General features: G+C 44.7%; 1 protein-coding gene across 3 annotated transcripts; it reads left to right on the top strand.

Annotated features, from left to right (window-relative positions):
* Positions 1 to 19139: 19139 nt before the first annotated feature.
* LOC123102459 (uncharacterized) lies at positions 19140 to 29896 on the top strand. 3 transcript variants are annotated; one of them, XM_044523820.1, is made up of 18 exons: positions 19140 to 19256; positions 19453 to 19492; positions 19635 to 19708; positions 20386 to 20451; positions 20577 to 20648; positions 21237 to 21309; positions 22417 to 22454; positions 22537 to 22650; positions 26508 to 26627; positions 26713 to 26793; positions 26883 to 26951; positions 27041 to 27118; positions 27224 to 27388; positions 27842 to 27949; positions 28033 to 28101; positions 28217 to 28279; positions 28374 to 28492; positions 28649 to 29896. In XM_044523820.1, exons 1-18 carry the CDS (start codon positions 19254 to 19256, stop codon positions 29400 to 29402), a joined length of 2106 nt encoding a protein of 701 aa, XP_044379755.1. In that variant the 5' UTR covers positions 19140 to 19253; the 3' UTR covers positions 29403 to 29896. The 3 variants fall into 3 exon arrangements, with proteins under 3 accessions (XP_044379755.1, XP_044379754.1, XP_044379753.1); XM_044523819.1 differs by lacking the exon at positions 19140 to 19256 and having other exon boundaries at positions 19275 to 19492; positions 28655 to 29896; XM_044523818.1 differs by lacking the exon at positions 19140 to 19256 and having other exon boundaries at positions 19278 to 19492.
* Positions 29897 to 72089: the final 42193 nt, after the last annotated feature.

The raw sequence follows: 72089 nt of genomic DNA, 5'->3' as shown, positions 1-72089 counted from the left end.
TCCGCCCAGTATGTCTTCACACAGGCAAGGGCCATCCGCGCACCCTCTACGCACGCCTCTTCACCGCGTTGATGTGCGGCACCGCACCAAGGAACTGCTGCACCAAACTAAAATAATTGTTCGGCTTTGGCCTTTCCGACCACAGATGATCCACAACAGACCTCATGGCGAGTCCGGACAATCTATTCAGCTCGGCCATTCGGCCAACCGATCAGTCAATGGAAGCGGACGCTCTAGAACGTTAAATTGTGACCAGAATAGCTTTTCCACTTCGCGATCTTTTTGATCTCGAAAGTATTCGGCCACATCGGTAGCACTCGCCGCTAAGTCCAGATATGCGTCTGCAGAACTCCACAGCCGGTCCAAAGGGGCGTAACGAGGATCTCCAAACTTCATTCGCGGCATAAAGGGCTTCCCAGCCGCGATATCCCCGGCTTGACGCAGCTCCTCCTTCATCTCTCTCATTGCAGAGCGGGTGTCTTTGGTCTCCATCATGGCCTTCTCCAGGTCTGTCCTCTTCGCTCGATCTTCCTTTTCAAGAAGCTTGTAACGGTCAGCGGCGTTCTTCAATTCCACAGCCATCCTGGCTATTTCCTCCTTGCTTTGGCAGTGAGCAGCCTGTTCGGCTTTCAGCTCCTCGATTGCCTTTAGGGCAGTCGCATCACTTTTCCTGGCTTGTTCTTTGGCTCGGGCAAGTTCCGCCCGAAGGTTCTCCATGGCCGCAGCTTCATCTGCATTCACACACATGTTATAGATATTGGCATCATGCTCCTCTTCCCATGCGTCACCGGAGGAATCACATACCCTATGCCTCATCAAGCTGCTTGTTGACAAGTACGATTTCGGCGTCTGCCACGTCAAACTGCCGCTTTAGCTCGGCAAACTCATCAGTCCGGCTGGCCACCGGACCCTCCGCCACCTGCATATTAAGGCGGCATGATTATTCCTAGGACTATGATCCTCTATGCACTGTCGTCTTCGACAGCACCCAGAGTCTCAGGGGCTACTATCTACACAGGGCACATCTAAAAATGTGCGGTACTGTCAAAAATGTACATCATTTCGCATACCTCAAAACCCGTCAGTAGACTCATAAAGGCTTCATGCAACCCGCTTTCGGCGGATGAAATCCTTTCAATCACCGTACCCATTAACGTGCGGTGCTCTTCTAAGATAGCCGCTTGCTCTAGCAAATCCCTCAGTATGTCCGACCGTACACCAGACAGTGTCGGACTCTTTCGATTGCCCTCTTCAAGAGCTGGATACTAAGGACTTCGGGTGGCCATAAGATTACCTTCTGGCCTTGCCGGATCAGGAGAAACCCTCCGCGGCTACACCTTCGGGTCGCCCGCCTCATGAGGCGGTATGGCAGGGGGAGGCGTTTCGCTCTCCATCATCTCTGGAAGAAGATCCCCTGAAGACGAGATCTGCTGAGAAGGGCTAAGATCCAAACTGCAAGATAAATGCTTCGGTTATTTTCCTCACAAGTAAGGCGAGATATTTTCGTTATTAAGTACCCTTTTACTTACAGCTCGGTGGAGGGTTGATCCCCTTGAGGGCATAGTGCGGCCGAGGTATCCCCCAGGGAAGGACCCTCCGGCGAAGATTTCTTCCCCTGTTTGGAGATCGTGGTCTCCGGGTCCTCAAAGGCGTTCCTCTTCCTTCCCTGGGGAGAGGAAGTTTTAGTTCCTCCTCCCCGGTTAACCTCCTTCGCAAAGGTGCTAGCCTCCTTGTCCCCCCCTTATCTTCTCCTGAGGGTGCTTGATAAGGCGCAATCTCCAGCATCCTGGTTAGCATGGGATTTGGTGATGTCTCAGGGAGGGGGGCCGGACACCTGATCAACTTTGCCTTCGCTATCCAATCCTGGTCAAAGAGCGGCTTTTTAGGGCGACGTTGGATAAACAAACGGACAGTGTGTTCGGATGCGGGGCTACTTACTTGGGTATCCGGGCGATTGCAGCTTAGACCTGCATCCTCAGTGATGTCCAGACACATTATTTGTGGTCTGAAGAACAACTTGTACATCTCCTCGGGCGTCATGCCAAGGAAGTGTTGAATAGCTCGCGGTCCTTCCGGGTTGAATTCCCACATGCGAAGGGGCCGGCATTTGCAAGGATGGACTCGACGAACTAGCATAACTTGCACTACCATAACCAGACTGAAATCTCTCTCAAAGAGACCTTGGATACGGCTTTGCAGTATTGGCACGTCCTTGGCTGGACCCCAGCTCAGCCCCTTGCTAATCCATGACGGCAGTTGTGGTGGGGGTCCTGAGCGAAAGGTGGGGGCAGCTACCCACTTGGCACTTCGGGGAGCTGTGATGTAGAACCACTCCCGCTGCCACAATTCGGACACCTCTGGGAAGCTACACTCAGGCCATGGAGCGTCAGCAATTTTTCTTATTAAAGCGCCTCTGCACGCTGCGTGCTACCCCTCGATCATCTTCGGCTTCACATCGAAGGTCTTGAGCCACAGGCCGAAGTGAGGGGTAATGCGGAGGAAGGCCTCACATACGACAATAAATGACGAAATGTGAAGAAGGGAATCCGGGGCCAGATCGTGAAAATCTAGCCCATAATAGAACATAAGACCCCTAACAAAGGGATCCAGAGCGAGGTCAAGTCCTCAGAGGAAGTGGGAGACGAACACGACGCTCTCGTTGGGTTCGGGAGTAGGGACGACCTGCCCTCGGGCGGGCAGCCGATGCGAAATTTCGGCGGTCAGATATCTGGCCTCTCTCAACCTCTTGATGTCCTCCTCCGTGACGGAGGAAGGCATCCACCGACCTTGAAGGTTGGATCCGGACATAGTTGAAGGTCTGAAGCACCTGACCTGAGTTTTGGGTGTTAGAACTCGAGGCAGGGGAAGGATTTGATTGAGCACGAGAGGGAAAAAAGAAAAAGCCTTGTCCCCTTTATAAAGAGGGTGAATATCAAGCGTCCTCCTCGTGGCCGTTTGGGACTTGCCTAAGATCTAGGAGTCCTACCAATAGGCACGGTTGGGTTACCCACGTCCGTATTGATGAGAATCCTGTAATAAAGGGGACACGATCTCTGCTTCGACAAGACATGCCAAGGAAACCGCCTCACGAAACACGCTGAGATTGGTTATGAAAAATGATTCGAATAAAGACCTGGCTGTGGTGTGATGTCACACTACGGGGTACGTCAGCAGATTAGATTTATGGAAATATTATTCTCTCTATGGTGGTATGTGGAACTTGTTTTGCAGAGCCGGACACGATCCTCGTGTTCAAAATCTTCTATGAAGTATTCGGAGGAGGAACCCGCCTTGCAATGCCGAAGACAATCTGCGCGCCTGACTCATCGTCATTGAAGCCTGGTTCAGGGGCTACTAAGGGAGTCCTGGATTAGGGGGTATTCGGACAGCCGGACTATATCCTTTGGCCGGACTGTTGGACTATGAAGATACAAGATTGAAGACTTCGTCCCGTGTCCGGATGGGACTTTCCTTGGCGTGGAAGGCAAGCTTGGCAGTACGGATATGTAGGTCTCCTTCCTTGTAACCAACTCTGTGTAACCCTAGCCCCCTCCGGTGTCTATATAAACCGGAGGGTTTAGTCCATAGGACTAACAGCAACAATCATACCATAGGCTAGCTTCTAGGGTTTAGCCTCTTTGATCTCGTGGTAGATCAACTCTTGTACTACTCATATTATCAAGAATAATCAAGCAGGACGTAGGGTATTACCTTCATCAAGAGGGCCCGAACCTGGGTAAACATCGTGTCACCCGCCTCCTGTTACCATCCGCCTAGACGCACAGTTCAGGACCCCCTACCCGAGATCCGCCGGTTTTGACACCGACAACTGCCATTTAGGTCATATTGGTGTAAAGTGCATAAATAAACTCCATGCTGATGGGCTTTTGGAATCACTTGATTATGAATCACTTGATGCTTGTGAACCAAGCCTCATGGGCAAGATGACTAAAACTCCATTCTCCGGAACAATGGAGCGAGCCACTAACTTATTGGAAATAATACATACTGATGTATGCGGTCCGATGAGTGTTGAGGCTCGCGGCGGGTATCGTTATTTTCTGACCTTCACGGATGATTTAAGCAGATATAGGTATATCTACTTAATGAAACACAAGTCTAAAACATTTGAAAAGTTCAAAGAAATTCAGAGTGAAGTTAAGAATCATCATAACAAGAAAATAAAGTTTCTACAATCTGATCGCGGAGGCAAATATTTGAGTTACGAGTTTGGCCTTAATTTAAAAACAATGTGGAATAGTTTCACAACTCATGCCACCTAGAACACCATGGAGTAATGGTGTGTCCGAACGTCGTAACCGTACTTTATTAGATATGGTGCAATCTATGATGGCTCTTACCAATTTACCACTATCATTTTGGGGTTATGCATTAGAGATAGCTACATTCACGTTAAATAGGGCACCGTCTAAATCCGTTGAGACGACACCATATGAACTGTGGTTTAGAAAGAAACCTAAGCTGTCATTTCTTCAAGTTTGGGGCTATGATGCTTATGTGAAAAAGCTTCAACCTGATAAGCTCGAACCCAAATCGGAGAAATGTGTCTTCATACCCAAAGGAAAATGTTAGGTACACCTTCTATCACAGATCCGAAGGCAAGATATTTGTTGCTAAGAATGGATCCTTTATAGAGAAGAAGTTTCTCTCGAAAGAAGTGAGTGGGAGGAATGTAGAACTTGATGAGGTAATTGTACCTTCTCCCGAATTGGAAAGTAGTTCATCCCAGAAATCAGTTCCAGTGATTCCTACACCAATTAGTGAGGAAGCTAATGATGATGATCATGAAACTTCAGATCAAGTTACTACTGAACCTCGTAGGTCAACCAGAGTACGGTCCGCACCAGAGTGGTACGGTAATCCTATTCTGGAAGTCATGTTACTGGACCATGACGAACCTATGAACTATGAGGAAGCGATGATGAGCCCAAATTCCGCGAAATGGCTTGAGGCAATGAAATCTGAGATGGGATCCATGTATGAGAACAAAGTATGGACTTTTTTGACTTGCCCGATGATCGGCGAGCCATTGATAATAAATGGATCTTCAAGAAGAAGACGGTCGGAAAAGGTTTTTGACAAGTTCAAGGTGTTGACTACGATAAGATTTTCTCACTCGTAGTGATGCTTAAGTCTGTCCGAATCATGTTAGCAATTGGCACATTTTATGAAATCTGGCAAATGGATGTCAAAACTACATTCCTTAATGGATATCTTAAAGAAGAGTTGTATATGATGCAACAAGAAGGTTTTGACAATCCTAAAGGTGCTAACAAAGTGTGCAAGCTCCAGCGAACCATCTATGGACTGGTGCAAGCATCTCGGAGTTGGAATATACACTTTGATAAGGTGATCAAAGCATATGGTTTTATACAGACTTTTGGTGAAGCCTGTATTTATAAGAAAGTGAGTGGGAGCACTACAGCCTTTCTGATAAGTATATGTGAATGACATATTATTAATAAAAAATGATGTAGAATTTTCTAGAAAGAATAAAGAAGTGTTTGAAAGGAGTTTTTCAAAGAAAGACCTCGGTAAAGCTACTTACATACTGAGCATCAAGATCTATAGATATAGATCAAGGCACTTGATAAGTTTTTTCAATGTGTACATACCTTGACAAGTTTTTGAAGTAGCTCAAAATGGAACAGTCAAAGAAGGAGTTCTTGCCTGCGTTGCAAGGTGTGAAGTTGAGTAAAGACCCAAAAGCCGACCACGGCAAAAATAGAAAGAGAATGAAAAGTCATTCCCTATGTCTCGGTCATAGGTTCTATAAAGTATGCTATGCTATGTACCAGATCTATTGTGTACCTCACCATGAGTTTGGCAAGAGGGTACAATAGTGATCTAGGAGTGGATCACTGGACAACGGTCAAAATTATCCTTAGTGGAATAAGGACATGTTTCTCAGTTATGGAGGTGACAAAAAGTTCGCCGTAAAGGGTTACGTTGATGCAAGCTTTGACACTGATATGGATGAATCTAAGTCTCAATCTGGATACATATTGAAAGTGGGAGCAATTAGCTGGAGTAGCTCCGTGCAGAGCATTGTAGACATAGAATATTTGCAAAATACACACGGCTCTGAATGTGGCAGACTCGTTGACTAAACTTCTCTCACAAGCAAAACATGATCACACCTTAGTACTCTTTGGGTGTTAATCACATTGCGATGTGAACTAGATTATTGACTCTAGTAAACCCTTTGGATGTTAGTCACATGGCGATGTGAACTAGTCACATAAAGATGTGAGCTATTGGTGTTAAATCATATGACAATGTGAACTATATTATTGACTCTAGTGCAAGTGGGAGACTGAAGGAAATATGCCCTGGAGGCAATAATAAAGTTGTTATTTATATTTCCTTATATCATGATAAATGTTTATTATTCATGCTAGAATTGTATTAACCGAAAACTTGATACATGTGTGGATACATAGACAAAACACAGTGTCCCTAGTAAGCGTCTACTAGACTAGCTCGTTAATCAAAGATGGTTAAGTTTCCTAACCATAGACATGTGTTGTCATTTGATGAAATGGATCACATCAGTAGGAGAATGATGTGATGGACAAGACCCATCTGTTAGCTTAGCATAATGATCGTTAAGTTTTATTTCAATTGCTTTCCTCATGACTTATACATATTCTTTTGAGTATGAGATTATGCAACTCCCGAATATCGGAGGAATACCTTGTGTGCTATCAAATGTCACAACATAACTAGGTGATTATAAAGATGCTCCATAGGTATCTCCGAAGGTGTTTGTTGGGTTAGCATATATCGAGATTAGGATTTGTCACTCCGAGTTTCGGAGAGGTATCTCTGGGCCCTCTCGGTAATGCACATCACGATAAGCCTTGCAAGCAATGTGACTAATGAGTTAGTTGCGGGATGATGCATTACGGAACGAGTAAAGAGACTTGCCGGTAACGAGATTGAACTAGGTATGATGATACCGATGATCGAATCTCGCGTAAGTAACATACCGATGACAAAGGGAACAATGTATGTTGTTATGGAACTGTTCTTCAATTGCAATTTTAGTGTCAGGGTTTGGAACTATTTGCAAATTGATTGGTCATCAGGTGACTCGATGAAGGAGCTGGTCATCAATGCAAACAGGAGTTTCAGGAAACCTTTCTTCTCTGAAGTGGTCTTTATAGCTTGCTGGAATATATGGATTGTCAGAAATGCTAAGGTCTTTAGGCATGAGAGAGATGGATTTAATAAATGGAGAACAGCTTTTCTTCATGATATTGCTCTAATGCAATATAGGGTTAAGCATGCTTATAAGGAGGATCTCCTTAAATGGATCTCTTTTCTTCCACCTTGAGCCTGTTTGTTGTTTTTCCTCCTTTATTTAGACTAGCTTGATTACCCCTTGTAATCCCCCTTGTACTTGTACTTGTATTGCCTTTTAATAAAGTTTTGATATGCTGTGGGGTTTTTCCCCTACAGTCCCCAGTCAAAAAAACGTATGTTGTTATGTGGTTTGACCGATAAAGATCTTCATAGAATATGTAGGAGCCAATATGAGCATCCAGGTTCCGCTATTGGTTATTGACCGGAGATGTGTCTCGGTCATGTCTACATAGTTCTTGAACCCATAGGGTCCGCATGTTAACGTTCGATGACAATTTATATTATGAGTTATGTGATTTGATGACCAAAGTTTGTTCGGAGTCCCAGATGAGATCACCGACATGATGAGGAGTCTCGAAATGGTCGAGAGGTAAAGTTTGATATATTGGAAGGCTATATTCGGACATCGGAATGGTTCCGAGTGATTCGGGTATTTTTCGGAATACCGGAGAGTTACGGGAATTCGTCGGGGGAAGTTAATGGGCCTTTGCTACCTCTTGAGCACTGCGTTGTTTTTCCCTTGAAGAGGAAAAGGTGATGCAACGAAGTAGCATAAGTATTTCCCTCAGTTTTTGAGAACCAAGGTATCAATCCAGTAGGAGACTACACGCAGTCCCTCGTACCTACACAAACAAATAAGAACCTCGCAACCAACACGATAAAGGGGTTGTCAATCCCTTCACGGTCACTTACGAGAGTGAGATCTGATAGAGATAATAAGATAAATATTTTTGGTATTTTTATGATATAGATAGGAAAATAAAGATTGCAAAGTAAAATAGATTGGAAACTTATATGATAAAAGATAGACCTGGGGGCCATAGGTTTCACTAGTGGCTTCTCTCAAGATAACAAAAGTATTACGGTGGGTGAACAAATTACTATCGAGCAATTGATAGAAAAGTGCATAATTATGAGAATATCTAGGCATGATCATGTATATAGGCATCACGTCTGCGACAAGTAGACCAAAACAATTCTGCATCTACTACTATTACTCCACACATCGACTGCTATCCAGCATTCATCTAGAGTATTAAGTTCATAAGAACAGAGTAACGCATTAGGCAAGATGACATGATGTAGAGGGATAAACTCAAGCAATATGATATAAACCCCATCTGTTTATCCTCGATGGAAATAATACAATACGTGCCTTGCTGCCCATGTTGTCACTGGGAAAGGACACCGCAAGATTGAACCCAAAGCTAAGCACTTCTCCCATTGCAAGAAATGTCAATCTAGTAGGCCAAACCAAACTGATAATTCGAAGAGACTTGCAAAGAGAACAAATCATACATAAAAGATTTCATAGAAGAATCAAATATTGTTCATAGATAAACTTGATCATAAACCCACAATTCATCGGATCTCGACAAACACACCGCAAAAAGAATTACATCGAATAGATCTCCAAGAAGTTCGAGGAGAACATTGTATTGAGATCCAAAGAGAGAGAAGAAGCCATCTAGCTAATAACTATGGACCCGAAGGTCTGTGGTAAACTACTCACACATCATCGGAGAGGCTATGGTGTTGATGTAGAAGCTCTCCGTGATCAATTCCCCCTCCGGCGAAGCTCCGGAAAAGGCCCCAAGATGGGATCTCTTGGGTACAGAAGGTTGCGGCGGTGGAAATAGGGTTTCATGGTGCTCCTGGATGTTTTCGGGGTATATGAATATATATAGGAGGAAGAAGTGGGTCGGTGGAGCTGTGAGGGGCCCACGCGGGTGGGGGCGCGCCTAGGGGGGCAGGCGCGCCTCCCTGACTCGTGGTCGCCTCGCTTCTTTCTTGACGTCTACTCCAAGTGCCCTGGATCATGTTTGTTCCAAAAATAACTCTCCCGAAGGTTTCATTCCATTTGGATTTCGTTTGATATTCCTTTTCTGCGAAACACTGAAATAGGCAAAAAAAACATCAATTTGCACTGGGCCTTGGATTAGTAGGTTAGTCTCAAAAATAATATAAAAGTGTATAATAAAGCTCTTTAAACATCCAAAACAAATAATATAATAGCATGGAACAATAAAAAAATTATAGATACGTTGGAGACATATCAAGCATCCCCAAGCTTAATTCCTGCTCGTCCTCGAGTAGGTAAATGATAAAAATAGAATTTTTGATTTGGAATGCTACCTAGCATAATTCGCAATGTAATTTTATTTATTGTGGCATGAATATTCAGATCCGAGAGATTCAAGATAAAATTTTAATATTGACATAAAAATAATAATACTTCAAGCATACTAACTAAGCAATCATGTCTTCTCAAAATAACGTGGGCCGAAGAAAGTTCATCCCTACAAAATCATATAGTTTGGTCATGCTCCATTTTCATCACACAAGAATGCTCTCATCATGCACAACCCCGATGACAAGCCAAGCAATTGTTTCATACTTTAGTAATCTCAAACTTTTTTCAATTTTCACGCAATACATGAGCGTGAGCCATGGATATAGCACTATGGGTGGAATACAATATAATGATGGGGGTTATGTGGAGAAGACAAAAAAGGAGAAAGTCTCACATCGACGCGGCTAATCAACGGGCTAGGGAGATGCCCATCAATAGATGTCAATGCAAGGAGTAGGGATTGCCATGCAACGGATGCACTAGAGCTATAAATGTATGAAAGCTCAACAAAATAAACTAAATGGGTGTGCATCCAAATTGCTTGCTCACGAAGACCTAGGGCATTTGAGGAAGCCCATTGTTGGAATATACAAGCCAAGTTCTATAATGAAAAATTCTCACTAATATATGAAAGTGACAAAACAAGAGACTCTCTATCATAAAGATCATGGTGCTACTTCGAAGCACAAGTGTGGAAAAAAAGGTAATAGCATTGTCCCTTTTTATTTCTCTTTTTTTTTCTTTTTTTGGGCCTTTCCTTTATTTATTTGGCCTTTCCACTTTTTTTATTTGGGACAATGATCTATTAATGATGATCATCACACTTCTATTTATTTACAACTCAATGATTACAACTCGATACTAGAACAAAATATGACTCTATATGAATGCCTCCGGCGGTGTACCGGGGAGGGCAATGAATCAAGAGTGACATGTATGATAAATTATGCATGGTGGCTTTGCCACAAATACGATGTCAACTACATGATCATGCAAGGCAATATGACAATGATGAAGCGTGTCATAAATGAAATGGTGGAAAGTTGTATGGTAATATATCTCGGAATGACTATGGAAATGCAATAATAGGTAGGTATGGTGGCTGTTTTGAGGAAGATATAAGGAGGTTTATGTGTGATAGAGCGTATCATATCATGGGGTTTGTGTTGGGGAACGTGGTAATTTCAAAAAAAAATCCTACGCACACGCAAGATCATGATGATGCATAGCAACGAGAGGGGAGAGTATCATCTACGTACCCTCGTAGACCGTAAGCGGAAGCGTTATGAGAACGCGGTTGATGTAGTCGTACGTCTTCATGATCCGACCGATCCAAGTACCAAACGTACGACACCTCCGAGTTCAGCACTCGTTCAGCTCGGTGACGTCCCACGAACTCCGATCCAGCAGAGCTTCGAGGGAGATTTCCGTCAGCACGACGGCGTGCTGATGATGATGCTACCGGCGCAGGGCTTCGCCTAAGTACCGCTACGATATGACCGAGGTGGATTATGGTGGAGGGGGGCACCACACACGGCTAAAAGATCAACTGATCAACTTGTGTGTCTATGGGGTGCCCCTAGCCACGTATATAAAGGAGTGGAGGAGGGGGAGAGGCCGGCCCTCCTAGGCGCGCCCCAAGGGGAGTCCTACTCCCACCGGGAGTAGGATCCCCCCTTCCATGTAGTAGGAGTAGGAGAGAAGGAAAGGGAAAAGAGAAGAGAAGGAAGGAAGGGGCGTCGCCCCTTCCCTTAGTACAATTCGGACTAAGCCTTGGGGGGCACAACCTCCCCTCTCTCTTTCCCCTAAAGCCCAATAAGGCCAATATACTCCCCGATGAATTCCTGTAACTCTCCGGTACTCCAAAAAATACCTGAATCACTCGGAACCTTTACGATGTCCGAATATAGTCGTCCAATATATCGATCTTTATGTCTCAACCATTTCGAGACTCCTCGTAACGTCCCCGATCTCATCCAGGACTCCGAGCTACCTTCGGTACATCAAAACACATAAACTCATATTACCGATCGTCACCGAATGTTGTTAAGCGTGCGGACCCTACGGGTTCGAGAACTATGTAGATATGACCGAGACTCGTCTCCGGTCAATAACCAATGGCGGAACCTGGATGCTCATATTGGCTCCCACATATTCTATGAAGATCTTTATCGGTCAAATCACATAACGACATACGTTGTTCCCTTTGTCATCGGTATGTTACTTGCCTGAGATTCGTTCATTGGTATCTCTATACCTAGTTCAATCTCGTAGCCGGCAAGTCTCTTTAATCGTTCCGTAATGCATCATCCCGCAACTAACTCATTAGTCACATTGCTTGCAAGGCTTATAGTGATGTGCATTACCGAGAGGGCCCAAAGATACCTCGCCGACAATCGGAGTGACAAATCCTAATCTCGATCTATGCCAACTCAACAAGTACCCTCAGAGACACCTGTAGAGCACCTTTATAATCACCCAGTTATGTTGTGACGTTTGGTAGCACACAAAGTGTTCCTCCGGTATTCGGGAGTAGCATAATCTCATAGTCAGAGGAACATGTATAAGTCATGAAGAAAGCAGTAGCAACACACTAAACGATCATCGTGCTAAGCTAACGGAATGGGCCAAGTCAATCACATCATTCTCTAATGATGTGACCCCATTAATCAAATGAAAACTCATGTCTATGGTTAGGAAACATAACCACCATTGATTCAATGAGCTAGTCAAGTAGAGGCAAACTAGTGACACTCTGTTTGTCTATGTATTCACACATGTACTAAGTTTCCGGTCAATACAATTCTAGCATGAATAATAAACATTTATCATGATATAAGGAAATATAAATAACAACTTTATTATTGCCTCTAGGGCATATTTCCTTCAGTCTCCCACTTGCACTAGAGTCAATAATCTAGTTCACATCGTCATGTGATTTAACACAAATAGTTCACATCTTTATGTGATTAGTTCACATCTCCATGTGACTAACACTCAAAATGGTTTACTAGAGCTGATAATCTAGTTCACATCGCTATGTGATTAACACCCAAAGAGTGATCATGTTTTGCTTGTGAGAGAAATTTAGTCAACGGGTCTGCCATATTCAGAGCCGTATGTATTTTGAAAATTTTCTATGTAGACAATGCTTTGCACGGAGCTACTCTAGCTAATTGCTCCCACTTTTAATATGTATCTAGATCGAGACTTAGAGTCATCCAGATCGGTGTTAAAGCTTGCATCGACATAACTCTTTACGACGAACTCTTTGTCACCTTCATAACCGAGAAACATTTCCTTATTCCACTAAGGACATTTTTACTGCTGTCCAGTGATCCACTCCTGGATCACTATTGTACCCTCTTTCCAAACTTATGGTGAGGTACACAATAGGTCTGGTACACAGCATGTCATACTTTATAGAACCTATGACTGAGGCATAGGGAATGACTTTTCATTCTCTTTCTATTTTCTGCCGTAGTCGGGTTTTGAGTCTTTACTCAACTTCACACCTTGTAACACAGGCAAGAACTCCTTCTTTGACTGTTCCATTTTGAACTACTTCAAAATCTTGTCAATGTATGTACTCATTGAAAATATATCAAGCGTCTTGATCTATCTCTATAGATCTTGATGCTCAATATGTAAGTAGCTTCACCGAGGTCTTTCTTTGAAAAACTCTTTTCAAATACTCCTTTATACTTTCCAGAAAATTCTACATTATTTCCGATCAACAATATGTCATTCACATATACTTATCAGAAATGTTGTAGTGTCCCCACTCACTTTCTTGTAAATACAGGCTTCACCGCAAGTCTATATAAAACCATATGCTTTGATCACTTTATCAAAGTATATATTCCAACTCCGAGATGCTTGCACCAGTCCATAGATGGATCGCTGGAGCTTACACACTTTGTTAGTACCTTTAGGATTGACAAAACCTTATTGTCGCATCGTATACAACTCTTCTTTAAGAAATCCATTAAGGAATGTAGTTTTGACATCCATTTGCCAGATTTCATAAAATGCGGCAACTGCTAACATGATTCAGACAGACTTTTAAGCATCGATACGAGTGAGAAAATCTCATTGTAGTCAACACCTTGAACTTGTCAAAAACTTTTCGCGATAATTCGAGCTTTGTAGATAATAACACTACTATCAGCGTCCGTCTTCCTCTTGAAGATCCACTTATTCTCAATGACTCACCGATCATCGGGCAAGTCAATCAAAGTCCATACTTTGTTCTCATACATGGATCCCATCTCAGATTTCATGGCCTCGAGCCATTTTGCGGAATCTGAGCTCATCATCGCTTCCTCATAGTTTGTAGGTTTGTCATGGTCTAGTAACATGACTTCCAGAACAGGATTACCGTACCACTCTGGCGCGAACCGTACTCTGGTTGACCTACGAGGTTCGGTAGTAACTTGATCTGAAGTTTCATGATCATCATCATTAGCTTCCTCACTAATTGGTGTAGGAATCACTGGAAACTGATTTCTGTGATGAACTACTTTCCAATTCGGGAGAAGGTACAATTACCTCATCAAGTTCAACTTTCCTTCCGCTCACTTCTTTTGAGAGAAACTCCTTCTCTAGAAAGGATCCATTCTTAGCAACAAAATAGCTTGCCTTTGGATATGTGATAGAAGGTGTACCCAACCGTTTTTTGGGTATCCTATGAAGACACACTACTCCGATTTGGGTTCGAGCTTATCAGTTTGAATTTTTTTTCACATAAGCATCGCAACCCCAAACTTTAAGAAATGACAGCTTTGGTTTCTCGCCAAACCATAGTTCATACGGTGTCATCTCAACGGATTTAGATGGTTCCCTATTTAACGTGAATGCAGCTGTCTTTAATGCATAACCCCAAAACGATAGTGGTAAATCGGTAAGAGACATCATAGATCGCACCATATCCAATAAAGTACGATTACAACGTTCAGACACACCATTATACTGTGGTGTTCCAGGTGGTGTGAGTTGCTAAACTATTCCACATTGTTTCAAATGAAGACCAAACTCGTAACTCAAATATTCGCCTCCGCGATCAGATCGTAGAAACTTCATTTTCTTGTTACGATGATTTTTCACTTCACTCTAAAATTCTTTGAACTTTTCAAATGTTTCAGACTTATGTTTCATCAGTTTAATGTGCACTATTAAGATTACAATCACATGTCAGATGCTTATTAGCAATTGATGGCAGTTGTCATGTGCCAACCTCCATGCGATGAGCAACCCATACTTTATAACGGCTCCGCCGTGTGGCAAAGCATAATCCACCATTGAGTGTTTCTTTAATATTCAGGTATACTGCTAGCATTATTTAAATACACTATTAATCACTTCTTGATATCCTTGGCTAATAACATAGTGTAAAAAAGAATATTTTGTTGGAATCTGAACACCAAGGGTTTGTCGTATCGAAAGCATCCTCCTCCAGTGTGAGAACCAAGGTATCAATATGATTTCTCCTACTAGCCAGTGATAGCCCAGCACTCAACTAAAATATCTTTCTTGGTCCCCAACTTAGTTTTGTGCAGGTGTCAATCTCACCAGCAAAGCTAGTTACAAGGATTGATATATTGTTTGTATGGAGTTGATTTTCGCATGCAATATAATTAAAATTCATATTTTTATTGAACAATAGAATGAAAAAACATAGTTGTATTTATGGAGAATAATGGACCAAGATCCATAATTTAACTAGTGGCACCTCGACAAACAACATAAGCATGGTACATAAACTACAATTGTGTATCAATTAAATTACAATTTTTATGCTTAATCATACATGTCATGATTGCATATAGGCATTACGTCTTTATGTTTATAGACCGCTATCCAACATGCACCCATAACTAATACTCCCTCTGTTCCTTTATATAAGGCATGCATTTGTTTTCTAAAAAGTTAAACGAGTGCATGTTTGACCGAGTTTTTAGAAAAATATATCAATATCCACAATACAAAATTTATATCATTTAATCCATCATGAAAAGTAATTTAATACTTTATCTATTAAGTATTGCATATGCTGTTATTTTATCCTATAATCTTGGTTAAACATTCAAATGGTAGACTTGCATGGAGATCAATACACCTTATATTCGGAAACGGATGGAGTATTCTACTTCAAGACCGAAATTCATGATGCATCTCAAAGTACTCAATAATAAAATAGAATATTGCATTAAGAAAGGTGAAATAATTTTTTTTATTGAATGTGACATATTGTTGATAGCATATTCTCTTTACCTACAGTTCATCACCAAGACAACTTGACATCTATATTTTTTTAATCTTTTTTATCCTTAGTGGCAGTAACACGCTACAATTTTTTTCCTCTTCTTGTCATTGAGATGGATTACTTGAAAGGTTAAATCCCAACCAACATACACAACTCCCTCTTGGAGATCGCTCGTCTAGGCACGCCTAATAGATCAGAGAACATGTGTATATATAAATCATGTAGCAAAGAAACAAAGCAAACGATAAATAATCCGTATATAATCTGATCATAATGTGGCAATTCATCACACTGCAACAACACACACCAAGAATTACATAAGATTTGATCACAGTCATGTTGGACAACTTATGTGATCTTTGTATTGAAGAACGAGAGGGAGTAGATGCCACATAGTTACTGTTATGGAGCCCTAGTTCAAGGAGGACTACTGGTACATAGTCATTGGAGCAATAGAGTTGATGATGATGACTCCAGCGGCAATTTCCCTCACCGGCAAGGTAAGACCTCTAGATTGGATGGCCTCGGTTCTAGATGAAACAACGACACACAAATATTTGTATATTCAAAATTAAGTTTTTCGGGGGGTATAAAGCCGTTGGGGCGAAGATGCAACAAGGGGAGCCATGTGGGCCCCACACGCCCATGTGGCGCGTCCCAAACCTAGGGCGCATGGGTGTGTGGCCCTCCTGGCTCCATCGCTGCCACATTTGGGACCCCAACCCCCTCCCCAGATCTCCTGGACATCCCTTTTGGCAAAATGCTTTTTTGGTGATTTCTCGTCCTCCAAAAACATTTATTTCGGTTGCACACAAATAGCAAAACAAACAACCTGACACTTGGCATTGGATTAATATGTGAAAATGATAATGAGTAAACGTCCTGGAATATTTTTTGGCGTAACCCAATGAGAGCCATGCATTCACATGCAAAAGTCTAGGGGTAGCTGCATGCATGCATGTGATGATGTATGCAGAGTACAATTTCTTTTACAACAAAAAAATTATATAGACTAAATTATATAACCGATTCCCAATATGCTTTCACCGCTCGCTTGTATCGTCAAGGACTTTGCAACTATGTTCCGTCAAAACCTTTTCCATTCCTAAAGTTCCCATGCCACAATAAATGAAGTTGCCATTGTATTATTGTCAAAGTTGCCACCGTGCTGGTATCAAAGTTACAACGTGACGACTTTGATATTAATACAATGGCATCTTCATTCCTTTAATAGGTTAAAACTTTTAAGATGGTCCCACCCTACACTAAAGAAAGCTGTCATTGTGTTAGTGTCAAAGTTCCAACGTGTTTATATCAAATTCTCACCATGTTTGTATCAAAGTTACCAGGTGGCAACTTTGATATCAATACCAACTACATGGCAACTTTTATTTTGTTTACTTTTATCAAAACCTACACATATGGCATCTAGTATCAAAGCTTTCGTCAACACAAAGGTGACAGTGAAGAAAAAATCATAAATCGAATGCACAGTTTAAGAGTAAAAACACTTTATAGTTTTGTGAAGTACCATTGAAAGAACTAATGTCATCATGTACCTCCTGTGCATGCATGCATGCGTTTTTTATGAGAGTTGTGTTAACACCTCCAGTGTGTGAATGTTCTCTCAGCATGTGCACCATGCCAAAACAATGTGAAAATGAACATAACAAAACATATGGATACGTTTGATACGTATGAACTACATATATCATTTTTTAGGAATATTCGCAAAATACTCAAAATAATACATTATACCAATGAATGTAAAAAGGATTTTCCAAAAAAGATTTTTTTTCTAAAGACTTCAAGAAGTTTAAAATAATTTTCAAGAACACATTTTTTAAAATATGACCAAAATATGGAAATTTATTGAAAAATTGAACTTCTTGTTAAACCGAGGGAGAAATATTATTTAAATAAGTTGATATAATGAAAAAACGTTTGAAGATTTGAAATTGTCATTAAATCATGTGTGAAATAGTTTTGAAGTTCATCATACAGTTGAAGCATGTTTGAAAAAATTGAAACAATTGTGAAAATGTATGTGGGATGCTTTTTGAAATTAATTGATAAATTGAAATTGGTTGGCATATGTCTGGAATAACTAAAACATGTGTGAATGTAAACTATTTTCAAACAATTGAAAATTGTGTGAAATGTCCATGAAATGTTTTTGATAACTAAAACAATGAAAATATCTGTGAAAATGGCTTTGGAAAGGTTCTGAAATGATTGAAATATGACCATTTTTATTTTTATGTGTGAATATCTATGAATTGCATCGCAATCCTGTGTGGAACACTAAAGAGTCACTACAGTAAATATTTAATAAATATGAAAATATTGAACCCAAAAAGAAACATTTATCATTTTTAAGTTGCTATTGGAATTTTTTGATTTTTTGAAATCTTGGAATTGATTTGGATTTTGTTTAAAATTAATGACTTCATATAACCATATACCCAAAAAATAGAAATAAAAAAGAAAATACAATTAACAACTACCTGGGTGACTTACTCGTGGTGTGCGTGCATTATTCCATAGTTGGATGAAGCCCGCCATATGGCGGCTCCATTCGAAACTATTTCGCCCATATGCCTCTCTGAATAGGCACATATTCACATATTCATTGTGTCCTTTGTTGTTGTATAAATAGAAGGAATGGAGTTTAGACAATGTATATTTCTCTTGTTCGTTACACTTCAACCTTTTCTTTGACAGTGAAAAAAGTTTTCATTTAAACACTGGACCCAGCAATATCACTGGCTACCAGAACAGAAACAAACTCCAGCACAAACTCACCCCAAACAACAGGGCCTCGGCCAAACCATAACCATACCTCACAACAACATGCGCTACACTATTACACATACGACGGCAGTGCTGAAAATGAAAGCACTCAAAAGACATAAAAACAGCAACTCCTTGCTTTAATACAGTACGAACATCTCTCATTCTTTTTTTAATCTACAAACATCTCTCATTCTGAACTAAAAAAAAGAACATATCTCATTCTTTGCTATAAAAGAAAAAACAAAAGAACGGAGGCCTACAGCAGGGACGGGCCGGACAGGTACGCTTTCCGATAGGCCGGGCCGCGCGGGCCCTGTTGGTTATAAGGCTGGTCACAATGGACAAGAACATAAGCTAGTAACATACACATTTTTCTAGACTATGTTACTATCTCCATAGTGGGTAAGAACATCTATGTAGTGTCATGCAACAATGTATTTATTAGGTTATAGACTCATTGTTTCTTGGAGTGTGTGATATTTCGGTAACTTAGCTAGTTACCACAAGCACCTCTCTCTTTATTAAATATATGCCACATAAATAAATTTGTATTGGAATATGTGATGTTACTCATAGATTCCTCCCAATTGCGACCAGCCTAAAACCACAGTCGTCTCTCTGTTTTGCGTCTCGTCTCGGGCTCTCGGCTGAAGAAGAGAAGAACCAAAAATGGTACTACTCGGAACTCACACCCCGAGCCCGTGAATTTCCGTCGCGTTCCTCGATTCCTTTCGCGCAGGCGCGGCCGGGTTCGACGCCGCGCGGCGCCGGCGGTCCGCCCGGTCGTCGCGGCGCCCGGTTCGGTGCAGGTTTTGCCGAGATGACCTCGTCTCTGATTTTGTTTTTGTTTTTTTCCTGGGGATTTCAGGACAGGAGGGCGGCGTCGCAAGGGGATTACGACGAGCAAGGTGAGGCTGCTGGGCTTATTTGTGTTTCGCGCAGTCTGCTGCGGAGAAGCCGAGCGAATTTGTTCTGGGATTTTGGGATCTGATTCTGGGCGTGCCTGTGCACTTGCGCTGCGCATTGAATGACGTGCTGGTATGTGTGCAGACCGGCGGGTGAAAGGCGCCGAGGTGTTCGTCGGCGGGCTGCCGCGGTCGGCGACGGAGGGGACACTCCGAGAGGTTGGTTTTGTCTACAGCCGCCAACACCCACTTGTGTATGAGGTGTTGCTTGTTGGTGTCATTCAGGAATGGTGTACTGCGCAAGGACAGACTATTACCTCAAGTGCTTGCATCTCCGATGTGATTTGTAGAAGCCATGTTTAGGAACAGTATATTGTCAGCTGAATAACTGTCTGGTAGCATTATATATTCCACCGTTTCGCATTGTTTATCTCCAGCTATAGTTTTCTGCAATCCAACAGGGGGTGACCAGCTGGTTTGTAGGTTAATCTGAAAACCTGCTAATGGCACGGTTTACTCGCCCATTTTAGATGTGGATGTTGTGTAAGACATGCCAATCAAATCAAATGTATTGGCACACCTAAACCATGTTTTGTATCTACCAGAAGCTTAACTGGTTCTGTAATTTTTGGACGTGGCTTGGTAAATCTGTCTGCAGGCAATATTGTCGTGCTCTAGCTAGTAATAACAGAAATATGTAGTACTACAATGGCTAGAAATTTCGCTTAATTATTGGTCATTGGACTGCTGAGCTTTAAGTATATTTTATCCATTGTAAATTAATAATAGTTACATAATTGATTCGTTAACTTTCATCTATTCATGTAAAAAAGGGTGTTTTTTTTTCATTTCTTCTGGTTGCCACATACTCGTTGGACTGACCATTTCATGAGCAGATATTTTCTACTTGTGGTGAGATTGTTGACTTACACATAATGAAGGATCAGAATGGTGTTTCCAAGGTCTGGTTTTATTGCAACTCTTATGACATTGCAATAGATGTTTCGATTCTTCAGACATAGTAATATACTATCGAGTAACTTTTATCACGAATTTTATCAACATTAATTTTCCCAAACTTCCTCAGGGATTTGGATTTGTGAGATTTGCAGAAAGGGAGTGTGCTTATATTGCTAAAAGGCAAAAGAATGGGATTGAGGCAAGAGCACCAAACTTCTTTTTAGTTGCTGTAGAAATTTCCATATCACACATTATATGTACATATGTTTTAAAACTTTCTAATCCCCCATTTCCTCAAATCTCAAGTAGAATCTAGGAAATAATCAACTGTTATCTTTACTATAAGAGTACTTTTTCAATGATATACTATAAGGAACTAGACATGATTGCAAATAAATTGGTGACACCCACCAACCTGCTTTTTATTGTGGCTGAAATGGCTAAATTTAGAGGTTAGTGAGGTAAATTCCTTCAATTACATGACCAGAAAAGAAATTTCAAGTTAGTTATTATACACTCCACCTATCAGTATCATAAATTTGCATGCATTACTAGTTCTTAATAGCTCTGTTAGTCATTATACTTATTTAATGAGCTGTTTATATCCTTATCAATATCATAAAAATGTTGTCACAAGTTCACCTTTTCTTCCCTTTGTAGTTTTGTGTTGAGTTGAGAGAGAAAGACGCTAGCTTTCTTATTCAGTATCATGGAATTAAACATCTTTATTACATCACATATATTAATCTTGACATGAATAATATATTTGTTGTTTGTTCTCTACTAGCTTCAAGGAAAGCGACTAGCTGTTGATCTTTCTTTGGATCAAGATACACTCTTCTTTGGAAATCTTTGCAAAGGTAAGCTTCACTCAGAAAGAACCTTCATAATCAGAATGCAGAAAATTTCCGAAAGCATTTGATCCATCAGATTAGTGCTTGATCTTCTACTTAATAGTTCGAGACCTAAATGAAGGAATGGAAACAGCTGCAAGATCCGCTTACTTCTTTCTCCTAGTCAGCTCTTATCTCATATTGCCCACAAGCTGTTCACAATTGCCCAACCAGAGATATCTATTAGAAGTATGAAAGAACAAATACTAAAAATTATCATGGCGAAGTTCTACTATTCTTTTTTAATATAAGACCTGTTTTTTTGTGCAACAGCTGATCACTCCACCCCCCCCCCCCCCCATCTTTTTAAAGATTGGCATTCTGTGTCCAATATCTTGATCGAAGTATGGAGGTCAAAATAAATAGAATAACAATCAATACGGAAACAAAAATCACATGACTATACAGTTGATGAAATTGATACCGAGGTCAGATTCTCTACTATAAAAAGAGATACAGTTGATGAAAAGACCAAGCTATCAAGTCCAACCTCTGTTTTCATTAAAAGAAGGGAAATATTGTTTTTCGTCCTCAACTATTACATGAATGTAGCTTTCACCCCTGAACTCTAAAACCACTCAAAGCTGGTCGCTCTACTATCATTACAGGGCAATTTTCATCCCTTGGAGCAGTTGGCCTTTTGAAAGCGGTTTTGAGTAATGTGGCACTGACGTGTAGGTGTAGGCCACATCATCACCACGTGTCTACCATGTCACAAATACATGGTGTTGTGGCTGATATGTAGGCGCACGTCATCCAAAACCGCCTTGGAAGGGACAAAACCGCTTTGAGAGATGAAAATTGGACGGTGTGGATAGTTGAGAGACCGACTTTGGGCGGTTTTAGAATACAAGGATGAAAGCTACACTCAGACAATAGTTGAGGGGTGGAAAACACCCATTCTAAATTTTAGATATATATTGGGTCTGACAAACTTTTGACTTGTACTGTGAACAGTTGTTCTTGACAAAATTTCTTGTTAAAATGTTGGTTTATGAGAACTTTCTTATGAAAAAACCGCATGTATATTATCACCTAAATTCTTATCATTGCGCTATCTATTTCTTTTGTCAGAATGGAGTGCTGAAGAATTTGAAGAATTGATTCATAAGGTAGAACATGTTTCCTTTTATTTTATGTTTCAAGAAAGATCACTGGGATATACAATTAGTGATACAATTCTTTGACCTTCAGACATTCAAAGATGTCATATCAGTTGACCTTGCAACGGCTTCAAATCTTGATTCTTCAACGAGCAAAAGGCGTCTAAATCGAGGCTTTGCGTTTGTGCGATTTTCTTCTCATGGAGTAAGTATCTATTCTTTATTCTGTGCTAGGAAATCCGTTTTTGGTTAACTTCATCATCCAGTGCATTCTATTGTGGAAGTCATGACCTGATAGTTTCTTTATCGAACATGACCTGATAAGGTGGGTTTGAATTTTTTCTGTTGTTTAGTATTTTCCAATTATAAATTATAACTATTTAAAGGTGCATATAAATCAGCTACTTTTCATACCTTCTTGACTTTGAGATTATGTGTATATTTTTTTAACATCTTTCCTAGCTCCTAGTTTACTATAGTTGACCATAGCCTTGTCGGTTGATTTATCTTGCAGGACTTGACCAATATTATTGCCTCTCAATTTTATAAACAATCCTATTGGATGAAACCATCTTATGTCTATATCAGAAATTCAGAATATGTGACTAGATTCTATTGATTCTTCTGCTTATCTGTTGGTGCTGCACAGTGATTCTGCACTTTATTGCTTGCCATAAATCTGTCTATCTAGCAAAATAAGTTCATCAGACAGTCCATCATTACATGCTCAAGTAATCGCATATCCTTAGTGCTGCTACCTCAGTTTAGGAAGGTAGACAATGAATTGACACCAAGTTACCAACATACCTTTGTTCTGCTGACAAGCAGCCCATCTCTTGGAGTCATATACTCAGTGTTGGTTATGAACTTTTATGACGTAACATATTTTCTCATCCTTTTCTCTTATATGACTGATTAACATTGCAAAGGACAATCTTCTGTGCTCAACTTTTTGCGTATGAAAATGTTCCCCATACATTCCGGATCTGCAGAAGATATGAAAACCAAAGCAAACAACTTTATACTTCTGAAGGTGTTGCCCGTATTTAATGTCTCCTACAAATCTTTGTTCGGCATACTTGTAAAGAAATATCAGAATTGCAGATATGCCGCTTTCGATTCACACATACCTCCAATCTTTGATCAATCTCCAATCTTCACAAGGATTTCTATCCACTACACTAGTTCCTTTACAGAGTGCAGGAGACAGATATGGCGGCATATCTTTCCTATATACGTATTATATTATATTTATAAAGTTTAGAGCTGGTAGTGAGTCCACTCCTCTTTCTCCACTTCTACTCGCATGGAGGACCAACATCCTTGCAAAGAGCACAAATACACAAATACACTCATACTCGCATGTGGGACCAGCACTCTTGCAAAAAGTACAAACAACATGTACGGTCTTACTTGCAAAATTTGAAACAACTTCTCGCTCAAATCTTGTGATGGCCCTCGCATAGCCATTTCAGTTGCTCTGGTTCATGACCGCCCACAACCCCTCGACTTCCCATTCTCATTTTTTTCGTCGGAACCACAAAATGGTTGTAAGAAACCGACACTCTTCCGATGATCTCCAATGCTGGTGACCTAACTCGATATTTTTGGTGGTTTCGTACCAACGCACGGGCACTGTGCTAATTTTTATGTTAATCCCTAATCCTCTCTGATTAAGTAGATGACCTATTGTGACAATTGCTACATCTGACGAGACATTGCATGCAAGGAGGGTATATTAGTGAGTTATACACCAAAAGAATAATTTACACCTTTGCTTAAAATTTCTGGGTGCAGCATCTCTGTAATGGGTCTCACGGATCCCACCTGTATATATGTTACCCAAAGTGACCAATGGTTAAGTAGTTACAACTTACAAGGTCAGCTGCAAGCTGCAAGGAGAGGTAGTCAAGCCAAGACTTGGCTGACACCTTATCCACCGGGTTTTTAAACCGATGCAACCAGAGGTCTAGATCATTTACAGATGTTTGTGACGGTTACAGCGGCAGTATGGTTCTCATTCTTGAAGATGGTGAGCAGTGCTTCAGGCCAGACGCAAGGGTCTAGGCCAGCAGGAGTAGCAGTGAGCCAAAGGTCTTGAAATCTTCCTGTAGTTTGTAAACCGAGCAGATTCCAGACTCTGGTGGCAGCCGGGCAAGAGACAAACAGGTGTAGAGTGTCTTTGGACCGGAGCAATGCGGGCAGTGAGCATCAGGTGCGATATGTTTGTGGAACAGGTTTGCTCGTGTATTTTAGTCTCCCTCTGATAACAGCCAGGCCAATATCTTGATCTTGCTCGGGTTTCTAAAATGCCAAATTAAGTCAGCATGATCATCTTCCACTACTTCCTGCATTAATATGTCGTAGACAGCCTCGGAGGAGAAGCTGGGGCTATGCACAAGGAAGCGCTCATCTGGACTGTCCGACAGCTGGAAATCCTGTAACAACAAAGACAGAGCAACAAGCTCGCTCGAGGCAGCGTTGGTTAGCCGGTTCATGAGGTCGTAAGTAGCCCGTAAAGCATGATGTGCACAACTAGGACGTGTGTGTTTGTGGAGTGGGAGTAGAGGTTTGGGGAAGCTTTTGCTAGAGGTTTGTTGGTGGGTCAAGTGTCATGCCAAAAGAACGTTTTCTGGCCATTGTTTGAGATCACGAAAGTTATGTCTAGAAGCTTTGGTAGCTAGGTTTGGATAGCTTTGTTAGGAAGGAGGGTTTTGGGCAGGAAGCTATTTGTGGTAGGCTAGAGAGGTGTTGTTGCTTGATCCAGTAGATCCAGGGTAGCTGAGGTTCAGTGGTGTCTGTAGGCAAATTTCATTAGGAGACAGTTGTTTTGTGTAGCTAGATCTTTGATACCAAGACCACAAAACTTTTTGCCTTTTCGGCTGCTGAAGAGACTTGCTCGGGGGCGCAATGTTTGATTGCGTGGAATTTATGGAGTTTCAGTCACCTTGACAACAGGAATGACAATAAGTCCTTCAGTTCCCTCTTCCTCTTCTATCAGTAACTGATATCTGAAGTATCTACTTCGTATTACGTATATTCTGTTCCAACTTCTGTCATATACTACCCCTAGCCTTGTCTTTCCGTTCAAATTTTTCGGACGCATATACTTGGTTCCATCAAAAGACATTAAAGCTAGCGAGCCACTCAGCTCCATGCTATGTTTTTAAAGCGTCCCTAAGGCGACGCCTAGGCGTCGAAGCGCTCCCCCTCCGCTTTGGAAAATCGACCGCTTTGGGCGCCTAGGCGCCCAAAGCGCCCGCCTAGGCGCCAAAGCGCCCCCCCCTCCCTAAGGCGGTAAGGTGTCGCCTTAAAAACATAGGCTCCATCTTTGTTTTTGGTCTTCATTTTTCTTCAGGGATCAAGGGTTTGGTCCTCTGATAGCATATGCAATCTATGGCGCTTCCATTACGTGCTGAATGTGTACTATGCCGTTGTCGCTATTTATTTTGGTTCACTCTTTCTTTAGAAACTGGGAGAACATGTGGTGGAATCAGAAGTCATGTATAGGTAGTACAGCTCCAATGTTTAATTCGAGTTTTAGCATCAGAAAGATGAGAACAAGTATGTAGGAATAAGGAATTGGAATATGGAAATCAGCATTTGATCTCATCTCTGCAAGTGATTGAATCATGCACTTCCTTGTTACTCATTTTATTCTGTAAACTGTTGTCCCCTCTCTCTCCATCTCCTTCGTAATTTAACCCATCAGATACTTGCCAGTGACCGAGCCTTTCTGTTTTGGAAAGTCTGACAAGCTGATCCTTCATTCATTTCGCCATTTTCCTTAGCTTCATTTCTGCACAAATGTACTGCTCACAATCTTAAGCTGACATTGCATGCGGCGGAGTCTCACTTCTGACATTAATCATAGCTGCCAATTATGTGTATGTTTGTCAACATATTATGTTGGTTCGTCACTGATCTGAGATTATGCTACTGATATGTATGCAAAAGGGAAATATCTATATCATCACGGAGATGTTCTTTAGTCCATGTTATCTGAACAGATCATCTTCCTTTGATTCCTTTCCTCCTAAAACTATCGATCACACATCACAGGCTGCAGCACGTGTACTCCGTATTGGTTCCAGAACAGATTTTATGCTTGGTGGTATTTTGCATCCAGCAATAAATTGGGCTGAGAGGGAGTCTAATGTGGATGCTGATGAAATGGCCAAGGTAATTTCAATGGAGAACATTTCTTCTTAATTTCAGTATAGCTATTTTATGTTTTGATTGTGTTCTCTATTCTGGTGATACACAGATTAAGACTGCTTTTGTTGGTAATCTACCAGCAAATGCCAACGAGGAATATTTGAAAAAGCTTTTTGGACATTTTGGAGAGGTTTGTCTATCAACATGGCTATCACATATTTGCATTTACCAATCTTATCTGTGATGTTAATCCTAAAGTGACGTGTAATTGCTGATTAGGTAATTCGGGTTGCGGTCTCAAGAAAAGGACAATACCCAGTTGGATTCATTCACTTTGGCAGTCGTTCAGTAAGTAGTTGTGTAAATTCTGATATCATTTTAAGTTGTATAGCTCAAGTTATAACCAAGTAATTTACATTAATTTTAATTGATTGCAGGAGCTTGACAATGCAATAAAAGAAATGGATGGTAAAACTGTCAGCGGACCTAACCGAGGACCATCTTTCAAGATCCAGGCATGAATAGGAATACCATTTTTTTGGGCTATTTCTTGCTTCTTAATTTGTTTTTTTCTGCTTTTGATTAGTCAAATTTAGCCATGGTACTGTTCATCACAACAGGTTTCAGTTGCTCGACCTGCAGTAGAGAACGATAATAAGAGAAGTCGTGAAGAGGTGAAAACTAGAAGATCAAATGTATCAGGAGGCAAGCCAGATTATTCTCATGGCAGATACGGACATGATTCGATTGAACGGCAAACGAAAGCTCCAAGACTATCAAACAGGGTATGGGTGATACACCATATAATCATTTTGTACTAAAGCCAAGAAGTCAGATTTATTTGTACAACTGAGCTAGCTTTTGACTTGCTAAAGCTTTAGCTCACTTATATATCTGTCTAGTTGTCACAAGATCCATCGTATTAAGACTTGATATTGTGCTAATAGGTCTAATCTTTGGCTGATGCACGTTGTAGTACAATTGCTCTAAAATTGAAATGGTCATTAACCTGGCAGCTCTTGATGCTCTGATATAGTCTTGTCTGTTATTGAATCAGACGGTTGTTGTCTCTAAACGCCTATTATATTTCCATACAAAACAACATAAAGTATAAGATTTGACATCAATACTCGCAGCACGGTTCTTGTGTAGGAATAGAGGGAGTTGAATAAAATGCGTACTTCAGAAAGGAAAAAAGGTGGTATCTTTGTTGACATATTTGCGTTTTTATCCCCTAGGTGTCTGATGTCACTGATCCCTATGAAGCAGCTGTTAATTCACTACCTTCAGCCGTCAACGAACTCTTACTTCGTATTTTACGTCTTGGAATTGGCAGTCCATACGACGTAAGTAATTTGTTAGAAATGTTCCTATTTATCTTCGTTTTTTGAGGGTACGGAGCATCATCGTCCTGTATTTTTCTTCCCAGATTGACATCCATTGCATAAAGAGCCTCAGTGAGCTCCCTGAGTCAGGTGCTGTTGCCGTCCTTAATCAGGTGTGTAATTGTTTCACGTAGATGATCTCTGAGCTCTTACCTGAACTTTTCTTTTCCAAAAGCCTCTTACCTGGGCTTGAAATGGCACTATTAGTCTGATTAATTCTCGATGCAGTTTTTGATAACAGGTTCTGACAAACGCAATAAAGGAGAATATTTCCTTTCATTAATTGCTAAGGTTGTTACTTATCTTATTCAGCATCTCCCTTTTTCTTTCGTGGCTGTATTTTTAAGCAACTATGCATTCTAATGTATGGAGTTTTGACTTGCAGCGCAAGGTTGAGGCTTTTGGCGCAGCACAAATATTACAGGATACTACTTATTTGTCCAGAAATTCTGAAATACAAACCAAGCGATACCGGCATCAAGATTACGATTACACAGCATCCGGGTAGGCATCCTCGAGGGCAATGAACAAAAGGACATTGGCATGATCCTGTTTCTCTTTTACGAGCTTAGTAGCTTCTCTGCTTGCATCCTTTTACTGGGTTGCTATTGCAAATATTTCATGTGAATATGTGATCATCGAGATCCATTTTATTTGCAGGAGCAGTAGATACAGCTCCCTAGGCGGTTATCCTTCCTCCTCTTATGTTGACGATCCAATTGTGTCTCAGTCAAGAAGATATGCCGAAGAAAGACCCGCTGTTGTAAGATACCCAGAGCCAAGACTGCGGCGAGAAGAAGTACTACTTGAACCACGACCAAATATTGGAAGGCAACTAGATCGAATATACACACAAGAACAGAGTTATAACGAAAGATCCGCACATGAAGCCAGGCAGGACACGGGAAGGCATCTAGATCGAAGAGACATACATGAGCATAGTTATAAGGAAAGGTCGGCACATGAACCCAGACAGGACACTGGAAGGCATCTAGATCGAAGATACACACAAGAACAGAGTTATAATGATAGATCAGCACATGAAACCAGGCAGGACACTGGAAGGCATCTAGATCGTAGAAACATACATGAGCAGAGTTATATTGAGAGATCAGCACATGAACCTAGACAGAACACCGGAAGGCATCTAGAGCGAAGATACACACAAGAACAGAGTTACATTGAAAGACCAGCCGAAGCTGTTCTCTCTAGGGAAAGAAGATTGGTATCTGCCACAGGGTACGCCACAAACATAGAACCAGAATTCAAGTCCAGGTCCTCTGCTGAATATTCTGCTGAACATCAGCAGATGAGGTTTGATCCCTACACAGGGGAGCCTTACAAGTTTGATCCCTTCACTGGGGAGCCCATCAGGCCAGAAGCAAGCCTGCGTCGCTCAGGAAGCTTATACTGACCGGATTGACTGAAGAAGCATGTTTTGGAATAAATCCCCGGCACCTCTCCGTGAAAAAAGCCAGTGTGCGCTTTACCTGGCTATGATTTGTGATACTACCTGACATTATGAAACACTCCTTCCGTTTCAAACATAAGGCGTATTAGGTTTTGTTAAGACAAGGCTCTGACCAAGAATTACTTTGTTAACATGTGGTTTATATGGCATAAAATTGGTAGCACTAGATTCTTATTCGAAAGTGTTTACTGATAATTTGTGATATTCTTTTTATCATGTATATAAACCACATATTAATGGAGCAACTCTTGGTCAAATCCTTGTTGTCTTGACGAAACCTAGTACGCCTCGTATTATGAAACGGAGGTGCGAGAGCACTGGAGTGTGTTTTATGATTTCGTGACCCCTTCTGACATTTTTAGTATGCACCAGCACAAATGCTACAATCTAAATTGTTAGTACTCTATCAGCAATTGTCACAAACTTTCTTTTTTCTACTCTGGCTTTGGATGCTGGCTACTCTGGCTTTCTCATGTTTACTCATCAAAAGCATGGCAAGCAAGATAACCGATTGACCAGATGGCAAGAAAAGTGGAGATCTGAGGCTTGCTAATGCCACTTTCTTTTCTTCTACCACTTGATGGCTACTTAACTTGATTGCTTAATGATGATACCCTTTGCTACTTTGCTTGACTTGAGTTAATGTACTGAATACTCATGCTAGCCAGGTGTATGAATGCGCGTGCAATTCGCTAAAAAGGAGCTCTACTATAACTTGTGAACGAAATTGCTTACAAGCTGCTTTTCTTCCCTTGTGTTAGTCAAGCTTTTGAAGTTTGAATCTGTTAGTGCTTGCGTGGAAAATGTGGTACTCCCTCTGATCCATATCACTTGCCGCAACGTTGTACTAAAGCTGCGACAAGTAATATGAGTAGGAGGGAGTACCTGATTATTCACCATCGAAGATGCTTTTATGTCATTATTATGAAGAATATAATTTTATCTCGTTATATTTTTTGTGTATGGTCGTGGTGATTTTTGCAATGACACCAGGGTAATGAGATAAAAATTAAAGGATTATTAGTCAAATCAGATGCTCCATCAGTCGGTTGGATTAATGGATACAAGCTGGATACCCATGGTAGGGCAAGAGGGAGACCCCCTCCTTCCTTATCATTGACACATATAGTGCCTAACTTGACACACAAGGACCAGTCTTCTTGATCATTTGCCAATTATTTGCAAACTCATCTCTGTCCGTGTGCCACAGTTCACATTGTTCTTTCTACACATAGCACATTATCTAGCAACAGTACTATTACTATTCTTGCCACTTCTCTTGTGGAAGCAATATTCCATGAAGAAGAAGAATTTGCCGAAACTAGCGAAACGGACCATTTTGTAGATATAACATCGCCGCGACCCAAACACTCGGCAACTAACTGCCACATTCATCTCAGAAAAGAAAAAAGGGGAAAAGGAAAAGAGGAAGAAAGGGGATAAATCAGGTGGATCATGGCATCACATTGGGAGCACATGTGGCAAAAGCTGATTGTGAGCAGCCATACAAACATGCCCAACAAACCAATAAGCTGGAGGAACAGTGAGATGCAGGGTCAGTGCTGGAAGGGAGCACGCCACACATGACCAGGGGAATATACATTGCAAGCAGCTGTGCCGCGTGCAGGTTGAGGGCCAGCAGCAGCAACAGCTTAGCCGCTATGGGAGATAGGCATGCATGCCTATCCATTATTCAGGGTCCAAGCCCCTAGTTTAATGGTGGTTATGGTGTCATTAGGGGCAGTGGATGGGCAGGACCACCCAACATACACCAGTGCACACACACTGGCACCGGATGTTGCATCTAAACCCCCCATTATCTTTTGGCATTTCTTCGTCCACTTGAGAGTTTGTACATGTGCCACCACGCCTCGACTTGTGTCTACCGGGCGGTGTTTATGCGTCGTGTTCGTCGCATTTCGGTAAAATGCCGCGCATTGAAACCGGTATCCCAAAATTCAAAGAAATGCAATTTGCGATCTACTATTATATTACACGGCTAAGATATTTTGAAAAATAAAAACTCTTGGCTAACCGACTACAATTTGGACGTCGGAGTCGACCAAGTCTCCATCCCAAACAGTTTGTGCAGCCAAACAAAATACTGGTACACGCACCCTGGTATTATGACGATGATTTGAACAAATCAACAAACAGTTCGGGGGTAGCCATCTTGGAAACAAACTAATCATTTGATTACTGCCCACATTACTGTTCAACTGTTTGAAATTAGTACGTATTCATGCAGGGAGATACGGAGAGGCCACCAAACCTAACCTACTACAGGATTCGATCGGTGACGTACGAGTTCCATCAGGAGACACCCCCGGTAGATGACCGACAAACTGATGATAATCAGGAGGAGATAATCGTGATTTTTCACCATGATTTATCTAATCTCGTCGTATTGAATCTCTCTGAATTATTTGGGGTGTATGTATAACATACTCGCGTCACGTGAGCGGTGGTCCTTTGTTGATCTGGACGTTGTGGTTGCGTGTATTCCGGGCTCAAAAATTCCTCGGTGCGGAAACGGCCGATTAATGTAGGAATGGGGGGGGGGGGGGGGGGGGCGCTTTGCTGGCGCCTTATCTCCTATGATTCTTCATCCAAGGAGCTGTGGAATTACTTGATTGTCCTTCTGTGTGGGTGGTGCCAAAGTGGATAGCGACTGGGGTGGAGTTTCTTTGGCAAGATTATGGCGGCACCGTCCGATCGAGAACCAGTGGTTCGGATCATCGGCAACATGCGAAGAAACCAGCTGAGATTCAAGCATATTTTATCAGTTCTCATAATTATTGCAAATGCATATATACCTTTGAAAAATTGATAGCATTTTCTTTCTGCAATACCATACAAATTACTCCTTTTTGGTGAGGGAATATGAACTACTGATAGGCACTAGCAAGCAACCAACTCAAGCTGGCACTGGCCTTTTCAAAACATTACTCTAAAATGTATTATCCACCACAAAAACTCTAGAATGTACAATACTAAGGATTTTCAGACACAGGCCATTGCTCGCCACACAATTTCAATTTTCTATTTCTGAAAACAAAAAATAAAATAAAAAATAGAACAAGAGGGGATGGGAACAGTGAGAGGTCGTATGGGGTGTTGTTTGTAATATGCTTTGCCACCAAACGAATTGACTTGCCACCAGTGGTCCATAACTCCACCCTCTCTTTTCTACCCTTTTGGATTCTTTCCTACCAAACTCAGCGCCCGTCCTTTGTTAGTACACAAACCAACCAGACAGGCAAACAATCCTCTCGCCGAACTACTTACATAAAGCAACCCTTAATTGCATTTTGTCACATAATAGCAAGAACCTCCACAAGATATAGATGGTTCATCCATAAGCAGTTAGTTAAGGTCGACATAGCAAAGCAAAAGTGCATGCCTCAACAACATATCTCAGCTAGAATGATGGGAGTACGAGCGAAGCCACACAAAGTCAACTGCATTATCCATGCGTGCATGTGCACGAAAAGATTCATTGCTCTTCAAAGGTAGTAGTACAATATGCACTTTGAGTGCAGAAACTCAGCCCAAAAGCTAAGCTGTTTGCATGTTCGCAGAATTTCGTCAATGCTGGCTGGCTGGCTGGCCAATTAAGCTATCTTTTTGGCTGAATAATTACTTGAGAAAACAACAAGGCAACAACAAACAATGAATGTTGGCAAGATCTGGGATCCATCGCCACTTTTCCAGCTCTCCGCCGTTAACAACCACCATCGAGCCCGTGAGTGATAGTACTGCCTCCTAGGTGTATGACTACGACTAGTACGCAGTGTCAATGTCAGTTCAGAGGAAGACTGAAGTTTTTGTTTTCATTGACCAAACAAAGTGCACAGTCCTAATTCCCGTTCCTAAGAAAATTTAACATATGCACTTTCGCCAGGTAATTTCCTACTTCGGAGTGTTTTCGTTGACCAATTGAATTTAGGTGCAGCGGCGGCAGCTTGGGAGGAAGCGGCGGCGGCAGAAGAGGAGTAGGCGGCGGCGTGGGGCGCGGCGGCGGCCTAGAGCGGAAGCGATGGAGATCGGAAGAAAACTTATAGTACCATGTAGAAGACTATAGGATGCAACTCAATTGTATTCATCGGAGTCTGTTACAATATATACAGGTGATGTCTTGCATGACAAGCCAACTAACCCTATAATATCTCTAGGAGTTAACCTATACAAGGCTAGAGATGATAGGAGAATCAGTCGGTAATAAATACAGATATGTCACGGTTCAACCCCCCCTCCCCCCCGCGCGCAGTCGATGCGAAGCGTCGGCATCGACGATGCAAAGACTGAACGAAACTCCTGCAATGCAACAGTTGGCAACCCATTGGTCATGATGTCGGCGAACTGTTAGGTAGTCGGTACGTGAAGAGCACGAAGCTCACCCAACTGAACCTTCTCACGCACAAAGTAAACATCCAGCTCAACGTGTTTGGTGCGCTTGTGCTGCACCGGATTAGCCACGAGGTACGTGGCTGACACGTTATCACAGAAGACCACAATAGCCTTCAGAAAGTGAAATCCGAAGCTCACCCAGGAGGTGACGAAGCCAACAGGTCTCAGCGACCACGTTGGCAACAGCCCGGTACTCAGCCTCAACACTTGAACGGGAGACAATAGGCTGCCGTTTAAAGGACCATGAGACAAGAGAGTCACCGAAGAAGACATAGTAGCCAGACATGGAATGCTGGGTGTCAGGACAGCCAACCCAGTCTGCGTCAGTGTAAGCAATGAGCACAGTCGAGGCGGAGCCGAAGACCATAGGTCGGCGTGCGGCGAATGTACCGAAGAATGCGCTTAACCATAGACCAGCGAACATCACGGGGCGAGTGCATGTGCAAGCAAACTTGCTGCACCGCAAGCTGAATGTCTGGTCGGATGAGCGTAAGGTACAGAAGAGCACCAACAATGCTGCAGTAGAGGGCGGCGTCAATGGCAGGCTGGCTAGCTGTGGCAGAGAGCTTCAGCTTGGCCTGAGCAGGCGTGGCAGCCGGCTTGCAGTCGGTCATGCCAGCACGATCCAGGCGGTCGAGAGCATACTACCCCTGATGAAGGAAGAACCCAGAGGCATCGCGTCGCACATTGATGCCGAGGAAGAAGTGCGACGGCCTAGGTCCTTCAACCGAAACTCAAAGCCAAGACGACCGATGATGTTGCGAAGAAGATCCTCTCGGGAGGCAGTGATGACAATATCATCGACATACAACAGGAGCATAGCCACATGATTAGACCGATTGAGCACAAACAACGACGTGTCAGACCTGATGCTGCAAAAACCGAGAACGCCGAGAAACACCATGATGCGCTGGTACCACGCGCGCGGAGCCTGTTTGAGGCCGTATAACGACCGTGACAACAGGTGGACTGTTGGGGAACATAGTAATTTCAAAAAATTTCCTATGCACGCGCAAGATCCATCTACGTGATGCATAGCAACGAGAGGGGAGAGTGTTGTCTACGTACCCTCGTAGACAGTAAGCGGAAGTGTTATGACAACGCGGTTGATGTAGTCGTACGTCTTCACGATCCGACCGATCCTAGCACCGAAGGTACGACACCTCCGTGATCTGCACACGTTCAGCTCGGTGACATCCCACGAACTCTAGATCTAGCTAAGTGTCGGGGGAGGGCTTCGTCAGCACGACGGCGTGCTGACGTGATGATGAAGTTACCGACGCAGTGCTTCGCCTAAGCACTACAACGATATGACTGAGGTGGAAATCTGTGGAGGGGGGCACCGCACACGGCTAAGAGATCAACTTGTGTGTCTATGGGGTGCCCCCTCCCCCGTATATAAAGGAGTGGAGGAGGGAAGGGCCGGCCCTCTCTATGGCGCGCCCTAGGGGGAGTCCTACTCCCACCGGGAGTAGGATCCCCCCTTTCCCTAGTAGGAGTAGGAGAGAAGGAAGGGGGAGAGATAAGGAAGGAAGGGGGGCCGCCCCCCACCCAATTCGGATTGGGCTAGGGGGGGGGGGGGCGCCCTTCTCCTTGGCTTCCCTCTCTTCTATTCGATTAAGGCCCAGTAAGACCCATATACTCCCCGGGGGGTTTCGGTAACCCCCCGGTACTCCGGTAAATGCCCGAACTCACCCGGAACCATTCCGATGTCCAAACATAGGCTTCCAATATATCGATCTTTATGTCTCAACCATTCCGAGACTCCTCGTCATGTCCATGGTCATATCCGGGACTCCGAACTACCTTCGGTACATCAAAACACATAAACTCATAATACCGATCGTCATCAAACGTTAAGCGTGCGGACCCTACGGGTTCGAGAACTATGTAGACATGACCGAGACTCATCTCCAGTCAATAACCAATAGCGGAACCTGGATGCTCATATTGGTTCCTACATATTCTACGAAGATCTTTATCGGTCAAACCGCATAACAACATACGTTGTTCCCTTTGTCATCGGTATGTTACTTGCCCGAGATTCGATCGTCGGTATCTCAATACCTAGTTCAATCTCGTTACCGGCAAGTCTCTTTACTCGTTCTGTAAGGCAACATCCCGTAACTAACTCATTAGTCATATTGCTTGCAAGGCTTATAGTGATGTGCATTACCGAGAGGGCCCAGAGATACCTCTGATACACGGAGTGACAAATCCTAATCTCGATCTATGCCAACTCAACAAACACCATCGGAGACACCTGTATAGCATCTTTATAGTCACCCAATTACGTTGTGACGTTTGATAGCACACTAAGTGTTCCTCCGGTATTCGGGAGTTGCATAATCTCATAGTCATAGGAACATGTATAAGTTATGGAGAAAGCAATATCGGTAAACTAAACGATCAAAGTGCTAAGCTAACGGATGGGTCAAGTCAATCACATCATTCTCTAATGATGTGATCCCGTTTATCAAATGACAACTCTTTGTCCATGGCTAGGAAACTTAACCATCTTTGATCAACGAGCTAGTCAGGTAGAGGCATACTAGTGACACTCTGTTTGTCTATGTATTCACACATGTACTAAGTTTGTAGTTAATACAATTCTAGCATGAATAATAAACATTTATCATGATATAATGAAATATAAATAACAACTTTATTATTGCCTCTAGGGCATATTTCCTTCAGTCTCCCACTTGCACTAGAGTCAATAATCTAGATTACACAGTAATGATTCTAACACCCATGGAGTCTTGGTGTTGATCATGTTTTGCTCGTGAGAGAGGCTTAGTCAATGGATCTGCAACATTCAGATCCATATGTATCTTGCAAATCTCTATGTCTCCCTCCTTGACTTGATCGCGGATGGAATTGAAGCGTCTCTTGATGTGCTTGGTTCTCTTGTGAAATCTGGATTCCTTTGCCAAGGCAATTACACCAGTATTGTCACAAAAGATTTTCATTGGACCCGATGCACTAGGTATGACACCTAGATCGGATATGAACTCCTTCATCTAGACTCCTTCATTTGCTGCTTCCGAAGCAGCTATGTACTCCGCTTCACACGTAGATCCCGCCACGATGCTCTGCTTGGAACTGCACCAACTGATAGCTCCACCATTCAATAAAAACACGTATCTGGTTTCTGACTTAGAGTCACCCGGATCAGTGTCAAAGCTAGCATCAACGTAACCGTTTACGACGAGCTCTTTGTCACCTCCATAAACGAGAAACATATCCTTAGTCCTTTTCAGGTATTTCAGGATGTTCTTGACCGCTTTCCAGTGATCCACTCCTGGATTACTTTGGTACCTCCCTGCTAAACTGATAGCAAGGCACACATCAAGTCTGGTACACAACATTTCATACATGATAGAACCTATGGCTGAAGCATAGGGAATGAATTTCATTTTCTCTCTATCTTCTGAAGTGGTCGGGCATTGAGTCTGACTCAACTTCACACCTTGTAACACAGGCAAGAACCCTTTCTTTGCTTGATCCATTTTGAACTTCTTCAAAACCTTATCAAGGTATGTGCTTTGTGAAATTCCAATTAAGCATCTTGATCTATCTCTATAGATCTTGATGCCTAATATATAAGTAGCTTCACCGAGGTCTTTCATTGAAAAATTCTTATTCAAGTATCCTTTTATGTTATTCAGAAATTCAGTATCATTTCCGATCAACAATATGTCATCTACATATAATATCAGAAATGCTACAAAGCTCCCACTCACTTTCTTGTAAATACAGGCTTCTCCAAAAGTCTGTATAAAACCATATGCTTTGATCACACTATCAAAGCGTATATTCCAACTCCGAGAGGCTTGCAACAGTCCATAAATGGATCGCTGGAGCTTGCACACTTTGTTAGCACCTTTTGGATCGACAAAACCTTCTGGTTTCATCATATACAACTCTTCTTTAAGATATCCATTAAGGAATGCAGTTTTGACATCCATTTGCCAAATTTCATAATCATAAAATGCGGCGATTGCTAACATGATTCGGACGGACTTAAGCATCGCTATGGGTGAGAAGGTCTCATCATAGTCAACTCCTTGAACTTGTCGAAAACCTTTTGCAACAAGTCGAGCTTTGTAGACAGCAGCATTACCGTCAGAGTCAGTCTTCTTCTTGAAGATCCATTTATTCTCTATGGCTTGCCGATCATCGGGCAAGTCAACCAAAGTCCACACTTTGTTCTCATACATGGACCCCATCTCAGATTTCATGGCCTCAAGCCATTTTGCGGAATCTGGGCTCATCATCGTTTCCTCATAGTTCGTAGGTTCGTCATGGTCAAGTAACATGACCTCCAGAACAGGATTACCGTACCACTCTGGTGCGAATCTTACTCTAGTTGACCTACGAGGTTCGGCAGTAACTTGATCAGAAGTTTCATGATCATCATCATTAGCTTCCTCACTTACTGGTGTAGGAATCACTGGAACTGATTTCTGTGGTGAACTACTTTCCTATAAGGGAGTAGGTACAATTACCTCGTCAAGTTCTACTTTCCTCCCACTCACTTCTTTCGAGAGAAACTCCTTTTCTAGAAAGGATCCATTCTTAGCAACGAATATCTTGCCTTCGGATCTGTGATAGAAGGTGTACCCAACAGTCTCTTTTGGGTATCCTATGAAGACACATTTCACCAATTTGTGTTCGAGCTTATCAGGTTGAAGCTTTTTCACATAAGCATCGCAACCCCAAACTTTAAGAAACGGCAACTTGGGTTTCTTGCCAAACCACAGTTCATAAGGTGTCGTCTCAATGGATTTTGATGGTGCCCTATTTAACGTGAATGCAGTTGTCTCTAAAGCATAACCCCAAAACGATAGCAGTAAATCAGTAAGAGACATCATAGATCGCACCATATCTAATAAAGTGCGGTTACGACGTTCAGACACACCATTACGCTGTGGTGTTCTAGGTGGCGTGAGTTGCGAAACTATTCCACATTGTTTCAAATGAAGACCAAACTCGTAACTCAAATATTCTCCGCCACGATCAGATCGTAGAAACTTAATTTTCTTGTTACGATGATTTTCCACTTCATTCTGAAATTCTTTGAAGTTTTCAAATGTTTCAAACTTATGTTTCATCAATTAGATATACCCATATCTGCTCAAATCATCTGTGAAGGTAAGAAAATAACGATACCCGCCACGAGCATCAACACTCATCGGACCGCATACATCAGTATGTATTATTTCCAACAAGTCTGTTGCTCGCTCCATTGTTCCGGAGAACGGAGTCTTAGTCATCTTTCCCATGAGGCATGGTTCGCAAGCATCAAGTGATTCATAATCATGTGATTCCAAAAGTCCATCAACATGGAGTTTCTTCATGCGCTTTACACCAATATGACCTAAACGACAGTGCCACAAATAAGTTGCACTATCATTATTAAACTTATATCTTTTGGCTTCAATACTATGAACATGTGTATCACTACTATCAAGATTTAGTAAAAATAGACCACTCATCAAGGGTGCATGACCATAAAAGATATTACTCATATAAATAGAACAACCATTATTCTTTGATTTAAATGAATAACCGTCTCGCATCAAACAAGATCCAGATATAATGTGCATGCTCAATGCTGGCACCAAATAACAATTATTTATGTCTAAAACTAATCCCGAAGGTAGATGTAGAGGTAGCGTGCCGACGGCGATCACATCGACTTTGGAACCATTTCCCACATGCATCGTCACCTCATCCTTAGGCAATCTTCACTTAATCTGTAGCCCCTGTTTCGAGTTGCAAATATTAGCAACAGAACCAGTATCAAATACCCAGGCGCTACTGCAAGCATTAGTAAGGTACACATCAATAACATGTATATCAAATATACCTTTCACTTTGCCATCCTTCTTCTCCGCCAAATACTTGGGGCAGTTCCGCTTCCAGTGACCAGTCCCTTTGCAGTAGAAGCACTCAGTCTCAGGCTTAGGTCCAGACTTGGGCTCTTCACTTGAGCAGCAACTTGCTTGCCGTTCTGCTTGAAGTTCCCCTTCTTCCCTTGACCCTTTTTCTTGAAACTGGTGGTCTTGTTGACCATCAACACTTGATGCTCCTTCTTTGTTTCTACCTCCACAACCTTTAGCATTGCGAAGAGCTCGGGAATTGTCTTATCCATCCCTTGCATATTATAGTTCATCACGAAGCTCTTATAGCTTGGTGCCAGTGATTGAAGAACTCTGTCAATGACAGAATCATCACGAAGATTAACTCCCAGTTGAGTCAAGTGGTTGTGATACCCAGACATTTTGAGTATATGTTCATTGACAGAACTATTCTCCTCCATCTTGCAGCTGTAGAATTTATTGGGGACTTCATATCTCTCAATCCGGGCATTTGCTTGAAATATTAACTTTAACTCCTGAAACATCTCATATGCTCCATGATGTTCAAAACGTCGTTGAAGTTCCGGTTCTAAGCCGTAAAGCATGGCACACTGAACTATCGAGTAGTCATCAGCTTTGCTCTGCCAGGTGTTCACAACATTTGGCGTTGCTCCTGCAGCGGGTTTGTCACCTAGCGGTGCTTCTAGGATGTAATTCTTCTATGCAGCAATGACGATAATCCTCAAGTTACGGACCCAGTCCGTGTAGTTGCTACCATCATCTTTCAACTTAGCTTTCTCTAGGAACGCATTAAAATTCAACGGAACAACAACACGGGCCCTCTATCTACAACAACATAGACATGCAAAATACTATCAGGTACTAAGTTCATGATAAATTAAAGTTCAATTAATCAAATTACTTAAGAACTCCCACTTAGATAGACATCCCTCTAATCATCTAAGTGATCACGTGATCCACATCAACTAAACCATGTCCAATCATCACGTGAGATGGAGTAGTTTTCAATGGTGAACATCACTATGTTGATCATATCTACTATATGATTCACGCTCGACCTTTTGGTCTCAGTGTTCCGTGGCCATATCTGTATATGCTAGGCTCGTCAAGTTTAACCCGAGTATTCTTCGTGTGCAAAACTAGCTTGCGCCCATTGTATGTGAATGTAGAGCTTATCATACCCGATCATTGATAACCCACAAGTATAGGGGATCGCAACAGCTTTCGAGGGTAGAGTGTTCAACCCAAATTTATTGATTCGACACAAGGGGAGCCAAAGAATATTCTCAAGTATTAGCAGCTGAGTTGCCAATTCAACCACACCTGGAAACTTGGTATCTGTAGCAAAGTGTTTAGTAGCAAAGTAATATGATAGTGGTGGTAGCAGCAACAAAAGTAAAGACAACAAAAGTAATGTTTTTGGTATTTTGTAGTGATTGTAACAGTAGCAGCGGGAAAGTAAATAAGCGTAAACCAGTATATGGAAAACTTGTAGGCACCGGATCAGTGATGGATAATTATGCCGGATGCGGTTCATCATGTAACAGTCATAACATAGGGTGACATAGAACTAGCTCCAATTCATCAATGTAATGTAGGCATGTATTTCGTATATAGTCATACGTGCTTATGGAAAAGAACTTGCATGACATCTTTTGTCCTACCCTCCCGTGGCAGCGGGGTCCTATTGGAAACTAAGGGATATTAAGGCCTCCTTTTAATAGAGAACCGGAACAAAGCATTAGCACATAGTGAATACATGAACTCCTCAAACTATGGTCATCACCGGGAGTGGTCCCGATTATTGTCACTTCGGGGTTGCCGGATCATAACACATAGTAGGTGACTATAGACTTGCAAGATAGGATCAAGAACTCACATATATTCATGAAAACATAATAGGTTCAGATCTGAAATCATGGCACTCGGGCCCTAGTGACAAGCATTAAGCATAGCAAAGTCATAGCAACATCAATCTCAGAACATAGTGGATACTAGGGATCAAACCCTAACAAAACTAACTCGATTACATGATAAATCTCATCCAACCCATCATCGTCCAGCAAGCCTACGATGGAATTACTCACGTACGGCGGTGAGCATCATGAAATTAGTGATGGAGGATGGTTGATGATGATGACGGCGATGAATCCCCCTCTCCGGAGCCCCGAACGGACTCCAGATCAGCCCTCCCGAGAGGTTTTAGGGCTTGGCGGCGGCTCCGTATCATAAAACACGATGATTTCTTCTCTCTGATTTTTTCTCTCCGAAAGCAAATATATAGAGTTGGAGTTGGCGTCGGAGGGCATCCAAGGGGACCACGAGGTAGGGGGCACGCCCTAGGGGGGGGCACCCTCGTGAACAGGGTGTGGCCCCCCTGGTCTTCATCTTTGGCGAGGATTTTTTTTTTATTTTTTCTAAGATGTTCCATGGAGTTTCAGGTCATTCGAGAATATTTGTTTTCTGCACATAAAACAACATCATGGCAATTCTGCTGAAAACAACGTCAGTCCGGGTTAGTTCCATTCAAATCATACAAGTTAGAGTCCAAAACAAGGGCAAAACTGTTTGGAAAAGTAGATACGACAGAGACGTATCAACTCCCCCAAGCTTAAACCCTTGCTTGTCCTCAAGCAATTCAGTTGACAAACTGAAAGAAAGAAAAACTTTTACAAACTCTGTTTGCTCTTGTTGTTGTAACTATGTCAAGCCAACATTCAAGTTTTCAGCATAGATCATAACTAACCACATTTGCAATAATTCTCAGGCCTCATAATTACTCATATCAATAGCATAATCAACTAGCGAGCCATAATAATAAATCTCGGATGACAACACTTTCTCAAAACAATCATAATATGATATAACAAGATGGTATCTCGCTAGCCCTTTCTGAGACCGCAAAACATAAATGCAGAGCACCTTTAAAGATCAAGGACTGACTAGACATTGTAATTCATGGTAAAAGAGATCCAATCATAGTCACACCCAATATAAATTAATAGTGATGAATGCAAATGACAGCTGTGCTCTCCAGCTAGTGCTTTTTAATAAGAGGGTGATGACTCAACATAAAAGTAAATGGATAGGCCCTTCACAGAGGGAAGCAGGGATTTGTAGAGGTGCCAGAGCTCGGTTTTGAAATAGAGATAAGTTGCATTTTGAGCGGTATACTTTCATTGTCAACGTAACAACTAAGAGATGGCGATATCTTCCATGCTAAACACATTATAGGCGGTTCCCAAACAGAATGGTAAAGTTTATACTCCCCCTCCACCAACAAGCATCAATCCATGGCTTGCTCGAAACAACGAGTGCCTCCAACATACATCAGGTCCCAGGGGGAGTTTTGTTTGCAATTAATTTTGATTTAGTTTGCATAAAGCATGGGACTGGGCATCTCGGTGACCAGCCATTTTCTCGTGAGTGAGGAGCAGAGTCCACTCCTCTTGAGAATAACCCGCCTAACACGGAAGATAAGGACAGCCTTGGTTGATACATGAGCTATTCGAGCATACAAAACAGAATGTTTATTTGAAGGTTTAGAGTTTGGCACATACAAATTTACTTGGAACGACAGGTAGATACCGCATATAGGAAGGTATAGTGGACTCATCTGGAATAACTTTGGGGTTTAAGGGATTGGATGCACAAGCAGTATTCCCTCTTAGTACAGGTGAAAGCTAGCAAAAGACTGGGAAGCGACCAACTAGAGAGCGACAACAGCCATGTACATGCATTAAAATTAATAAATATTGGATGCAAGCATGAGTAGGATATAATCCACCATGAACATAAATATCGTGAAGGCTATGTTGATTTTGTTTCAACTACATGCATGAACATGTACCAAGTCAAGTCACTTAAATCATTCAAAGGAGGATACCACCCCATCATACCACACCATAATCATCGCAATAGCATGTTGGCACACAAGATAAGTCATTATAACTCATAGCTAATCAAGCATGGCACAAGCAACTATGATCTCTAATTGTCATTGCAAACATGTTTATTCATAATAAGCTGAATCAAGAACAAGGGACTCATCATATTTACAAAAACAAAAGAGGTCGAGTTCATACCAGCTTTTCTCATCTCAGTCAGTCCATCATATATCATCATAATTGCCTTTCACTTGCACGACCGTACGGTGTGAATAATAATAAGAGTGTACGTGCATTGGACTAAGCTAAAATCTGCGAGCATTCAATAAACAGGAGAAGACAAAGCAATATGGGCTCTTGGTTAAATCAACAATAATGCTTATAAGATCCACTTCAACAATTTAATTATGGTCTTCTCCTACTGACCCCCAAAGAAAAAAAAGAAAAAAAAACTGTTTACATGGGAAAGCTCCCAACAAGCAAAAGAAGAACGGGAAATATTTTTGGGTTTCCTTTTTAATTATTACTACTACAGTAGAAAAAATAAACTACTACTAATTTTTTTGGTTTTTCTTAAGGTTTAACAAACACACAAGAAGAAAGCAGGAAAAAGAAACTAAACTAGCATGGATATTACAGAGAAAAAGTATGAGCACCGACATCTAGCAACAAGTGTGTGTGAACATAAATGTAATGTCGGTGAGAAATACGTACTCCCCCAAGCTTAGGCTTTTGGCCTAAGTTGGTCTATGGCCACGGCTGGCCTGGCGGATATCCATAATAATAGTTGTTGGGGTCATACTGCGACGAAGAATAGTTGGGATCATACTGATGTGCAGCGGTTATCGCCTGCTAAGCTGCAGCGTGGAGTCGAGCTGCCTCCGCTCTCCCCTCGTAATCTTCTGCCTCCTCTCTGGTAATAACATATCTTCTTTTTGTCTGTGAATCAAAGAAGGCAGGAGCAGGGAGAGTAATACGGAAAACACGTCGTTTACCAAAAATTAAACGATATAAGAGAGATGATTCAGGCCTCTCGACAAACTGGTGCGAAGCCATAGAGTTATAATCTAAATATGCAGGAGGCAACTCCGTATCACCCTCACGAATGTCTATCTCAAGAAAATGAGCTAAGCGGGTTGCATAAATTCCTCCAAAGAAATCTCCATTATGTCTATTATTATGCAACCTACGAGCTACAATGGCTCCCATATGATAAGATTGGTCTCATAACACAGCACTCCTAAGAATGCTAATATCAGGGACACACATGTGACATGCTTCATCCTTAGCATTTATGCATCTACCGATGAAGAGAGCAAAATAATGTATAGCAGGAAAGTGAATGCTCCCTATGGTAGCCTGCGTTATATCTCTAGATCCCCCCACAGTTATACTAGCAAGAAAGTTTCTAAATTCAGATTTAGGGGGATCCCTAACACTACCCCATGATGGAAGTTTGCAAGCAGAAGTGAAATCCTCTAAGTCCATGGTATAAGATTTGTCATAGAGATCAAACATGACTGAAGGAGAATTACGCGAAGATGAATACTCAAACCTCCTCACAAAGGAACTTGTGAGATCATGATACTGGGGGCATTTGTTAGCCTCAAAATCCTCAAGACCGGCATTGCGCAAATATGCTTTGAATTCTTCTTTAATTCCCGCACGGTCCATAAAATTTTCCAACGGCCATTCGCAAGGCCGTACTGGAGCGTCTCTTGGTGGATCCTCGTCAGCATCACATATAGCAATCCTGGGTCCTCGCTTCTTAGAGGAACCACCTTGGAACATCTTCCTAAGCATATTGTTTTTCTCTGAAAAATTCTGAAATTTTTAGTAACTTCAAACAAAAGTAAACCAACTTCAATAATATTGATAGCAACTACTCCTACAAGTGCCTAGAGCCTATATCAAGCATTAGAACTACTTGGAACCATATAAATTTGACATGCAAGCTCAAGAACATGGTCACCTATGCAGCACAAATTTGCAAAGAATAAAGCACTAGAACAAAAACTAATTGGACCAATGGAGGAGTCACATACCAAGGAACAATCTCCCCAAGCAGTTTTGCGAGAGGTGCTTTGAGCAAGGAGATCGAAAATCACATCAAAAGTGGCTGGAACTCATGCTTGAGTTGGTTTTTCGGGTTTGTGTGAGGCGGAGGAAGAAGATGGGTGCTGGGATAAGTGGAGGAGGGCCACCGTGGGCCCACGAGGCAGGGGGTGCGCCCTAGAGGGGGGGGGGCGCCCACCACCCTCGTGGCCAGGTGGCAGCTCCTCCCGTGGTAATTTTTGCACAGCAAATCCTCAAATATTCCCTAAAAAATCATATTGAATTGGCATGTCATTGTGAGGACTTTTATTTTCGGGATATTTTTATATTGCACGGATAAGTCAGGAAACAGACAGAAAAATACTAATTTTACTCTATTTAATATAAATAACAGAAAGTAAAAGTGGGGTACAGAAGGTTGTGCTTCTAGTTTCATCCATCTCATGCTCATCAAAAAGAATCCACTAACAAGGTTGATCAAGTCTTGTTAACAAACTCATTCCGATAATCACGAAGCCGGAGAAATTTCGAATAACACTAAGTTACCTCAATAGGGATATGCACATCCCCAATAATAAGTAGATCATATTTCTTCTTGATAGTAGGAAGAGGAAATTCAAAACCTCCAATTATAATCGATGGAATTTTTCCAATGGAATTGATACTATGAACTTGAAGTTGTTTCCTCGGAAAGTGTACCATATGCTCATTACCATTAACATGAAAAGTGACATTGCCTTTTTTGCAATCAATAACAGCCCCTGCAGTATTAAGAAAAGGTCTTCCAAGAATAATAGACATACTATCATCCTCGGGAATATCAAGTATAACAAAGTCCGTTAAAATAGTAACGTTTGCAACCACAACGGGCACATCCTCACAAATACCGACAGGTATAGAAGTTGATTTATCAGCCATTTGCAAATATATTTCAGTAGGTGTCAACTTATTCAAGTCAAGTCTACGATATAAAGAAAGAGGCATAACACTAACACCGGCTCCAAGATCACATAAAGCAGTTTTAATATAATTTCTTTTAATGGAGCAAGGTATAGTAGGTACTCCGGGGTCTCCAAGTTTCTTTGGTATTCCACCCTTAAAAGTATAATTAGCAAGCATGGTGGAAATCTCAGCTTCCAGTATCTTTCTTTTATTAGTAATGATATCCTTCATATATTTAGCATAAGGATTTGTTTTGAGCACATCAGTTAATCGCATACGTAAAAAGATAGGCCTAATCATTTCAGCAAAGCGCTCAAAATCCTCATCATCCTTTTTCTTGGATGGTTTTGGAGGAAAAGGCATGGGTTTCTGAACCCAAGGTTCCCTTTCTTTACCATGTTTCCTAGCAACAAAGTCTCTTTTATCATAACATTGATTCTTTGATTGTGGGTTATCAAGATCAACAGCAGGTTCAATTTCTACATCATTGTCATTACTAGGTTGAGCATCATCATGAACATCATCATTAATATTTTCACTAGGTTCATGTTCATTACCAGATTGTGTTTCAGCATCAGACATATAGATATCATTTGGATTATCAGGTGGTTTAGCAATAGGTTCACTAGAAGTTTGCACAGTTCTATCATTTTTCTTCTTCTTCTTTTTAGAAGAACCAGGAACATCAATATTATTTCTTTGAGAATCTTGCTCGATTCTCTTAGGGTGGCCTTCAGGATACAAAGGTTCCTGAGTCATTCTACCAGTTCTAGTAGCCACTCTAACAACATAATCATTTTTCTTACTATTCATTTCATCAAGCACTTCTTTTTGAGCCTTAAGTACTTGTTCTACTTGAGTGGTAACCATAGAAGCATGTTTTCTAACAAGTTTAAGTTCACCTTTAATATTAGCCATATAATCACCCAAGCGTCTAATCATATAAGCATTTTCTTTTAATTGTCTACCAAAATAAGCATTGAAGTATTCTTGCTTAAACATAAAGTTATCAAACTCATCCAAGCACTGACTAGCAATTTTAGTAGGAGGGACTTCAGCTTTATCATATCTATAGAGAGAATTTACCTTTACTACCTGTGTCGGGATATCGGGATCAGGAGGTTCTTCAGTAAATAAAGAATCGAGATCATATGTTTCTTCAACAGGCGGTATATTAAGACCATGTATTTCTTCAATAGGAGGTAAATTCTTAACATCTTCAGCTTTAATACCTTTTTCTTTCATAGATTTCTTTGCCTCTTGCATATCTTCGGGACTGAGGAATAGAACACCTCTCTTCTTCGGAGTTGGTTTAGGAATAGACTCAGTAATTGGAGCAGGAGCTGGCTCAGGAGGTGCCCAATTATTTTCATTTGTCAACATATTATTCAATATAATTTTAGCTTCATCCGGTGAGAACCAACACAACTATCCAGGTAATCTCTGGAAGCATCGGTTAGTCCATTATAAAAGATATCGAGTATTTCAGGTTTCTTAAGAGGATGATCAGGCAAAGCATTAAGTAACTTGAGAAGCCTCCCCCAAGCTTGTGGGAGACTCTCTTCTTTAATTTGCACGAAGTTGTATATTTCCCTCAAAGCAGCTTGTTTCTTATGAGCAGGGAAATATTTAGCGGAGAAGTAATAAATCATATCCTGGGGATTACGCACACAACCAGGATCAAGATAAGTAAACCATATCTTAGCATCACCCTTTAATGAGAATGGAAATATTTTAAGTATATAGAAGTAACGCGATCTCTCATCATAAGTGAACAGGGCAACTATATCATTTAACTTAGTAAGATGTGCCACAACAGTTTCAGATTCATAGCCATAAAACGGATCAGATTCAACCAAAGTAATTATATCAGGATCAACAGAGAATTCATAATCCTTATCAGGAACATAGATAGGTGAAGTAGCAAAAGCAGGGCCAGGTTTCATTTTATCTCTAAGTGATTCTTTGTTCCATTTAACTAATAACCTCTTAAGCTCATATCTATCTTTGCAAGCTAAAATAGCGGCAGAAGATTCCATATCAAAAAGATAGCCCTCAGGGATAACAGGCATATTTTCATCATCACTATCATCATCGTATTCAGATTCAATAGTTTCTTTTTCTCTAGCCCTAGCAATTTGTTCATCAAGAAATTCACCAAGGGGCACAGTAGTATCAGGCATAGAAGCAGTTTCATCATAAGTATCATGCATAGCAGAAGTGGCATCATCAATAACATGCGACATATCAGAACGAATAGCAGAAGCAGGTTTAGGTGTCGCTAGCCTACTCATAACAGAAGGTGAATCAAGTGCAGAGCTAGATGGCAGTTCCTTACCTCCCCTCGTAGTTGAGGGATAAATTATTGTCTTAGCGTCTTTCAAGTTCTTCATAGTGTCCAGCAGATATAAATCCCAAGTGACTCAAAGAACAGAGCTATGCTCCCCGGCAACGGCGCCAGAAATTAGTCTTGATAATCCACAAGTATAGGGGATCGCAACAGCTTTCGAGGGTAGAGTATTCAACCCAAATTTATTGATTCGACACAAGGGGAGCCAAAGAATATTCTCAAGTATTAGCAGCTGAGTTGTCAATTCAACCACACCTGGAAACTTAGTATCTGCAGCAAAGTGTTTAGTAGCGAAGTAATATGATAGTGGTGGTAGCAGCAACAAAAGTAAAGACAACAAAAGTAATGTTTTTGATATTTTGTAGTGATTGTAACAGTAGCAGCGGGAAAGTAAATAAGCGTAAACCAGTATATGGAAAACTCGTAGGCACCGGATCAGTGATGGATAATTATGCCGGATGCGGTTCATCATGTAACAGTCATAACATAGGGTGACATAGAACTAGCTCCAATTCATCAATGTAATGTAGGCATGTATTCCGTATATAGTCATACGTGCTTATGGAAAAGAACTTGCATGACATCTTTTGTCCTACCCTCCCGTGGCAGCGGGGTCCTATTGGAAACTAAGGGATATTAAGGCCTCCTTTTAATAGAGAACTGGAACAAAGCATTAGCACATAGTGAATACATGAACTCCTCAAACTATGATCATCACCGGGAGTGGTCCCGATTATTGTCACTTCGGGGTTGCCGGATCATAACACATAGTAGGTGACTATAGACTTGCAAGATAGGATCAAGAACTCACATATATTCATGAAAACATAATAGGTTCAGATCTGAAATCATGGAACTTGGGCCCTAGTGACAAGCATTAAGCATAGCAAAGTCATAGCAACATCAATCTCAGAACATAGTGGATACTAGGGATCAAACCCTAACAAAACTAACTCGATTACATGATAAATCTCATCCAACCCATCACCGTCCAGCAAGCCTACGATGGAATTACTCACGCACAGCGGTGAGCATCATGAAATTGGTGATGGAGGATGGTTGATGATGACGACGGCGACGAATCCCCCTCTCCGGAGCCCCGAACGGACTCCAGATCAGCCCTCCGGAGAGGTTTTAGGGCTTGGCGGCGGCTCCTTATCGTAAAATGCGATGATTTCTTTTCTCTGATTTTTTTCTCTTCGAAAGCAAATATATAGAGTTGGAGTTGGCGTCGGAGGGCATCCAGGGGGCCTACGAGGTAGGGGGGCGCACCCTAGGGGGGGAGGGCGCCCCCCACCCTCGTGAACAGGGTGTGGGCCCCCTGGTCTTCATCTTTGGCAATGATTTTTTTATTTTTTCTAAGATGTTCCGTGGAGTTTCAGGTCATTCCGAGAATATTTGTTTTCTGCACATAAAACAACATCATGGCAATTCTGCTGAAAACAGTGTCAGTCCGGGTTAGTTCCATTCAAATCATACAAGTTAGAGTCCAAAACAAGGGCAAAAGTGTTTGGAAAAGTAGATACGACTGAGACGTATCAATCATCACGTGGTGTCTCGGCACGATGAACTATAGCAACGGTGCATACTCAGGGAGAACACTTATACCTTGAAATTTAGTGAGAAATCATCTTATAATGCTACTGTCGAACTAAGCAAAATAAGATGCATATGAAGGAAATATGCCCTAGCGGCAATAATAAAGTTGTTATTTATATTTCCTTATATCATGATAAATGTTTATTATTCATGCTAGAATTGTATTAACTGGAAACTTAGTACATGTGTGAATACATAGACAAACAAAGTGTCACTAGTTTTCCTCTACTTGACTAGCTCGTTGAATCAATGATGGTTATGTTTCCTAACCATAGACATGAGTTGTCATTTGATTAACGGGATCACATCATTAGAGAATGATGTGATTGACTTGACCCATCTGTTAGCTTAGCACGATGATCGTTTAGTTTGTTGCTATTGCTTTCTCCATAACTTATACATGTTCCTATGACTATGAGATCATGCAACTCACGAATACTGAAGGAACACTTTGTGTGCTACCAAACGTCACAACGTAACTGGGTGATTATAAAGGTGCTCTACAGGTGTCTCCGATGGTGTTTGTTGAGTTGGCATAGATCAAGAATAGGATTTGTCACTCCGATTGTCGGAGAGGTATCTCTGGGCCCTCTCGGTAATGTACATCACTATAAGCCTTGCAAGCAATGTAGCTAATGAGTTAGTTACGAGATGTAGCATTACAGAATGAGCAAAGAGACTTGCCGGTAACGAGATTGAACTAGGTATTGAGGTACCGACGATCAAATCTCGGGCAAGTAACATACCGATGACAAAGGGAACAACGTATATCGTTATGCGGTTTGACCGATAAAGATCTTCATAGAATATGTAGGAACCAATATGAGCATCCAGGTTCCGCTACTAGTTATTGACGAGAGATGTGTCTCGGTCATGTCTACATAGTTCTCAAACCCGTAGGGTCCGCACGCTTAACGTTCGGTGATGATCGTATTATGAGTTTATGTGTTTTGATGTACCGGAGGTAGTTTAGAGTCCCGGATATGATCACAGACACAACGAGGAGTCTCGAAATGGTCGAGACATAAATATCAATATATAGGACAACTATATTTGGATATCGGAATGGTTCCGGGTGAGATCGGGTATTTACCGATGTACTGGGAGGTTACTGGAACCCCCCGAGAGGTATATGGGCCTTATTGGGCCATAGTGGGTGTCGGTGTCAAAACCGGCGGATCTCGGTTAGGGGGTCCTGAATGGTGCGTCTAAGGCGGATGGTAACATGAGGCAGGGGACACGATGTTTACCCAGGTTCGGGCCCTCTTGATGGAGGTAATACCCTACTTCCTGCTTGATTGTTCTTGATGATATGAGTATTACAAGAGTTGATATACCGCGAGATCAGAGAGGCTAAACTCTAGAAGCTAGCCTATGGTATGATTGTATGTTGTCCTACAGACTAAAACCCTCTGGTTTATATAGACACCGGAGGGGGCTAGGGTTACACAAGGTCGGTTACAAAGGAGGAGATATACATATCTGTATTGCCTAGCTTGCCTTCCATGCCAAGTAGAGTCCTATTCGAACACGAGACGAAGTCTTCAATCTTGTATCTTCATAGTCCAACAGTCCGGTCAAAGGATATAGTCCGGCTTTCCGGAGACCCCCTAATCCAGGACTCACTCAGTAGCCCCCGAACCAGGCTTCAATGACGTTGAGTCCGGTGCGCAGTATTGTCTTCGGCATTACAAGACGGGTTCTTCTCCAAATCTTGAACGTCAGTTAAGTAGTGTCCGGCCCCAAAAATGTTGGACTTCTTGGCTTCTGTGCTCAATAAGGGTTATCTTCCACGCGTCGAACGAATACGAGGAGCCAGGGCGTTTTTACATTCGCCCCCCTAGCCAGGTAAATAAATTGTCTATTAAAGGGACGAGGAGTCTTAGATCCAATCCATACCATCCTCCCACGGCGAGAATCCATCGGAGCGCGCTTCAGAAAAATCCACTCCAACATGGCCGACCACCGCAGCTCCTCCTCCCGCCCCCGTAGCCCTAAGCCCGGTGATTGGGAGAGGTGTTCCGTCCCACACAGTCGATTAGTAGAGCTGCAAACTCAGGGATTTCTCCCTTTAGCGTATATGGTCCCTGTCCGAGCCGGGCTCGCCACCTATAATGGCGGGGAGCAAGCGGAGAGCTTCCCCAGCCCCTCTAAGGGGGAGAGGGTGTGCCTTGTTCCTTATTTACTAAGGGGACTCGGATTTCCAATTCATCCATTCCTCCGCGGGCTCATGGAGTTTTACAGTCTCCAACTGCATAATTTCAACCCTGCTTCCATATTACACATCGCCGGCTACGTTGCCCTTTGCGAGCTATTTCTGGGTTGCGAGGCTCATTTCGAGCTATGGAAAAGGTTATTTTGCCTTGTGCCCCTCACACAGAAGGGGTCACTTTATCAAGTGGGCGGAGCCGAAATATGGCGCATCGCCGAAACCGGATACCTGTCCGATACTCCGAAGAAGACGTCCGAAGACTGGCCTTCGGACTGGTTTTATATGGAGGACGTCCCCCTTCCAGACCCTGTTCGGTGGGGTCTTCCTGAGTTCAACAATGCTCCTCTGAGGAAACGCCGAAGCTGGCGCCCACGGATCCCCCAGGAGGAAGACAACAGAGAAGTCCTTTACCTGATGAACCAGATTAAAGCGTTGGCTCAATCTGGATTGACAATAATCGAGGTTATGTCAATATGCATAATGCGGGGAGTGCAGCCACTTCAATATCGAGGGCACCCCCTGTGGTGTTTTAACGGGGAAGATGATGCCACCCGTTGCGGGCGTAAGGGACTGGACTCCGCTGCTGCTTTAGCAAAAATTCTGTCTGAGTTGTTCAAGGGAGAGGAAGAGGAGTTCATCCGTATCAAGCCACGGGATGTATTCTCCATGTACAACCCTCCAAGCTGGGTGAGTTATTCCTCTTTACTCCCATTCTACCCGCATTCTTTATCATAGGTACTCACCTTGCCATTTTACGGCAAGAACTGCGAAAAGCTGTAAGGGAGGTCAACAACCCATCTCCACAACCAGAGGACCCTGGTCGGGCCCTCGGTCCCGGACTCGAAGAGGATCCAGAGATATTCGTGGAGCTGACAGACAGAAAATTCTATCAATTGAGCTGTGATGACGCCATGGTGGCCATAAAGGCCGACTATCCCGGACTGCTCCCTGCGTCGCACGTAAGAAAAACCAACATCCCAACTCCAAAAATAGGATCCCCTTTTAGACACTTCACCTACCGCACACATATGGTGTTTAACAGGGAAGGCATTCAGGACGCCGTGCCGAACCCGCAGCAACTCGCCAACTAGGACAAAAAGGAAGGCGGTCAGGACGGAGATGCCGACGGAGAGGTATGACACAAAACCTCGCTCCGTGGTTATCGTCTTTCTCAAAATGCAATGACGTCCATGCTTCTTTAATAGAAAAAACGCTCGCCGGAGTATATCCGGAGAGGCTGCCAATCATGCCTCCACCAGTCGGGCTCTAGGGCCGGACATAGGGGCAGAAGTCAACATGGGGCGGACGCCGGATGCTCCTCCTACAGAGGATGCAGATAGACTATCCGATACAAATTCAGAAGTGGAGAGCGCCATGAATCATAGGCGTCGCCGGGCCGTACTCCGCGACGCTTGCTTCTCACCAGAGGCATTTGATGCCTTCAATTCTGGAGACGTGTACCTCCGTGCTGCTCACAATGGTCTAGCTAGAGCCACGGACCAGTATGTAAGGGATATACGGGTAAGCAAATCCGACGATTATATGTATCAGTAGCCCCTGAGACTTGAAACAGTTGACACAACTGATTTAAGGATCATTATTTGTGCAGGTTCTTACGAAAAAAAGTTCCCAACTATCTCAAGAGCCGGACGAGTGCAAGGCCCAGCTGGAAGCCGCTGTTGCCGCATTGAAGGACTCCAAAAAGGGTCCCCATGGTAACATTTTTGTCTATTGCAAAGAATATCGGTACCAGGTAGTATGCGGCATGTATGCACACCTAACAATAGATGTTGCAGGTGGCCCCAGAGTGAATCCGGAGGCCGTGGAGGCGGATACGGCACATGATGATCGACAATGAAATGCTGGCGAGCGCGTGCTGACGCGAGTCAGGCAGGAGAAAAATGATCTCCAAGATGCCAATATCCGGCTGGGCGTGGAACTGAAGGATGTCTGAGCCCACCTTGCGGACTCCCTGAAGGAGAATAAACGGCTTCAGCGCGGCATTTTTAGTAAGTGCTTGAACGAACTTTTTGAAGGAGTTCGGTGGAGAAGCCTGCTAACAGCGTTATGTCTGCAGGTATGCTGACGGGCCGTCCCGCGGAGGAAATGCCCAGGTCTTCGGGTGATCTTCTACCAGAGCTCTCACAACTGCACGAACAAGTTCGGCAGGTGATGCAGAGTATTTCTCAAGCCTTGTGGCCATCTGCGTCCCCGCTAGGAGGCATGGGGGAGCTTATAGAGAAGCTCAAGGGAGCACGGCGGCGCTTCCGATTATGGAAGATATCAGCCTGCCGACAAGGTGCGAGGGAAGCCTGGGCTATGGTGAAGACATGATATACCAAGACTGACCCAAACCACATGGCCGAGGTCGGACCTGTGGGGCCTGATGGGAAAGAGATCCCCGTCAATTTAGTGTATGATCAAGTAGAATTAGCCGAAAAGTATTCCCAACAGGATTATAGGCTAGACATCCTATTGGATGGTATAGAAGAAGAATTTAATCAGTCTTAGTGACTGTGTACTTCAAGTGACATATGTAATGTCCCTAGCCGGATTGTAAATCATTTGTCATGGCGGACCTTTTCGCTTCAACCTCTGGACCCGATAGTCCGGAGTGTATCCGAATACCCACTCGGTTATATAAAAACCAGGGTATGCATGGAAACCAGGTGTAGGGGTCATAAGTGCTTGAACAGACAAGTACCCAACTAGCTATGTTATATTACATGGATAGTAAGAAACATCTTCCAGGGAGAATAGTTCCGTTAAGGGTTCATTTCCCTGGGTACGCATGCCCTAATATGCATGTCCGAACTGCGAGACGCAGGCTAAAAACATCTGGGGGCGTGTAGTAATTGAAATGAAAGTCATCTTTTATTCCGGCTTACCCGACAGTAACAATCGCAGAGGTGCTCCCCTTATGCCCTAGCTGAATTAACGGGAACGTAGGGCATAAATACAAGAGCCAGGCAACCCAGCTTGGCCAAAACTTAAGTCATATCGATGCATATAATGGTGAAAAAGGTACATGCAGAAGAATAACACATGTGCGGGGCATAAAGCCCGGAAAGTTAATTATATTAAGCTTCTGTATAGGAAGCCCCCAGGTATATTGACCACGGTTAGCGCATCAAGATTGTGTAACCAAGACACAAGTGTAGCCCTTTAGGGCCTTGAAGAGAAAAGAGAGAAAGAAAGAGAGAAAAAACAGATGTGCAAAAAATTCATAGAGCTTCGGAGTCTGGCTGCGTTCCATGGGTTTGGCTCGAGTCGATTATTCGATGCATCCCGCAGACAGTACGCTCCACCGGTCAGAACCTGGTCGATAATGAAGGGACCTTCCCATTTGGGCTTGAGCTTGTTCTTTTTCTTCTCCGGCAGGTGTAGAACTAGTTCGCCAACGTTATAGGTTTTCGCCCTCACTTCTCTGCTTTGATACCTTCGATCCAGTTGCTGATAGAATGCGGAACGGGTTTTTGCCACATTGCGCTCCTCCTCCAGGGCATCCAAACTGTCTCGCCGATCGAGCTCGGCCTCTCTTTCTTCATACATGCGCACTCGAGGTGAGTCATGAATTATGTCACAAGGCAGCACCGCCTCGGTGCCGTACACCATAAAAAATGGTGTGTATCCGGTAGTGCGATTCGGCATGGTCCGCAGCCCCCAAAGTATGGAGTCGAGCTCCTCTACCCAATGAGTGTCTGATTTCTTTATAGACCGGACTAATCTGGGTTTAATGCCGCTCATGATAAGACCATTCGCTCGTTCGACTTGACCATTAGTTTGCGGATGATAGACATAAGCATAATCGAGCTTGATGCCCATGTTGCTGCACCAAAGTTTCACCTCGTCGGCTGTAAAGTTCGTGCCGTTGTCAGTGATGATGCTGTGGGGGATGCCATAACGGTGTACAACCCCGGATATGAAGTCTATCACCGGTCCGGATTCAGCCATTTTGACAGGTTTGGCTTCTATCCATTTGGTGAATTTATCCACCATGACTAGTAGGTATTTTTTCTTATGGGTTCCCCCTTTGAGGGGTCCGACCATGTCGAGCCCCCAGACCGCAAAGGGCCAAGTAATGGGGATTGTTTGGAGGGCGGTAGGTGGCATGTGGCTTTGGTTTGCAAAAAGCTGGCAACCGACACAATGTTGTACCAGATGCTGTGCATCTGCCCGGGCCGTCGGCCAATAAAAACTTGTACGGAAGGCCTTGCTTACAAGGGTCCGGGCTGCGGCGTGGTGGCCGCCGAGTCCGACATGGATTTCTGCCAAAAGCTTACGCCCTTCCTCTTCGAAGATGCACCTTTGAAGGACTCCGGTTGTGCTTTACTTATAAATCTCTCCCTCATGGACCTTGTAGGCTTTAGATCGCCGCACTATGCAGCGGGCCACATTTTGGTCCTCGGGTAATTCCTGTCTAGTTAGGTAGGCCAGAAATGGTTCTGTCCACGGGGCGATGACCGCCATTATTACATGGGCTGAAAGTGTTATTTCGGTGGCAGAGCCTCCGATTGTGTCAGAGTATTCGGTATCTGGGGTTGTGGCCGGGTCCGGACTATTTTTGCTGGTGTACCCTTCCCATACCACGGATGGTTTAAACAGTCTTTCCAGGAAGATGTTCGGTGGGACAGGGTCGCGTTTAGAGCCAATACAGGCTAGGATGTCCACCTCCTGGTTGTTTTCCTGAGCCACATGGTGGAATTCAAGCCCCTCGAACCGAGCTGACATTTTGAGGATGGCGTTGCGATATGCCGCCATTTTCGGATCCTTGGCATCGAAGTCTCCATTTATTTGGGATATTGCAAGGTTCGAGTCCCCACGCACCTCTAGGCGTTGGATGCCCATGGAGACTGCCATCCGGAGGCCGTGTAATAGGGCCTCGTATTCGGCTGCGTTATCGGAGTCTGTATATAGTATTTGGAGCACGTATTGCACCGTATCTCCGGTGGGGGGCGTCCAAACGACGCCAGCCCCCAGACCAGCCAGCATTTTAGAGCCGTCGAAGTGCATGATCCAATTGGAGTATGCACCGTACTCTTTAGGGAGTTCGGGTTCTGTCCATTCGGCTACGAAATCGTCCAGTACTTGCGACTTAATGGCTCATCATGGCTTATATGTTATGTCGAACGGGAGGAGCTCGATGGCCCATTTGGCAATCCGGCCCATGGTGTCGCGGTTGTTTATTATGTCATTGAGTGGTACTTCGGAGGCCATCGTAATCTTTCTTCCGCTGTTCGCGTGTGATCTTCCGTCGTGTCCATGGCTGACGCTCGTCGGGCTCGCGCCGAGCGCCAGGCTGCTCTCGCCACCCGCGTCGCCCGTCGGCGGACGCCCTCGTTGTTCGCCATTGCCTGCCGCCAACGCCGCCACCGGCCCGGTGGGGAACGAGCAGCAGGCCTCGTCCCAGCATCCTTCGGTGCGGCGGGAGGGCTGCACCGCAACCCCGTCACTGACTCCAACCTGTTCGTCGTCCCACGCCCATCGCACCCCCACGGACGCGCACGCCGCGCTGCTCCTGGCAAGAGAGCTCCTGCACTACCGCCCCGTCGACGACCTCTACGAGGGCTGGCTCACCCGCATCACCGAGCTCGTCAGCGCCGCAGGGGCCTCTCCTTTGCCGTCCCTCTCGCTGCCTCGCCCTCCATTCCGCGCGGGGGGCGAGGATCAGGAGGCGCCTCCGCCACCTCCTCCCCAAGAAGGCGCCCTGGCTCGAAGGTGCACAGCCCCAGGGTGAGACCCTCCATGTCCGGCGCTTGCGCGGCAAGAAGGGAGCTGCCAAGAGATCCCTCGTCCCCAAGTAGGTGCTCGCGCGCTCCCAGCACCGGCGCGCCAAGGTCGCGTCCCTGCGCCTCCATGCCGAGACCCCGCGCTGCTCCAAGCGGCGGCGCGTGGTAATCACCAGGAGCAGGCCCAGCACCAGCAAAGGGCGCCGGTGGCCACAGCAGGCTGCCGCGCCTTCACCCCCGAGCTACGCGGCGTCACATGGCCAGGCAAGTTCAAGCCTGATCTGCCCCCTCGCTATGATGGCACGGCAGACCCCGCGGAATTCCTACAGCTCTACGAGCTGGGCATCGAAGCCGCCAACGGAGACGAAAAGGTCATGGCGAACTAATTTCCCATGGCGCTCAAGGACGACACCCGCACCTGGCTCCTGAACCTGGCTCCCAGCACGATCTCCTCCTGGGACGAGATGCGCACTCGCTTCATCACCAACTTCCAGGGCACTCGCGACCGGCCCCCAGCCATAAGTGACCTGCGCCGCATCAAGCAACAGCCAGGGGAAACCCTGCAGAAATACATCCAACGCTTCAACAACGCTCGCCTCAAGATCCCCAGGGTGACTGAGGAAGCCATTATCTCAGCCTTCTCCGATGGCGTGCGCGACATCAAGATGAAGGAGGAGCTGGCAATCCATGAAGACCTGTGCACATCCCTGGAGTTGTTCAACTTGGCGACCAAGTGCGCCAGGGCTGAGGAAGGACGCCTCTCCCTCCTTGAGCTCCCAGCTGCCGACCCAGAAGAGAAAAAGCCCAAGGCCAAGGACGTGAAGCATAAGGGAGCTGCCGTGCTCGCAGCGGAACCAGACACCAAGCGAGGCAGGGATCAGCCTGAGTCATCCAAGGGCAGCCGATACTGCGTGTACCACGACCTCGACACCCACAACACCAACGAATGCCAAGAGCTCAGGGCCGTGCGAGGGCGTACGGCCGACGCCCCGAGCGCAACAACAGGGGCTATGGTCGAGGAGGAGGAAGAGGTGGAGGACGATGGAAAGACCATGGCCCTCACCAAGGGTGGCGTGATTAACCTCGCGAGGATCGCTGGCAGGACCAGCCTCGCGAGGGAGGCTGGAGGGATAAGCCTCGTGAGGATCGCCCACACGGTAATGCAGGCCTCCCTCCTCTACCACCACCACCAAGAAGGAACGAAGACCAACATCAAGACGAGGGGGCTGGGGGCTTCCAGGAGCCGCGTGCAATCACTTGCATCTTGGGTGGCGCCCAGGCCCCAACATCACAGCGCATCTTCAAGCAGTTTGCTCGTGAGGTGAATGCAGTCCTCCCCAAGCTTGAGGCCACACGCCCTCTCAGGTGGTCTGCATGCGCTATCACGTTCAGCTCAGCTGATCAGCTCAAGTGCGCGGCAACGGCCAGAGTTCTCCTGATGCTTTGCTCCCCAGTCATCAGCAATGTGCAGGTCACCAGGACCCTCATTGATGGCGGAGCAGGACTCAACGTCCTGTCTGTCGAGACGTTCGACAATCTCCAAATGCCGTTTGATCAGCTCTAGCCGACCAAGCCTTTCTCAGAAGTCAGTGATGGTTCCACTGTTCCGATAGGGCAAGTTTGCCTGCCAGTCACCTTCATGCAGCGCAACAAGTACTGCACTGAGCTCATCGACTTCGACGTCGCCCACATTCGCCTGCCATACAACACCATCCTCGGGTACCCAGCCCTAGCCAAGTTCATGGTAGTGACTCACCATGGCTACAATGTGCTCAAGATGCCAGGAAGCAGTGGAGTCATCACTGTACCCTGTGAGGAAAGGGACGCGGTGTGTTCACTTGAGTGTGTGTTCCAAGCCGCAGCAATCGAAGACCCAGATCACAGGAGCGGAACACTTCCCGAGGCGACCCTTAAGAAGAAGAAGGCTTCGCCTAGCCCAAGCCATAAGGAGGCAGGTGCCTCCGGAGGCGTTGCGTCAAGATCCGCGCCCATTCAGGGAGCGCCACCCTCTGCCGCATAGGAAAGCGCGCCTGACGCCCTTCTCAGGCAGGGCTCGGGGGCTCTTTCTTGGAGAGCCACCGACTTTGCCAAGGTCACGAGGGAGGCGCTCGGGCACCACTTGGAGGGGTGCTTCCAGGCACGTTTCCCTCAGGAAGGTACGAGGCAAGGAAGACCAAACCCTCAGGAGTTCATCGCAGGAAACACCCAGGAGCTAAAGGAGTCGAGAGTCATGCGCGGCAGCCGCCGCTTGCCCGCCGTGGCCCCACATCCAGGCGAGGATGGTGGGCTGCGCGTCTGCATCGACGTGCCAGGGCTCAACCGAGCTGCGTCTTAGGAGCGCCTTTGGCCTTCGCGCGTGGGGCGTTATGAGGGTCCACCTCACAGCTACGTTCGCATGCCTTTCAGCCTGCCGAACGCGGTTGCCGCTCATCCGCGCCTACTGAGGAGCATTCTGGAGGCTCAGGAGGTCAGGCATAGTGCGGTCCTGGCGGAGGTGAAGATGGCCCTCGAAGACCTACCCGTGCCCCCGGAGCCTCCCGAGGCTACTGGGCCTGGGGGCTCGTGAGGGTCGACGTCTTCACCGCGCGTCGCCCACTTCTTCGGCATCACTTCATCTTCAACGGCATCAGGTGACATCTTTCAAGTTCCATTTTTAGCTGGGAGAGCCCACAGAGCCGCGTCGTTCCCAGGTCACGTGGGTCCGTCCCTGCGGCATGTATCCGTTTTGCTTACGCTCTTTACCTACCTTGTTGGGGGCGCCCCTCGGGCTGCATCATCCCCAAGCTGCTCGGGCCTAGCCTAGCAACGTCTGCTTTTCCCGCATCTACCTGAAACGGATTTTCTCCTTCGTACTTAACATACCTGACCTAATCGCCTGCTCGATTGACACCTATCCATGGAGCCGCTCGCTCTGGCACGGCGTCTGCGTATGGGTCCGTCCCTGCAATGCTGATAAATCTGAGTGGTCGAGCTCTGGCCGCGGCAGCCCCGCAAGGCACCACCTCACCAGGCCCTCAGTGCCCCAATCACTCCCTCAGAGCGACCAATGGTTGGCTAGCAATCGTAGCGACAGGTCTTGTCTTTCCTTATGATTGGTATGCAGGACCCACTCCAGGAGCAATGTTGGGGACATCGCGGGCTACATCTCCCTCTCTCCGGCACGGACCGCTTGCACGTTAAAAGGGGGGCGCCTGAGCATCACGACTCATGGGATCCTACTGGCTCTCCAGCCCTCACCCCTGGCCTTGACCCACGGCATCGCGACCTATCATACCAGCGGCGGCTGAGCTCACTCGAGGGCCAGGACCTGAGGACGTAAAGCATTAAGGAAAGTGTGGCGAAGTGGGAAGAAGCTCGCGAGGACCTAACCCAGCAGCACCTCAGCTACCGCCACTCGGGCCGGGCGCCCCGTCGAAGAACTACCCCAAACTCAAAAGATAAGTCACACCCTTACAAGAGCTGGACCAACGCAACACCAAACCCTCGCCTAGTGCAGCTCCGTCACAACGACGTTGCCTTCCTTTCTCGCCCAGTGATGGCTGCTCGAGCGCTAAAGGGGACCTCCCGAGCATCGTGACTCGGGGGCTCTTACCGGACCTCGGGCCGCTCACCTCCTGGCCTTGACCATGGCATCCCGACCTGGCATACCAGCGACGGCTGAAGCCTGCCTGGGGATTGGGACCTGTCAGCGTAGAGCGCTAAGTCCTCGTGAGGATAGAAAGGGGGAGCCGAGCCGGGACAAGACAAGCATCTCGCATCGATTCATATTAGGGATATAATGTTCGCAAAAGCATGGCAGGCGCCTTATATACCCCCGCGGGGTGTTGCTTCGATTCCTCGCAGGGAACAAAAGGTGCTAATCCTAAGGAACACTAATTGCCCGCGCCTCCGCAAGCGACACCATCATCAACAGTGGACTGCCCGGCGCCGGCGCCAACCCCACCCAGATCAGTGGTGTCGGCGGCCCGATGCAATTGCCCTACTCCGAGCACGACGCGAGCTCGGAGGCTCGTAGCTGTCGTCGCTCGTCTCTGGAGTCACGAGAAGCTCGGGGGAGCCGCTGGATTCTCCAGCTCCTCCGCTGCCGCCTGAAGAGCTGCTGGAGGGCCGATGGGCAGGCCAGGTCCTCGCCAGTCCGATGCCCCTGCCGCTTTCCTTGGGGCAACACTCCAACCGGCGTCCTTCAGCATCGAAGACCTTGAAGAACATCAGGGAGGCGCCGTTGTATTCAAGATGAATTACGAGGGCACCCTCCGTCCGGCAGACCCGGTCGATCTCACCCCACCCCCGGGTCATGTAGACCTTGCCCGGAGCAACGACCGCGACCTCCGCTCCGGTCGCGAGGGTGCTGTAGTCGGCGTGGTGCAGCCAGAGCTCCAGAGACCCGCTCGACGGCATCTCAAAGGCGAAGGAGGGAGGAAGGCGGATCCAAGAGGCAGCATGAAGCACGAGCTCACAGGAGGAACCCTCGGCATGGACTCCAGGAGGAACGACGCGCACCGCTGTGACTCGCCAGTGTCGGCGGCGGCACCGTCGGTGTCGCTCGACGCCCTCTTCCCCAGGGCCCTCGATTCGGGCGTACAAGGGAAGTGGAAACCCAGGCGGCGGCCGCTCGTACCAGGGCCTCGACGCCTCCTGCCAAGCAACCTCATCTCAGAGGCAGGGGACTAGCCGTTTCTTCGGCGGAAGAGGGTCAGGACCTTCTCGGGGGGCCTTTCCCTTCTCTTCTGCAGAAAACCGGTGGATTGGTGCCATTGGCGTAAGGAGAAGCAAGGATGAGGAAGAGGAAGGAAAGGAGTAGCGGGAAGGGATAAGCTAACAAGGCTCATGCGGCCCCATACTTATAGCCGGAGAAGGCCAACCGCCAGCCACCATGATCGCAGGTAATCATGACCCATTTCTCTGCATGCAGGGACTTGTCAAGTCGAGCGGTTGCCGAGGCATTGTGGGGAAGCGCAGACGCCCACGTCCAACCAATCACCATGCGGCACCCAAGGCCGCAGGTTATTGGGGCCCGCGGCGCTTCGCGCTTGGCCCTTCGCTTCTCTGCTAAGCCAAGCCCGGGCGCGCCTTGGGCCTGGGGGCTACTGTCGGCGTTTTGGGAATGGGGGTCCCCACACTTGCCTGCCTGCGGCCTGCGGCGTGGCTCGAGTGGGGGCCCAGTGCGGCCCAGCTTCATCAGCTCAAGCTCAAGACCCTCGCGAGGGGCCAAGCCTTGCGGGGCGGACGACAGGAGGCTTCCTTAGGAGCAGCCTCATCAGGCAGGCTCGCGAGGAGGCGGAGAGATCAAGGCAGGGGTGCCTCGCGAGGAGCCCGTGACACAAGCCATGACGATCGAGATTAGGCGGGTGCCGACCTGCGCAGTGTCCTTGTTTCCCCTTCGGTGCAAAGGGAGCAAGCACAGGCCAAGGCATCGGGCAAAGGTTACCATCTCGGTGCAACGAGACCAAGACCAGCAGAGCGGCAGGACGGAGGTCACCGTGGAGCCCAAGACGACATCATCACCAGTGCTTTTGGCAGCCGAAGACCACCTTTGGTCACGATAACTTGTACTAGATGTTCCCCTTCAAAATGGCCAATTGTTGGCGCCCTTCCCACTCATTATTTGGGAAGAGGACCAGGGCCTCTATAAATAGGACTAACCACCATGGGGAAGGAGGGAGGAAAAAAGAAGAGAGAAGGAGAGGAAAAAAGAAGAGAGAAAGAAAGAGAGAAGATAAAGAGAGAGAGAGATCCAGACCGAGTAGAACACACCGCACCAGCTCAAGAACACCTCTCGCGAGGCCGTTCTTCCCCATGTATTGTTCATCATCAGCCCCTGAGGCAATCCACCACACCACACACTGGAGTAGGGTATTACACCACATCGATGGCCCGAACCAGTATAAACCTCGTGTCCTTTGTGTGTTCTTCTTTCTAGCCTAGATTTCTTGTGAGCCATAGAAGCATGAGTCGGTAGGGGAAAGATCTCCGTGCGCACCCCAGAGTTCGAACCTTAAGGGTCTGCCGGAACCCGAAATCCGACAGAAGCCCAGGAGCTTTCCGGCGGGAACGCCGAAAATGCATTTTTCCGGATTGAGCTTAATGTCGTATGTTCGGAGATTGGTGAATGTGAGCCTCAAGTCGTCTATTAAAGAGTCGACGTGTCTGGTTTTAATGACCACATCGTCTACATATGCCTCCACAGTCTTACCGATCTGCTTTTCTAGACATGTCTGGATCATGCGCTGATATGTTGCGCCGGCGTTTTTGAGCCCGAAGGACATTGTGTTAAAACAGAAGGGGCCGTATGGCATGATAAATGCCGTTGCGGCTTGATCAGACTCCGCCATCTTAATCTGGTGGTAACCGGAGTATGCATCGAGGAAGCACAATGATTTGTGTCCTGCGGTAGCATCGATGATTTGATCGATGCAAGGGAGTGGGAAGGGATCCTTTGGGCAAGCCTTATTAAGGTCTTTGAAGTCAACACATAGGCGCCAGGATTTGTCCTTCTTTGGTACCATCACCAGGTTTGCTAGCCAATCCATATGTTTTATTTCTTTAATGAATCCGGCTTCCAGTAGCTTGGCCAGCTCCTCTCCCATGGCTTGTCGCTTAGGTTCAGAGAAACGCCGAAGAGTCTGCTTGACCGGCTTGAATCCTTTTAGAATATTAAGGCTATGCTCGGCCAATCTGCGTGGAATTCCTGGCATGTCTGAAGGATGCCAGGCAGATATATCCCAATTCTCACGCAGAAACTCCCGTAGTGCGGCATCTATAGCGGGGTCTAATTGTGCCCCAATGGATGCTGTTTTTGTAGGGTCCGTTGGATGGACTTGGAATTTAACTATTTCGTTTGCTGGTTTAAAGGAGGTGGACTTGGATCTTTTGTCTAGTATCACGTCGTCCCTATCCACCGTGGAGCGCAGCGCGGTTAACTCCTCCGCCACAAGGGCTTTGGATAATGCCTCGAGGGCTAGTGCGGCTATTTTGTTCTCGGCGCGGAGTGCTATGTCCGGATCACTAGCTAGAGTGATAATTCCCTTGGGTCCGGGCATTTTGAGCTTCATGTACCTGTAATGGGGTATGGCTTGAAAAATCATGAATGCCTCCCGCCCTAGAAGGGTGTGGTATCCGCTGAATGGGGCCACTTGGAATGTAATTTCTTCAGACCTGTAATTCTCCGGAGTGCCGAATACCACATCAAGTGTGATTTTCCCAGCGCAACGTACCTCCCAACTAGGGATGATTCCTCGGAAGGTCGTACTGCTTTGCTCAATATGGTTGTTGTCTATTTCCATTTTTTGGAGAGTTTCCTCCTAAATGAGGTTTAATCCGCTGCCGCCGTCCATGAGCACCTTAGTGAGCCGAAAGCCGTCCACAATTGGACTGAGGACCAAAACAGCTAGTGCTCGGGCTGTTCAGAAGTTAGGTTCGTCACTAGCATTGAAGGTGATAGCCGTGTCGCTCCATGGATTTATTGCTGCCATGTGGCAGACTTCGGCAAGGCTGTGGAGTTCTCGCTTACGCCTATTATTTGAGGCGAAGGTCTCGAAGACCGTTAATATTGTATTGTTATTCGTGGTAAGGTGCTCTGAGGTATTTTGGGTGAGAAGATCCTCACCGCTTTTGGCCACCTGCCGGAGTACCCAACATGCTCTAAGGCTGTGTGTTGATATGGTATCCGCTGTACTATGGATTTGGATTTTGCAGGGCCCGTTAAGCCATCCTTCCAATACGGTTCCACGCCCTGTAGTGGGCTTTTGCTTCTTTGTAATTGAGTCGGGCGACTTATGAGAGTGCACCCTTTTAGTTCGGACTGGGGGTTTTATCAGAGCCGGATTATCCCAAAATTGCGTTTGGGTTTTCCAGACCCTTTCCATCGCACATTATTTCCGTACTATGGCCGCCAAGTCAACGAAGTGTGCTACGTCACGATGACTTATGGCGTTGAGGACTTCCTTGTCCGTGCAATTGTTGCAAAAGAACGAAATTGCATCTTCCTCGCGACAGTCCTTGACCTTGTTCATTACAAGGAGGAATCTGGCCCAATAGTGATGTACTGTCTCTTGGGGCGCCTGCCTAATGTGGGAAAGATCATTTGTATCTGGGTGGGTGGGAGGATTTAAGTCCAGACCTTGACCCAATCTGTGATCTCGGGGCAGGGGAGTTTCCGATCTTGGAAGTTCAGGCTCCGGGATGTTGCCCTGTGGGTTCGGTATGCAGCCTGATTCTGGATTCAGGGTTAGGGCGGTGTCCTCTGGTGAGCGAGTATCCTGTTCGGAGAGCTCGGGAATATGGACATAGTTCGTCCATGGGATAGAGGGAGAATCGCCGCATTGCTCTTCCACCAACGCTATCTGATGGGTGACCGGCGGAGAGTTAATCTCCCTTTGGTCGGGTTTAAGCTCGATCCGACCGTAGTCCGTAGTGACCCCCAAAGCAGCAATGCGATCCAAGAGCTCGTTCAAAGAGAAGAGCTCCATTGGATCCATCTGCTCGACAAATTTTGAGCCGATGTGGAGGCTATTTTCGATGACCTGAGAGGTCATCGTCGGCGCAGCGGCCGAGCGGGCGGTCATGACGAAGCCGCCTAGTCAGAGAGTTTGGCCTACAGCCAGGGCTCCCCCAGATATGATGTTGTCCTTGACAACGAGGCAAGCCATCCTCCTTATGATTATGACACAATGGAACTCTCAATGAAAGCACCAATGTCGGTGTCAAAACCGGCGGATCTCGGGTAGGGGGTCCCGAACTATGCGTCTAAGGCAGATGGTAACAGGAGGCAGGGGACACGATGTTTACCCAGGTTCGGGCTCTCTTGATGGAGGTAATACCCTACGCCCTGCTTGATTGTTCTTGATGATATGAGTATTACAAGAGTTGATCTACCGTGAGATCAGAGAGGCTAAACCCTAGAAGCTAGCCTATGGTATGATTGTATGTTGTCGTACGGACTAAAACCCTCCGGTTTATATAGACATCGGAGGGGGCTAGGGTTACACAAGGTCGGTTACAAAGGAGGAGATATACATATCCGTATTGCCTAGCTTGCCTTCCACGCTAAGTAGAGTCCTATCCGGACACGAGACGAAGTCTTCAATCTTGTATCTTCATAGTCCAACAGTTCGGCCAAAGGATATAGTCCGGCTGTCCGGAGACCCCCTAATCCAGGGCTCCCTCAGTGGGAGAGAGGAGAAGGGAGCAAAGAAGGGGGCGCGTCCCCCCAAGCCCAATCCGAATTGGGAGGGGGCCCGCCCCCCTTTCCTTCCTCTTTCCTCCCCCTTCCTTCTCTCCTAATCCAACTAGGGAAGGGGGATCCTAGTCCCGGTGGGAGTAGGACTCCCCTTGGGGCGCGCCTAGGAGGCCGGCCCCCTCCCCCTCCTCCACTCCTTTATATACAGGGAGGGGGCACCCCATAGACACACAAGTTGATCATTGATCTCTTAGCCATGTGCGGTGCCCCCCTCCACCATAACCCACCACGGTCATATCGTAGTAGTGCTCTGGCGAAGCCCTGTTCCGGTAGCATCATCATCACCGTCATGACGCCATCGTGCTGATGAAGCTCTCCCTTGACACTCTACTGGACCGTGAGTTCGTGGGACGTCACCGAGCCGAACGTGTGCAGATCGCGGAGGTGACGTACCTTCGCTGCTAGGATCGGTCGATCGTGAAGACGTACGACTACATCAACCGCGTTGTTATAACACTTCCACTTATGATCTACGAGGGTACGTAGATAACACTCTTCCCTCTCGTTGCTATGCATCACCATGATCTTGCATGTGCATAGGAGTTTTTTTGAAATTACTGCGTTTCCCAATAGTGGCATCTGAGCCAGGTCTATGCGTAGATGTTATATGCACGAGTAGAACACAAAGGAGTTGTGGGCATGGGTATATACATATTGCTTGCCGTCACTAGTTGATTCTTGATTCAGCAGTATTGTTGGATGAAGCGGCCCATACCAACATTACGCGTACGCTTACGCGAGACTAGTTCTACCGACGTGCTTCGCACACATGTGGCTAGTGGGTGTCTGTTTCTCCAACTTTAGTTGAATAGGATTCAATGAACATGGTTCTTTCTGAAGATCAAAAAGCAATCACTATACCACGTTGTGGTTTTTGACGCGTAGGTAAGAACGGTTCTTGCTCAGCCTGTAGTAGCCACGTAAAACTTGCAACAACAAAGTAGAGGACATCTAACTTGTTTTTGCAGGGCATGTTGTGATGTGATATGGTCAAGACATGATGCTAAATTTTATTGTATGAGATGATCATGTTTTGTAACATAGTTATCGGCAACTGGCAGGAGCCATATGGTTGTCGCTTTATTGTATGAAATGCAATCACCATGTAATTGCTGTACTTTATCACAAAGTGGTAGTGATAGTCATAGAAGCAATAGTTGGCAAGACGACAATGATGCTTCGATGGAGATCAAGGTGCCAAGCCGGTGACGATGGTGATCATGACAGTGCTTTGGAGATGGAGATCAAAGGCACAAGATGATGATGGCCATATCATATCACTTATATTGATTGCATGTGATGTTTATCCTTTATGCATCTTATTTTGCTTAGTTCGACGGTAGCATTATAGGATGATCTCTCACTAAATTTCAAGGTATAAGTGTTCTCCCTGAGCATGCACTGTTGCTACAGTTCGTCGGGCCGAGACACCGCATGATGATCGGGTGTGATAAGCTCTACGTTCACATACAATGGGTGCAAGCCAGTTTTGCACATGCAGAATACTCGGGTTAAACTTGACGAGCCTAGCATATACAGATATGGCCTCAGAACACTGAGACCAAAAGGTCGAGCGTGAATCATATAGTAGATATGATCAACATAGTGATGTTCACCATTGAAAACTACTCAATCTCACGTGATGATCGAACATGGTTTAGTTGATGTGGATCACATGATCACTTAGATGATTAGAGGGATGTCTATCTAAGTGGGAGTTCTTAAGTAATTTGATTAACTGAACTTTAATTTATCATGAACTTAGTACCTGATAGTATTTTTCATGTCTATGTTGTTGTATATAGATGGCCCGTATTGTTGTTCCGTTGAATTTTAATGCGTTCCTAGAGAAAGCTAAGTTGAAATATGATGGTAGCAACTACACGGACTGGGTCCGTAACTTGAGGATTATCGCCATTGCTGTAGAGAAGAATTATGTCCTAGAAGCACCACTAGGTGACAAACCCACTGCAGGAGCAATGCTAGATGTTGTGAACACCTGGCAGAGCAAAGCTGATGACTACTCGATAGTTCAGTGTGCCATGCTTTACGGCTTAGAACTGGGACTTCAACGATGTTTTGAACGTCATGGAGCGTATGAGATGTTCCAGGAGTTAAATTTAATATCTCAAGAAAATGCCCGGATTGAGAGATATGAAGTCCCCAATAAATTCTATAGCTGCAAGATGGAGGAGAATAGTTTTGTCAGTGAACATATACTCAGAATGTCTAGGTACCACAACCACTTGACTTAACTGGGAGTTAATCTTCGTGATGATAGTGTCATTGACAGAGTTCTTCAATCACTGCCACCAAGCTATAAGAGCTTCGTGATGAACTATAATATGCAAGGGATGGATAAGACAATTCCCGAGCTCTTCGCAATGCTAAAGGCTGTGGAGGTAGAAATCAAGAAGGAGCATCAAGTGTTGATGGTCAACAAGACCACCAGTTTCAAGAAAAAGGGTCAAGGGAAGAAGGGGAACTTCAAGAAGAACGGCAAGAAAGTTGATGCTCAAGTGAAGAAGCCCAAGTCTGGACCTAAGCCTGAGACTGAGTGCTTCTACTTCAAAGGGACTGGTCACTGGAAGCAGAACTGCCCCAAGTATTTGGCGGAGAAGAAGGATGGCAAAGTGAAAGGTATATTTGATATACATGTTATTGATGTGTACCTTACTAATGCTTGCAGTAGCGCCTGGGTATTTGATACTGGTTCTATTGCTAATATTTGCAACTTGAAACAGGGGCTACGGATTAAGCGAAGATTGCCTAAGGACGAGGTGACGATGCATGTGGGAAATAGTTCCAAAGTCGATGTGATCGCCGCCGGCACGCTACCTCTACATCTACCTTCGAGATTAGTTTTAGACCTAAATAATTGTTATTTGGTGCCAGCGTTGAGCATGAACATTATATCTGGATCTTGTTTGATGCGAGACGGTTATTCATTTAAATGAAAGAATAATGGTTGTTCTATTTATATGAGTAATATCTTTTATGGTCATGCACCCTTGATGAGTGGTCTATTTTTACTAAATCATAATAGTAGTGATACACATGTTCATAGTATTGAAGCCAAAAGATATAAGTTTAATAATGATAGTGCAACTTATTTGTGGCACTGCCATTTAGGTCATATTGGTGTAAAGCGCATGAAGAAACTCCATGCTGATGGACTTTTGGAATCACTTGATTATGAATAACTTGGTACTTGCGATCCATGCCTCATGGGCAAGATGACTAAAACTCCGTTCTCCGGAATAAGGGAGCGAGCAACAGAGTTATTGGAAATCATACATACTGATGTATGTGGTTCAATGAACATTGAAGCTCGCGGCGGATATCGTTATTTTCTCACCTTCATAGATGATTTGAGCAGATATGGGTATATCTACTTAATGAAACATAAGTCTGAAACATTTGAAAGGTTCAAAGAATTTTAGAGTGATGTGGAAAATCATCGTAACAAGAAAATCTAGTTTCTACGATCTGATCATGGAGGTGAATATTTGAGTTATGAGTTTGGACTTCATCTGAAACAATGTGGAATAGTTTCGCAACTCACGCCACCTGGAACACCACAACGTAATGGTGTGTCCGAACATCGTAACCACAATTTATTAGATATGGTGCGATCTATGATGTCTCTCACTGACTTACCGCTATCGTTTTGGGGTTATGCTTTAGAGACGGCTGCATACACGTTAAATAGTGAGCCATCTAAATCCGTTGAGACGACACCTTATGAACTGTGGTTTGGCAAGAAACCCAAGTTGTCATTTCTTAAAGTTTGGGGCTGCGATGCTTATGTGAAAAAGCTTCAACCTGATAAGCTCGAACCCAAATCGGAGAAATGTGTCTTCATAGGATACCCAAAGGAGACTGTTGGGTACACCTTCTATCACAGATCCGAAGGCAAGATATTCGTTGCTTAGAATGGGTCCTTTCTAGAGGAGTTTCTCTCAAAAGAAGTGAGTGGGAGGAAAGTAGAACTTGACGAGATAATTGTACCTTCTCCCTTATTGGAAAGTAGTTCATCACTGAAATCAGTTCCAGTGATTCCTACACCACTAAGTGAGGAAGCTAATGATGATGATCATGAAACTTCTGATCAAGTTACGGCCGAACCTCGTAGGTCAACCAGAGTAAGATCCGCACCAGAGTGGTACGGTAATCCTATTCTGTAAGTTATGTTACTTGACCATGACGAACCTATGAACTATGAGGAAGCGATGATTAGCCCAGGTTCCGCAAAATGGCTTGAGGCCATGAAATCTAAGATGGGATCCATGTATGAGAACATAGTATGGACTTTGGTTG

This window comes from Triticum aestivum, chromosome 5A, assembly GCF_018294505.1.
Source record: "Triticum aestivum cultivar Chinese Spring chromosome 5A, IWGSC CS RefSeq v2.1, whole genome shotgun sequence".
Taxonomy (NCBI): Eukaryota; Viridiplantae; Streptophyta; class Magnoliopsida; order Poales; family Poaceae; genus Triticum; species Triticum aestivum.
The sequence above is the reverse complement of the archived record's forward strand: the minus strand, read 5'-3'. Positions and strand labels throughout refer to the sequence as shown.

Excerpts from the sequence above, each read along its gene's own strand:
- LOC123102459 (XM_044523818.1), top strand. The coding sequence starts at position 19,405 with ATGACCTCGTCTCTGATTTTGTTTTTGTTTTTTTCCTGGGGATTTCAG. Across the intron at positions 26,794-26,882 it reads TTTTTGGACATTTTGGAGAG|GTAATTCGGGTTGCGGTCTC; the intron begins GTTTGTCTATCA and ends ATTGCTGATTAG. Across the intron at positions 27,950-28,032 it reads GAATTGGCAGTCCATACGAC|ATTGACATCCATTGCATAAA; the intron begins GTAAGTAATTTG and ends TTTTCTTCCCAG.